The sequence below is a fragment of the Lycium barbarum genome, chromosome 3 (genome assembly GCF_019175385.1).
Source record: "Lycium barbarum isolate Lr01 chromosome 3, ASM1917538v2, whole genome shotgun sequence".
NCBI classification, from domain to species: Eukaryota; Viridiplantae; Streptophyta; class Magnoliopsida; order Solanales; family Solanaceae; genus Lycium; species Lycium barbarum.
The window spans coordinates 79477784-79549872 of NC_083339.1; the positions used below are offsets into that span (position 1 = coordinate 79477784).

A 72089-nucleotide genomic window follows, 5' to 3' on the forward strand; every position below is an offset into this window, starting at 1 on the left:
GATCGGCCACCCTATCGAGAAATGCTTTGTCTTCAAGGATAAAGTTATGGAGCTAGCCCGCGAAGGAAAGATTTCACTTGAAGATGAGAAAGAAAGTGCAAACCAAGTTGGTGTCACAATTAGCTCGCTCGATCCAGTCATGACCTGCAACTTTGTTGAAGGATATGGAGAGAAAGACATCCCGAACATATGTCTGGCAGGAATGAATAAGTTTGGAGACTTCGAACCAGTTAATGTGAATGAAATGCTTTCTCTTCTTACACCGAGCAATGTTGTGTTAGTAGAAGGAGGACCGTCTGAAGAAGACGAAGACCAAATTGGTCATTTTGATGATGGGGGTTGGACTCTCGTAACTCGTCGCAAGCGCCGCAAAACAGGTTCGCGAAAGGATTCAGTGAAACGACAAACTAAGGGAAAGAAGGTGAGTAAACCCGAAACAAAAAATCCAGTTGAGCACCCAAAGAAGGAGAAAATAGAAGGGTGCTACTACCAAGAACCACGTCGGACAATAACATTAGGAGAATACTTGCCGAGTTGGTTTCACACCAAATTCGTCATTGATGATGTAAAAGCTTCATATTGTACAGTTGATGAGAAGGAAGCGAAAAACGTGACCTCGCCATGTCCATCATTAGAAGACTCTGCAAAGTCATCTCCTGAAGTCATAGATGCATTCATGGCCAAAATCACATTCACCGATGATGACCTTCTACTCGGCGACATACCTCATAATCGCCCTTTATTAATGATTGGATTTGCACGTGAGCAAAAGGTGAACAGAATCCTAATCGATGGTGGATCTAGAGTTAACATCCTTCCTATTCACACAATGAAGGAGCTTGGAATCGCAACGGAGGATCTTTCCTCAAGTCGTTTGATGATCCAAGGATTCAACCAAGGGGGACAAAGAGCCATAGGAGCTGTCAAAATAGACCTCACCATCGGCGAGTTGCAATCTAGCGCGTGGTTGCATGTGATCGATGTAAGGACTTCGTATAACATCTTGCTCGGTAGGCCTTGGGTACATGAGAACAAGGTGATCCCCTCTACCTACCACCAGTGTTTGAAGTATCATGATGACGGAGTTGAAAAGAAGATTATGGCCGATGATAATCCCTTCACTGAAGCTGAAGCGCACTTCGTCGATGCCAAGTTCTACTTAAAGAAATGTGCCACAAGAGTTGATGAAGTTGCGATAATCGATAATGCTGAGTTTATGAACAAAAATGCTAAGGTGGCTACTTGTAAGGAGAAGGCAGCAGTTAAGGAAGATCAAAGGTCCTTCGATGTCAGTAAGTTGCCTAACACAAATGACGCTTCTTCGAGTAAGAAAGTGACTTCTGTTTTTCGTTATGTTCCAAAGGCCAAAAAGGAAGAGGGAAACATGTTGGGAGGACTAACCCTTCCTATCAAGCAGATTGACACAATAATGTCATCCACGAAATTACTTGGAAGATTTGTGGCTAGCAGCTCGCCACAAAATGAAGCACTCCCTACGAAGCGTACAGGTGAAGGTTTCGATCCAAATGCTTACAAACTACTCGCAAAGGATGGATACAATCCTAGCGAACCATCAAAATTGGGGAAGCTTCCGATGGAACCTGCGGCGAGGCAAAAACGTGAAGGTTTGGGGTATAAACAACCCCCACCAGTTCGCATCTCCATAAGAAGGGCAAGTAACAACTACATCACTGCGGAAGAGGAACCTCTTGCTTCTAACAAAAGGCCGTCTGTCTTTGACTAACTGGGAAAGTCGATCGCGAGAGTTTCTGTGTTTGAGAGGTTAGGACCAATGAAGAATGGAAGCAAGATTCGGAGAAACCACAAGCGTATGAAATCATCAGTTTTCCTAAATCTCAAAATATCTCCAAAGACTTCGAAAGTCTGATCCCTTCTAGGATGAGGCGGCAAACGGATCTTGTGGTCTCATGTGGAGAAGTGCTAAAATCAAAGTCGCATGTTATGGTCTACACCAAGGAGCGGGATGAAGATGAAGAAAGTGTTGGCTCTTCATATCACTTTACTGTACAAGATGAAAGGGATACTTTATCTCCAATAAGGGTTGGTGAAGAGTTGGAGGATGTTTCTTGGTGTTACCATATATCTGTCGATGATGGCGAACCTCAAGAAAATGAAGACGCTAAGGATGCTCCGCCCGAATTTGAAGAAGGGGTAAAAACGACAGTCGACGCATTGAAAGAAGTCAACCTTAGCAGTGATGAAGATCCAAGGCCCACTTATGTAAATTCTTTACTTGCAGTCGATGAAGAGAGTGCTTATGTTGAATTACTTAAAGAGTATAAGGATGTATTTGCCTGGAGTTACAAAGAGATGCCTGGCTTAGACCCTAAAGTTGCGGTCCATCATCTCGCTGTCAAGAACGGCACACGTCCTATCAAACAAGCACAGCGACGTTTCAGGCCAGAATTGGTTCCCTTGATCGAAAATGAAGTTAACAAGCTTATTGAGGCTGGTTTCATTCGCGAAGTTAAGTTCCCCACATGGATTTCGAGCATTGTCCCTATGAGAAAGAAGAATGGACAAATTCGAGTATGTGTTAACTTTAGGGATCTCAACAATGCATGCCCTAAGGATGAATTTCCACTTCCCATTTCTGAGCTTATGATTGATGCTACTACTGGATACGAGGCGATGTCCTTCATGGACGGCTCATCCAGCTATAACCAGATCCGCATGTCGCCTAAGGATGAAGAGCTTACCGCATTCCGCACTCCTAAAGGTATTTATTGCTACAAAGTAATGCCTTTTGGCTTGAAGAATGCTGGAGCAACATACCAAAGAGCTATGCAAAATATCTTCGACAACATGCTTCACAAAAACGTCGAATGTTATGTTGACGATCTGGTGGTAAAATCAAGAAAAAAGAGTGATCACTTGCAAGACCTGAGAATGGTGTTTGACCTACTACGAAGGCACCAAATCAAAATGAATCCTTTGAAGCGTGCATTTGGGGTTACCTCCGGAAAATTCCTTGGCTTTGTCGTTCGACATCGGGGGATAGAAATTGATCAAGCCAAAGTAGATTCTATCATGAAGATGGCCGAGCCAAGAAACATCCATGAGTTGAAAATTCTGCAAGGGAAGCTGGCGTATCTTAGGAGATTCATCTCAAATCTAGCAGGGAAGTGTCAGCCGTTCAGTCGTCTCATGAAGAAAGGTGCTCCTTTCGAATGGGACCAAACTTGTGCCAACGCCTTTGAGAACATCAAAACTTACTTGATCAAACCTCCAGTTCTAGCGGCTCCTGTGCCTGGAAAGCCATTGATACTATACATATCGGCACAAGAAAGTTCAGTTGGAGCACTCTTAGCCCAAGAGAATAGCAAAGGGAAAGAAAATGCCCTTTACTACTTGAGTAGGATGATGACGCCAAATGAGTTGAAGTATTCGCCGATTGAAAAGTTGTGTCTGGCCTTAGTCTTCTTGATTCAGAAGATGAAACACTACTTTCAAGCTCATGTAGTTCGTCTTATTTCCAAATCAAACCCCATCAAATTTGTGATGTCGAAACCTGTCCTTAGCGACCGACTAGCAAGGTGGTATCTCCAATTTCAACAATTTGAGATTGTGTACATTCCTCAAAAAACTGTGAAAGGGAAAGCATTGGCGGATTTTCTAGCAGACCATCCGATACCTGATGACTGGGAATTAACTGATGAACTACCCGATGAGGATGCGATGGTCATTGAGATTCAACAGCCTTAGAAGATGTATTTTGATGGTGCTGCACATCGCGAAGGAGCTGGCGCTGGTGTGATATTTGTCACTTCTCAGGAGGAGGTCTTACCGTATTCCTTCACTTTAACACAATGTTGCTCCAACAATGTTGCGGAATATCAGGTACTCATTCTTGGGCTTGAAATGGCTGTTGATATAAAGCATTGGGTATCTACGAGGTCAAAAAGCCAGAATTGCGTCCCTATCATCACTATGCACAAAAATTAATTGGGTGGCTCGGCAACGTAACTCTCTAGCACGTGCCAAGAAAGGAAAATAAGAAGGCTGATGCTTTGGCTACTTTGGCTTCAACATTGACTTTGCCTGACCAAGCGCAAATCACTATCTGCTAGAAATGGATAGTACCGCCGCAGGACGATGAGGATGAAGAAAGCAAACTCGAGCTTCTTGTGGCCGTTACTGAAGCTGAGAAAGTCGATTGGCGACAAACCATGATCGATTACTTGTGTTATAGCATTCTTCCAGAAGATCCAAAAAGAAAGACCGAAATTCGTCGTCGTGCCCCTCGCTTCCTTTACTACAAAGATACTTTGTATTGTAGATCGTTCGATGGAGTTCTCTTGCATTGTCTGGGGGAAGAAAAAGAAACTCAAGCTATGCAAGAAGCACACTCTGGAGTTTGTGGATCACATCAACCTGGGCCAAAACTGCACTTTCATATAAAAAGGATGGGGTATTATTGGCCAACAACGGTGAAAGATTGTTTGGACTATGCGCGAAGTTGCAAAGCATGCCAATTTCATGCAAATTTTATACACCAACCTCCTGAGGTGTTACATCCAACTATTGCATCTTGGCCATTTGACGCTTGGGGGATAGACGTGGTTGAACCACTACCGAAATCTTCTGGTGGCCACTTGTACATCTTAGCTGCAACGGATTACTTCTCAAAATGGGCTGAGGCTTTCGCCCTCAAAGAAGTAAAAAAGGAGAATGTGGAAAACTTCATTCGAGTAAACATCATCTATCGTTTTGGCATTCCTAGTTATATCATAACAGATAATGGCAAGCCGTTCTCCAACAAATTGATGACTAAGATTTGCGAGCTTTTTGGCTTCAAGCAACGAAACTCGTCTATGTATTATGCTGCTGCAAATGGACTAGCTGAAGCATTTAACAAGACCTTGTGCAACTTGTTAAAGAAGTTCATCTCTAAGTCTAAAAGAGATTGGCATGATAGAATGGAAGAAGCTCTTTGGGCATACCGAACGACTCATCGCACACCGACTCAAGCAACTCCTTATTCTCTTGTTTACGGAGCTGAAGCGGTCCTTCCACTTGAACGCCAAATACCTTCATTGCTGCTCGCTATCCAAGAAGGGCTCACTGAAGAAGAAAATGCTCGTCTACGCCTTGAAGAGTTAGAGACCCTTGATGAGAAAAGGTTGGAAGCTCAGCAAAGCCTTGAATGTTATCAAGCTCGTCTTTCCCGTGCTTTCAATAAAAAGGTTCACCTAAGGTCCTTCCAAGTTGGTGATCAAGTCCTGGCGGTAAGAAGACCTATTATCATATCTCATAAATCTGGAAGCAAGTTCACTTCAAAGTGGGATGGGCCATATGTTGTCCAAGAAGCCTATACAAGTGGTGCTTACAAGCTTATAGATGCAGATGGCTTGCGGATCGGTCCCATCAACGGAAAATTCTTGAAGATGTACTATCCTTGAAGCAAGATGATACTCCTGGCCCGCATGAGTTTAAACTGTGTACGGCCCCAAACAAAAAAATGTCCGCTAGGTTGAAAACCTCGAAAGAGGCGGCCTAGGCAAAATTTAGGACAAACAAAAAAATGTCCGCTAGGTTGAAAACCTCGAAAGGGGCGGCCTAGGCAAAAGTTAGGACAAAAAAAAACTCTTCTTTTTTCGGAACTACGAAATGACTTGATCCTCTTCACCGAGGTACGTAGGCGCTTAGAGTTTTATTCTAAGTTCAGTCGCATAAAAAAAATCTTTTTTTTTTCTGAACTACAATATGACTTGATCCTCTTTACCGAGATACGTAGGCGCTTAGAGTATTATTCTAAGTTCAGTCGCATGAATAAAAAAAACATATATATACTCATATATAGCACAGCGATATGTGATCGACGCTTGACCTCTTTCAGCGAGGAGACAAACATAACTGGAAAGAAGAAGATAATTCACAGCAAGTGAGAACATTTTATAGGTTCATGCTTGAAAGAATTTGATATATCAATGATTTGAAAGAAAGGATGAAAATATCTATACAACATCCCATACAAAGTATCTAAGCTATTCATGATGGCAGTTGAAGCCGAAGATGATTGCAGTTTGTTTTAAACGCTTCTATCAAGTCGGCATTATTTCTTCAAAGAATGATGCCACTAAAAAATCTGATGGATGCTTCAAGTAGTCGCTCGCCAAAGCTAGAATGTCGCTCCTATGACGAGTTGAGATTTCTTTTACCACAAATGCGCAAAGCTGAAGAGTCGAACAAGATAGATTCTAAGCTGAACTTGGAGAATTATCTGTATAGATGTAGAAGGCATTTGACCTTCATTTTTATAAATATTTTCGTTCAATGAGTTGTCTTTCCAACAAAATTGGAATCTCGTCATTTCGGCACTCGTACCCCGAGTTATGAATTTTCTCCCACCGAAGCACAAAGCTGGAAAAAATAGAACAAGGCAGCATCGGAGTTGAAATTTGGAGAATTATATGTACAAATATAAAAGGAATTTGGCCTTGATTTTTATATATATTGTATATCAATGAGTCCTCTTTCCATAGAAATTGGAATCTCGTCATTTCGGCACTCGTACCCCGAGTTATGAATTTTCTCCCACCGAAGCGCAAAGCTGAAAAATAGAACAAGGCAGCATCGGAGTTGAAATTTGGAGAATTATATGTACAAATCTAAAAGGAATTTGGCCGTGATTTTTATATATATTGTAGATCAATGAGTCCTCTTTCCATATAAATCGGAATCTTGTGATTCCAACGCTTGTACTCCGAGTTATGAATTTTTTACTACCAAAGCACAAATCTGAAGGGTTGAGCAAGGCAAAATTCGAGCTAAATTTCGAGAGAAAAAAAAAAGATTCGTCAGTTATCTTAAAAAAAGGGGGGAGAGAAAATTGATCCAAATCACAAGACGAAATGATTCATGTTGAAATAAAGGCGACTACTTTTATTGCTTCAAGAAGGAAATGTCACTACATCATAATAAGCAATTAAAAAGTAAAAATCCTAAGAAAGAATCTAAGTCACGGAAAAGGCTTGAAGCATAGGATTTGTTGACGACTCTTCTCAACCGCCTCTTCAAGTTTAGATAGTCTCTCTGCTTCTTCATCAGACAACACATGATTAGCTTCAATAGTATGAATCTCGCCCTCTGTAATGGTGATTTTCTCTTGATTTTTGGACAACCCCTCTTGGTGTTTGTCAAGGAATGCGATAATCTTCTCCTTCCTAGAGTTCAAGGCTGCTAAGTCTTTCTCCACATTCGCAAGATTTGCTTGAAGCTCCTTCATGGACCCATCTAGCTTTCCATGTTCTTGTTTAGCATCATGGAGGCGTCGTTGTGCATCTGAAAGTGATTCTTGGTGTAATTCTTTAGTCATCTTCGACGATTTCAAAGAGTCATACTCTGCATACGCCTTGAAGAAGTTCTCGACAAGACCCTCCAAAGCAGAAACATCGATAATATTGATTTTTCTAAGTTCCTCAAGAGTCGAAGCAATACTTGCCTCCAACACCATAAAGCTGTCTAAGGAACCTAAAGAAAATTGTGTAATCCATCCGCACAATGCACCCCATATCTCAGAGACGAAGGTTGATTTGAAGCGGAAAATAGTCCCTTGTGGATCAAAGCTCGACGCGCTAGGTTGCAATGGCTGTGAGGAAGGTATGAAGGTCTTCGGATGTTTAATCTGATCAACGACAACTTCAGCCGCATTCATCGCGTCTAGTTTCTGGAAACCCAACTACAAAACAAAAAAAATCAGATTTAAAAAAAAAGTGTAAATGCAGAAAATATGGAGAGAAGAAATATTACTTGTTCTGCTACTTCTTCCAAGCCCATCATTGAGTTTGGATCCCCATCCAGATGGATATCAGATCCAATGCTAATAGCGTCTAAATCAGCGAATTCATTATGGTGATCGTCGGACTCCTTCGATTTCCTTTCTAAACGATTCCAATGTCGATCTCCACTTGTATTACTCTCCGTCGAACTAGAGGATGCGATGGTATTTCCAACATCGATAGGAAGAGAGGAAGGGCGAGACTTTTTGTTGCAAGGTGGTGCGAGACTTGATGTTTCTTTGGCGCCCTTGTCCAATGAACTCGAAGGCTCCCTTCTTTTAGAAGTATTGTTGGTCACCTTAGGAGTCGTAGCACTTGTCTTGGAGACTAGTAGGACGCGTTTAACTCCTTTGTCCATAGGGATTTCAACATCCTTCAAGGTTTTGGATTTAGAAGAAGTTTCATGAGCTTGCGGAGTATCATTAAGTTGCACCTCGGACTTGGAAGAAGGATGTGATTTTTCTTTCATTCGAGTCGGACCTCTTTTTGACAACATAGGTGTATGATCTTGCTTTGATTTTTGTGAAATAATTCGAGGAGTCATTTCTGATGGATTTGTCCGATTGTCTAGCCACCATTCCATGTACTCACGAGTCATTAAAGGCGAACTACCTTCTGATGGACGCACCGGAATTATGACTTTTGAAGAGGTTCCAATGCGAATTGAAGAATTCCAAAGTTGTGCTAGTGTTAGCAATGTGACATCGTATGGTCGCTCTATGAGGTCTCCAGGGATGTCTTGACAAAAACCAAATTGTCTGCTAAACCTATAAGGACTATAGGACTCCACGATGAGATCCGCATCATGCCTAAGTGTAACATAACTCGAACGAAGGCTTATGATAGTATCATTCCATGAATCTGAGAGATCGCCAGTATCGGTGAAGTATAATTCCCTACCTTGTAGCAACGCCAAATTATGGAGGTGGCGGGCATCATCTTGTTGAAATAACTTTCGGGCGTCAGACAAATTGAAGTATTTGGCCATCTTCTCGCCAGAAATCTTGTATAAAGGTATACTCCGATGTGAGTGATTGGCACGATGATGGGTCTTAAAATATTCTCCTAGCCAGCCATATATATAGTGTATGGGGAAAATTATATTCCCCTGCTTCAAGTCTGGAGAAGTAGAGATCTCTCTCAAGCCACGATATATGCTCGCAAGGACTGGGACTGCCAAAGAGAATTTCTCTCCATGAGCCATCAAGCTCGCCACTTTAAGAACGCTAGCACGCACATAGTCAATTTTCTTATGGGGGAGAACAAACTTGCAGAGCCAACATGTTAGGAAAGCCGACAAATTTGTATCATCTCTAAGTGAATCTTCCACTCCTAGCTCGACGAAGGAGGCATGCTCCTCATCGGTTCGTGGTAAGTAATTCATGTCAATATGCCCGGAAGGATTGTGATTCAATCTTGGCTTCGTTGCACGGCCCTTTGACGCCTTTTGCGGAGGCTCCGCGTACCTGCTTGGTCCTCTAAACCAAAATTTCACCCAATCATGGATGGACACCTCATGACGGCCACCTTCGGCAAGTTTGTAAAAGGCTGAAAACAAGTATAGACAGCTCTTGGGGAGCCATGGTTTCCCCTGATTGTCCATTTGCGTCAATTCTTTCGCCGAAGGAACAACTTCATCATAAAAAGATCCATGAATGGAAAGTCCTACAATTGTTCGTAAGTCCCAAAGCGAGATAGACATCTTCCCGACGAAAGTGGAAAGAGTATTGGTAGACGGACGCCAAAGCTCACAAAAAGCATGCAGTACGTTGTCATCGTAATCATATGTAAACAAAGAAGCGTAGATGGCATCGTAAACTTTGACACGCTCCAAGACTTCCTTATAGCGAGGAAGCACATCTTCCACCCACTCCCAGTAGCCGGGTGTGTAGAAAACTTTGCCGAAACCAGAAGGCGGGACACTCCAGTTGTTGAAACATCCATTGGGATGGGAAGATTCGGTGGGCGCGACTTCTCGATGAATTGCGGACTTCAACAGAGGGACATCCATAACAGTGGCCTTGCCTGAGAAGTTGCTCATGACGTCTTTGGTCTCCTTTTTTGACCATTCAGCAAGATGAAGCGTAGAAAGCTCTCTGTCAAGTGAGAAGGCACCGATCACTGGAGGTTGAACCTCCAAGGCAAGGACTTTGGCGTTCGAATTTCGTTTGTCGCTCACTATCTCTAGATGAGGACGCGGCGTATCGCGATCACGAAAGTGCATCATCATTTTTTAAATTTAAATCCGTACAGATGCGCCCAAAGACCTGCAAAAGAAATAAAAAAAAAAGGGACAGGTAAGTTTCGTAGAGCATGTCCAAAGCCAAGAAAGCAAAATCAGATTCTATGGCTGATAAAAAAAATATACTGTTACACCTTGGAAAATTTCCTGTTGGTACGCAAGTGAACGAACTAGTGATGTGTGCGAGGAGTGTGAGTGTATAAATTTTCATGATCAATGTGCGTAAATGGACGAGAATGATTAGAATGAAAAGTCGAGAAATGAGAAAAATTGAAAGTTGGCAAAACTGCCCAGTGGTCGTATAGTGCAAAATACGGACCGTAAAGTGCAATACGGTCCGTAAACTTGAAATCGTAAACTGGCATGTCCAACTTCAACTTTCTGCCAGCCGAGGAAATGGCTAAATACGACCTGGTGGACGGACAGTAAAGTGATTTACGACCCGTAAACCATGGTCGTAAATCACCATGCATGCAGGCCAAAGTTTCTGGTTCTGCTTAAGCTGAAAAACGACCACGAGGGACGGTCCGTAAACTGAAATACGGACCGTAAACCTCCATGGACGACCACTGTTCACCCAACACAGATTTTTCAATTCATTAAATATGAGGATCAAGACTTGTCTTATTTTATTTCCACATTACACCACTTCTCTCTACATTTATTATATGAGTTTTCAAGGATTATAAGCCATCAATAACATTAAGACAAGTGAATCAAGGATAAGGGAATCATCAAGGATCATCCAAGTCAAGAAATCCAAATGGAGAAAAATTAGGGTTTTGCTCAAAGAAGAGTATTATCAACCAAAGCTTGTTCCTACAACTTCTAAGGTAAGATTAATGATTTTTACAAGATGTTTAAGGTATTGGAGAATTAAAATACATGGATTGTAGAAAATGTGGTCAACTAGGTCATGAATGATGAATAGTGACATTTTGAGAAATAGTTTGAATTGAGTTATGAATGTTGTTGTGTTGTGATATGAATGTATTATAAATGGTACTAAGATCATGAACTAGACACTTTAGACGAATGGACGAAGTTGGAGGTCATGACCATAAATATGGGAGAATTAGAAGCAAATTGAGAAATCTAGGTAATGTAAATGACTAATGGCCATTGTTATGATATTAATGAAGGTATAAACGCTAGCATTGGAAGGGAACGTGCAAGTGTAGAATAGTTCGACGGAAAGGTATGTAAGGCTAACCCTTCTTTCATAAGGCATGGTTCTTGGCCAAATTCCTAATCCCTCTAGATGAGTATGTTGTCTTCACATGGTTGACATTCCGAGCTCATAAGCTCACGACCCTTGATATGTACTATGATTATACTATGTTCCTCGTATGACGAGTAAGTCCATAATGTAGATGTAACGATAACGATGAGTATAGTAATGATAATGATATCAAAAATGATGAAAAAGGTGCCTACGGGCTATTATACTTATATGTGCCTATGAAGGGCTATCATGAACCCCGAGCTTATAACGCCGGGTAGAATATATGTATATGAATATGTATGAAGTATGTATACGATTACGAAACGCGCGCGCACGTCTGCGGATGGTACGGATAACCCTGAAGCCTTGGTAGGGCCAGGTAGAAATAACATTGAGCCTTGGTTGGCTAAGTACGTATGAAACACCGAACCTTATGGTCGGGCACGCTATGTATGTATATAAGTGTATGGCTATGTATATAATATGAATATGAATGTGAAAAGACTATGTATAAGAATACGAATAAGGACATGTATACGAATATGAGCACAAGTATGGTACGAGTACTATTATGGGATACGGATGATGACGTAGGTGTACTAATACGTATGAAAAATGGAAAGTCCTACGAAAGGCAAGTAAGAGACATGATGATGATGATATTATTGTCTCCCCTCCTATGCTATTTTCATATGATATCTATTATGCTTCTATATTGATGTTGATCAAGCTTTACATACTCAGTACATTCTTCGTACTGACGTCCTTTTGTTTGTGGACGCTGCGTCATGCCCGCAGGTGCACAGGGAGACAGACTTGATCCATAGCTGCTTATTCAGAGATTGCATAGCAGAGCTCCATTTCATTCAGAGCCGTAGCTTTTGGGTACTTATTCTTTTGTGTATATAATTATGGGCATAGCGGGGTCCTGTCCCGCTCATACGATATGTCATACTCTTAGAGGCTCGTAGTCATGGGTATGTGGGTAGAGATGTTCGGCCATGTCGGCCCATGTTTGTATATCTTTTGTTAGCCACGTCGGCCTTGTACTTATGATGTGGCACAGATGCCTATGATATGTTAAATGATGATGGTCGTCTAATGGGATCAATATGATTAACGATAAGAAAAGCACGAATTGACTTATGGTTCACCTAGATGTTATGTTATGTACGATAAGGGGGTGCTCGGGTGGGGTAGCACCGGGTGCTCGTCGCGGCCCCCTAGCCGGGTCGTGACAAAAGTGGTATCAGAGCAGTTCAGTCCTAGGATGTGTCTACGAGCCGTGTCTAGTAGAGTCTTGGTTATGGGTGTGTTGCGCGCCACATTTATAAACAGGAAGCTGCGGACATTTTAGGAATGAATGACCTTCTTTCATCTCTAAGATCGTGCGATAGAGCTAAGCCATAGGAGATGAGATTCCCTATACTAACCCCTGATTGCAGCGGAAGGTTGGTAATGATAGAAGAAAGTGATTGATGACAATGAAAGCTACGGGGGTAAGCCCCTTTGTTGAGGCTACGTTACCGTAACATGTAATACTATGATGATGAATTTATTGCTGTGAAAGTAAGTCGGTGTTCATATGATAGAAGAATCGATTAAATGTGTCTTTTGATGATAAGTTCAGCTATAAGTTGAGAACTAAGCAAATTGGATGAATCAGAACAGAGATATGCATCGAATAAAGTAAGAATGTTGAGATATGATCGAAATGTGAAGCTGAAGGATGAAAGAGAAATAGGGAGAGGTAACAGGGCAGATCGCTACAGGATCAGGTACACCTCGAAGTGCAATATATGAGGTAAGTTTTGACGTCCTTGTGCTTTTACTTGAAAGTGGGAGCCCTGTGTGGCTGAGATATGTCGTATATTTGTATATATATATATATTGGCCCTGTGAGGCATTGTTGGTATTTGCTGCGTGCTGGTTTTGAGATAGTAAGAAATACAGAGGAAACTCTGCCGAAATTTTCCCAGAATCTAAAGGAGATAAGATATAAGCTTGCAATATGCCCTAACGGGAAAATATGATGTGCAAAAGAGTAATGGCAGAATGCGACTAAGTTAGGAGTATCGTTAATGACTACAGGAGTCGAGTTAGATAGTATTGAATTGATAGTAATGGCAGTGATGAGAGCGATATTGATACGGTAAAGAGAAATGTTAGAGTAAAACAAAGGGGGGTTGGAAGCACTAAAACATGACATGGAGGAGAAAGTGTAACTCTAATAAAGTGCGATACTGGAGTAGCGATTGGATGTATAAGCACGAGTAAATTACGATAAGTTTATTAGCAAAATAAAGTAACAGCGCCCGGAGACAGAGATACGAATATGAAGGGTTATAATGAATGTGAATACAGTGGTGAAATGACTTACATGGTAAAGTGTAAGAGGGCCGGTTAGAAGGAGTAACTGGTTGAGTATACTTACTTCGTAAGGTTTATATTATTCTGCGAACCGGCTTGCGAATAAGACCAAGAGGTGTCACTTGTAGAGTTGATTATTATCAGGATATAATAAAGACATAGCGAGAACTGGGATACGGAGTAAGTGAAGTATAGCAAGGAAACGACTAAAGATGTGACATGTTCTATATGAATAAGGAGTGAATGCAAGTATGAAACCCTCAAGTGAGCCCCAGAGAAGTAAACGAGAAAGCTTATAAGACCTTGCTAAAGGAAAGCCCATCATAGAGGTTCTTCACTGACAAGAAATGATAGTAGCAATAAAAAAAAAGAGGGGGGGGGGGGGGGGGGGGGGAGTTAACTTGGAAAGGAAATTAGAGAAAGGTGATATGGCAAAGTCGTAGTAGTGGGCGATTGGTATAATCAAGAGTACAAGTGATATCTTTAGCTGGAAGTAAAAGACCAAGACTGTCGAAGAATGAATTGTACAAAGGCAGCATACTCTAAAGGACAAAGCGGTGCTAAGTTGAGAATAAGGTCCCTCGTGCGAAGAATCAGGGATTGATTATAAAACGGGAGAAAACAAGATAAATTGAGGAGGAAGGTATGTAGAGGAATAAGAATGACAATAGAGAGAAAAGGAAATATGCGAAATACGTATGCTTAAGAAGAAATTGTGTTATGGCTAAAGGAAGGTGCACCTCCTCCGAATATCTTATACCAAGTTAGAACGAGTAGAGTATATGAAGTAACAGTTGAAAAGAAAAGATGATCATAAGTTATGAATGCTTACCGTACGGCAGTAAAATGATAGAATAAAGTTATCGCCAAGGACAAACGCCATATGATCACGATTGGTTTTGAAACCAACGTGGAGTGCAAAACAAGAGTAAAAGAGTATGAGGCATAAGGAATATTAGTTGCGCATGAGGCTTGGGTCCTGAACAGCAAAGGCGACGTTACAGGTAAAACCCAGGGGGGAAGCGAGTGAAGGGAATATAAGTGTAGAGATTGAAATGATGGACTCCAAGGTGTGACAAATATAGACTCTAAAATAAAGAATAAGAGTTATGTAAAAATGAGTCTAACAACGAGTAAATAAACGAACTTGAATCGAGCAAGCATCTGACACTGTAAGGGGAATCATTTACGAAGACCTTGAACCATGTGACATTGACGAGTAAATAACTCAAGGGGTATGTAAAGGATATGTGTATGATATGATTACGAATAAGAATATGTACATGACATGCATATGAATATGACTATTAATACGACGGGTAAATGAGTACGCTTACGAATACGAATACGGATGTCGATACCTGTATATGTATAGAAATGTATGTACACGAATCACACAAGAATGATTATGCCACTTGCAAGTATTGATGTGTCGCCAATGAAACCAGGTGATTGCGTATGCTTCTAGACAATTACGGAAACATGAACAGAACTATCCAACCCACTATTTAGAATTAGCCGCAGTGGTCCATGCATTAAAGATATGGCGACATTATTTATATGGTGTCCATGTGGATGTTTATACAGATCATAAGAGCCTTCAGTATATCTTCAAGCAGAAAGAGTTGAATTTGCGACGGCGATGATGGTTGGAGTTGCTAAAGGATTATGATGTTGATATCTTGTATCACCCCGAAAAGGCTAACGTTGTGGCTGACGCTCTTAGCCGCAGATCCATGGGAAGTCTAAGCGATGTACGACCAGAAAGGAAAGAGATGGCCCGTGAGCTTCAACAGTTAGCGAGCCTAGGAGTCCGAGTAGTGAACTCAGGTAGCAGCGGAGCTACTACTCAGAATTCAGCAGTTTCATCGCTAGTAGCGGAAGTAAAAGAGCGACAATATGAGGATCCCATGCTAATGCAGTACAGAGATACACTCCCTCAGAAGGAGGAGTCATTATTTGATATTTCGGAAGACGGAGTTCTCCGATGTCGAGGCAGGTTATGTGTTCCCGATGTGGTAGGTCTACATCACCAAATATTGAGGGAAGCTCATTGTTCCCGTCACTCCTTCCAACCCGGAGCGACGAAGATGTATCACGACATTAAGTCTATATATTGGTGGAATGGGATGAAGAGAGATATAGCGGAATTTGTTGCTCAATGTCCTAATTGTCAACAAGTGAAAATCAAGCACCACAAGCCAGGTGGATTGTTGCAAGATATGGAAATCCCAACTTGGAAGTGGGAAGTGATTAACATGGACTTCATTTCAGGTTTGCCTCGTTCTCGACGTAAGTATGATTATATATATGGGTGATTGTGGATAGACACACAAAGTCAGCTCATTTCTTACCGGTCAGAACAACCTATGTGGCAGAAGATTATGCAAGGCTTTACCTTAAAGAGATAGTAAAACTCCATGGCGTCTCGGGTGGGGTAGCACCGGGTGCTCGTCAAGGCCCCCTAGCCGGGTCGTGACATATACCTGAGCCAATATAGAAGCAATTTGATTGTGGTTTTCGTATATGACGTAGCTCTATGAGTCTTCTTTCCGACGCCACAAACCGTTCGTGATTGCGATGTTCCTAAGTCAAGATATAAGATTTTTCGTCAGCACGCACAAAACTAATGAACCAGTGAACCAAAACTGAAGGTCTGATTCTCGATCAATATCTGAGTAAATATATAAGCAATTTGGTTATGGTTTCCGTGTATGACGTAGCTCTACGAGTCTAGTTTCCGAAACATCAAACGGATCATGATTTCGACATTCCTACATCGATATATGGATTTTCTACCACAGACATGTAGAGCTGCGAAGAAAGTGACGAAAATTCATATTGAGGGAAAATTACCTGATAGAGCGATGGGTTCGAACCAACTTGACAATGCTATAAATTGATGCCCAGCCACCATGAGAAGGCAGGATATTTATAGATGTCAAACACAAAGAAATCCTTGTACTAGTTGGAACCAAATTATGGAAAGTTTAAGTTTATACATGGAAAGTTTGAACTTATGGAAATTTCATATGTTCTCCTAAGAAAATAACAAAAATACCATGCAAATATGGAAAGTATGGAAAATATGGGAAGCATGAAAATATGGACGTATTGGCTGCTTGAAAAAATGGGGTTGTTTGAAAAGGAATCATAATTTGAGCTAGTTATGAAAATATAGACGTGTTGGCTGCTTGAAAAATTGGCTGTTTGAAAAGAAATCATAACTTGAGCGCCTAAACTAGCTAAAGTTAAAAAAAACAAAAGAAAGGAAGCTACAGGGATTTATCTTAATACAAATTTTTCCCGTTGTGTAGTTTATGACCCAAAACAAAATTATGATACTTCTTAAGTCTTGATAACATTTGCTGATAAAGAACTTGATTTCCTCAGCTATCAAATGGCAAGGAGTACCATACGATATTTCCCATCAACTGGAAACGCCTCAAAGTGCGAAATGAGTTGGCAAATGATCGAAAGTCGATTGGACCTCTTGCAAATTAGAGAATGCCACCATCTAAAAACTCCGACGATCAAATTACGGTGCCATCAAAGAACTTGACCGAGTTATTGTCAAGTCTCAAATATTTTGCAAAAAAGAAATCAACTACATGGAGTAAAAAAAAAAAAACGTTTGTCGCACGAATGCTTCAAGTCTCGTCTCTAAAAGACCTGACAAGTCATGCACCTCAACAAGCCTTGAAGCAGGGGGCATTTGTAGGCACTGAAATTTAGTCGGACTTAAATCCACAAACTAATTCGGATCATATTCTAAATTTGAGATGTATCAGTCCAGATAATTATTATGGGCCAATATAATTAGATTAATTGTTTAAGTCCAATTGGTATGAATTTAATTGAAAGACTAATTCAGTTGGGCTAGTCTATCTTGTCGGACTTCACATGATGAGCCCACTCTATTAGCCCAAGGTCCATGCCACGTGTCAAATGACGAGGCGCACCAAGTCAAGTCAAGGACCAATACAATCATGTCACGTGTATAAGTGACGCAGCATGCCAAGGCAATAGAAGAACCAATCAAATGTCGCCAAGTGTTCAAATGATAAGGTTCAACCAATCATATACAAACCCTAGCTCTCCCCTGTAACTATAAATAGGGGTCTTCACAAAGCTAAAAGGGGAAGAAAAAATACATAGAGAAGCTCTCAACCGCAAGTCTTCCGCATACTAAGAAGTCTTCACTCCAAGTGGTGAGCCGCAAGTTTCCATACCTTTACGTTTGTGATTAAAGCTCGGCTCCGCATTCGTAGTGAAATATCAACAACAAGTGATCTGTCCATTCAAGAACAAGCAAAGCCCTTGATTGACGGCCGTATCGTGAGGAGAAGAATCAGAGAATTAGATCTTTTTATTTAAGATTTCATAAAGATTGTAACCCCCGCACAAATTCTTGAAATCAAATATTATTCTTTGTCGCTATTTTTCTTGTCTTGATTATTATTTTCAGGAACGAAAGATTAGTCGTTACACCCGCTTCCAGAACGGATGTGCTCTTTCAGAGAATTAAGTTCCACCCCGTCAGCACAAGTGAAGTCACTATAGTTCTTGCTACTTTTTGGAGCGCCAGCATTTGGCTAAATTCCAGTTAAGAAAGTGGGTTTAGCGTGTCGGTCTTTTGGTGTTTTAAACAAGTAATTTTCCTAATACTCTTTCTGCTGCTTGAATTTAATTCTCGAACATGTATAACATTATCTCAATTACCGTTACAAAAATATTGTGCCAACAATTGTATGCCTGTATTTATATTAATTAGTGCTCAGCCTGATACTTCTTGCGTAATTTAATTTTTCTTCCATACATAACTCAGTAGAGCAGTCACTTTGTAAATGAAAGCAAATGTGTTAGAACTTTTGATGGACCATGAATTATTAGTTTGGAGTAGGGTTGTTATGTTATGGTATATATCACTAGGTTCAACACTTGGTCATTTATGGCGACTCACTAACTGGTTAGGATGCTAAGTCGATAGATTAATACTCACTGTTTAAGAAAAAATTCACATCAGAAGGCATTTTTTCTTTTTAGTTATAAATAGTTTTTAATATCATAATCTAATCGTTTGTCTTTGCCGGTTTTTGACTATTTTGAATTCAAGTATTATGTCACTATGTATGTTATTCTTTTAACGGAAAAGGGTCATATTTACCCCTCTACTTTCAAATAAAGTTCATATATACCTGTTATACCTCGGAAAATTTTCCGTTGGTACGCAAGAGAATGAACTAGTGATGAATATGAGTGCATGATGTCCACGAGCAAGAAACGACGTTTGATGACCTTAGGCGAGATTTCGAAAGTATCCGATGTGAGACGAGGAAGTTGGCTAAGTTAAGATGAGATACAAGGTGAGCAATGCATGTGCATGGACGGGGGTGATTAAAATGAGAAGTCTAAGAAATATGGGAAGTCGCAGAATTGCAACTGCCCAGTGGTCGTATTGCAAAATACGGACCGTAAATTGCTATACGGTCCGTAAACTGGCAGTCGTAAACTGCCATGCAAAAGCTTCAGCTTCTGCCCAGCCGAGGAATGGTAAAATACGACCAGGTTTACGGACCGTAAAGTGATTTACGGCCCGTAAACCATGGTCGTAAATCACCATGCATGCAACCTTAAGTTTCTGGTTCTGCTTAAGCTTAAAGACGACCACGAGGGACGGTCCTTAAACTGAAATACGGACCGTAAACCTCCATGGACGACCACTGTTCACCCAGCACAGATTTTTCAATTCATTAAATATGAGGATCAAGACTTGTTTTATTTCATTTCCACATTACACAACTTCTCTCTAGAATCATCTCTCTACATTTATTTCATAAGTTTTCAAGGATTATAAGTCACCAACAACATAAACAAGTGAATCAAGTGTAAGCAAGCCATTAAATACCATTCAAGTCAAGAAATGCAAATGGAGAAAAACTAGGGTTTGGCTCAAAGTGGGGTATTATCAACCAAAGCTTGTTCCTACAACTTCTAAGGTAAGATTCATGATTTTTACATGATGTTTAAGGTATTGGAGAATTAAAATACATGGATTGTAGAAAATGTGGTCAACTAGGTCATGAATGGTGAATAGTGACATTTTGAGGAATAGTTTGAATTGAATTATGAATGTTGTTGTGTTACGATATGAATGTATTATAAATGGTACTAAGATCATGAACTCGACACTTTAGACGAATGGACGAAGTTGGAGGTCATGACCATAAATATGGGAGAATTAGAAGCAAATTGAGAAATCTAGCTAATGTGGATGATGTGAATGACTAATGGCCATTGTTATGATATTAATGAAGGTATAGACGCTAGCATTGGAAGGAAACGTGCAAGTGTAGAATAGTCCGACGAAAAGGTATGTAAGGCTAACCCCTCTTTCATAAGGCATGGTTCTTGGCCAAATTTCTAATTCCTCTATATGAGTATGTTGTATTCAAGTGATTGACATTCCGAGCTCATAAGCTCACGATCCTTAACATGTACTACGATTGTACTACGCCCCTCATATGACGAGTAGGCCTAAGATATGGATGTAGCAATAATGATGATGATAGTGATGATGATAATAATAATAATGATGCCAAAGGTGCCTACGGGCTATTATACTTATATGTGCCTATGAAGGGCTATAATGATACCCCGAGCTAATAACGCCGGGTAGAATATATGTATATGATTATGCATAAAGTATGTATACGATTATGTAACGTGCGCACACCTCTGCAGATGGTACGGATAACCCTGAAGCCTTGGTCGGGCCAGGTAGAAATAACATTGAGCCTTGGTTGGCTAAGTACGTATGAAACACCGAACCTTATGGTCGGGCACGCTATGTATGTATATAAGTGTATGGCATGTATATAATATGAATATGAATGTGAAAAGACTATGTATATGAATGCGAATAGGGGCATATACACGAATACGAGCACTATTATGAAATACGCATGAGAAATGGAAAGTCCCTATGAAAGGCAGGTAAGTGCCATGATGATGATGTTATTATTGTCTTCCCTCCTATGCCACTTCATATATTGTCTATGATGCTTCTATATTGATGTTAATCATGCTCTACATACTCAGTACATTCTTCGTACTGACGTCCTTTTGTTTGTGGACGCTACGTCATGCCCGCAGGTGCACAGGGAGACAGACTTGATCCATAGCTGCTTATTCAGAGATTACTTAGAGAGCTCCATTTCCTTCGGAGCCATATCTTTTGGGTACTCATTCTTTTGTGTATATAATTATGGGCATAGCGGTGTCCTGTCCCGCTAATGTGATATGTTATACTCTTAGAGGCTCGTAGACATGTGTGTGTGTGTGGGTAGATGTGTTGGCCTAGTCGGCCTATGTTTTGTATATCATTTTGTCGGCCACGTCGGCCCATGTACATTGATGTGACATAGATGCCCACGATGATATAAATGTGCTGCTGTCCAAATGGGACTAGTTGACGAATGAATGGAAATGCATGTATAATTATGTGGCTCACCTAGATGTAAGTATAAGAGTAAGCTAAGAGGGTGCTCGGGTGGGTTAGTACCGGGTGCTCGTCGCGGCCCCGAGTCGGGTCGTGACAATACCCTTCGTTATACTATTGGGTCATATATACCCCTACCGTTATACTTTGGTTCAAATATACCCCTTATCCGTTAAATGTCTGGGTCCCAATCTTAAAATAGACACGTGGAGGGTTGAGATTAATTTTAAAAACCCAGATCATTTTTGCCCCGGCTAACAGCCCAAATAACCTATAACCCGACCCAAGCTGCAATTTCACACATTCTCTTTGGATTCCGGTTGAATTTGAAGATAGGTATGTCAAATGGAACTGAAGGAGACAACACTCTGCTGTCCATTTGTTATAAGCCTGGCCACTTCAGCTACTCGATCAAGCACTCTACTCTATTCTCTCTGTTTTTTTTTTTTTTTTAAGGAAGTGCTTTGGGAATAGATTTCCTTGCTTTTTGTCTGGTCGATTAGAAAAGAAAGGAAAAAATTCAAAGTTTTCGATTTTTTCATGAAAAAGGTTGTAGCTTTATCATGAAACTGAAGTTGGTGATTCCTAGATTGCTTGTTTTCACGTTTTGAGCAATCAGTTGTTTCCTGTAATTTAACATTTGGGTGTTTCTTGAACAGCTTAATCGTTAAAAATCTAAAATCTGAATGTTCGATACTAAGTTGAGAATCAGATTTTTGAAGAATCGTGTGTGTTTAGGTGTTGAGAATCATCGACTTAGGTGAATTCCATTGTATTGAAGCGCTCAAAATGATTTGAAGAAAGAACTTTGATATTGCTCCATTGTTGAAACTTCATTTGGGTGGGGTTATGGGTTATTTTGAGTGTTGACTGGGACAAAAATAATCTGGGTCCTTTAACAGACATTTAACGGATAAAAGGTATAGTTGAGCCAAAGTGTAATCGCAGGGGTATATATGACCTAATAGTATAACAAAGGGTATATATGGACCTTATTTGAAAGTAGAGGGGTAAATATGACCCTTTTCCGTTCTTTTAACAATAAGGAGGACCATTTTTATCATTTTCCAGAACTTGCAACCTTTAATTTCTATTATATGTATAACTCAAACATATACCTTGATATGAGATTATACTCTTACATTTAATAAAATTGTGATCATAAACGTGGGACGGTGACCATAATAGCAGAAAGGTACTATTATTAAAGAAACAGCTCTTTCTCCCCTAAATTTCACTTTCCCAAACTTGAAAATGAAGGATATTCTTTCACATTCATTCAAACGTAATTTTCAGTTTTTTTGGGGTGGGATTGAAAGGATTGAAATGTCAGTTGCCTTCAATCAAACAAAGTATAAATGTTGTTGTATTAGTTGACATTACGCATTGGATCTTGTGTTAGAGTTTTACTCTTGTAGATCCTACATATTGCTCAACTGTTTCACAACAAGATTATACCAAAAAGGAAAATTGGCAGGTTTTAAACCAGATGGAGAAGTTCTAAAAGCCAAAGATATTGATACCCTTTTTTCCTTTTTCATTGTGTTTTGTTTCTCTAATAATGCTCATCTTTACGTTGCATTTTTAAAATTAAGGGATATCAATGTCAACAAGAAGACACTTGCTTGTGACAGATTAAACGAACGGATGAAAGGAATATACACAAGGAATATCGTCTATAAGAAAGTATTAGGTAACATACGCTTAATTACATGTTTCTACATCACAAAATCAAAACAAATAAGAAAATCACATATATCTGATTAAACTTTGATACTTCATCTTTCTAGGTTCAAACGATATCCAATCATCTTGATCTCGACAAATAAGTCAGAATACAACAATCCACATTGATCATTTACATAAACTTGTACTTTATTATTTCATGTATAATTATTTACTCAACTTTATTTTAAGAATATTGATTTTATTTTATACAAATGTGTATTACATGACCTGATATATATACGTGCAACACACGTGCCGAGAGACTAGTTATTTTAAAAGCATGAATATAAATCTTGGTTGACCAAACTATCCTTCAAATATCGAACGACTTTTAAACTCTTTTAGTCTAATTCTATCATATTTCTATTGTCTATTTTGGTAAATAAAAAACTTAATCCTATTACTACTAGAAGTTAGGAATATTCTTTAGTAATCCTATTCCTACTACAACTTAACTCATGTAATAAGGCCTAATCTTATTACTCTGGGACTTCAAATTCAATTGAAATCCTATATATACCAACATACTCTCTTTCTTCCTTTCGACTTTTATACCCTTAAGAAATCAATTATCCTACAAACATTCTGAAACGGTAAAAGTACTTTATACTCCCTCCGGATAAAGAAAAGAGTCCACTTAGTCATTTGCACATCCTTTAAGAAATTACTCACTCCAAGAAAAAAAATATGTAAATTGACTAAACTATCCCTAATTAAATAGACATTGTGATTTGATCACATAACACTTAATAGGGGCAAATCTGGAAAGATAAGATTAATTGTTTCTGAATTTAATAAGTGGACACTTTTTTTAACCCAAGAAAAAAAGGCTAAGTGGACATTTTTTTTTTTATACTGAGGGAGTAATAAATAAAAGATCATTAAATACAACTTTAATTTTATTATCTGCTCCTATTTTCTCTCCGTTGAAACTACAATCAGTCATTAACCACAACTCTAATTGACTACTGATACATTCTCTCCCTTGAAAATAAATAGCTCGGCTAATACCCTAGATATTTTATCTTCATTGAAATGACAATCAGGCGTCGATACAACTTTGATTAAATTTCTATCTTCTACCTTCTCTTCCTTGTCATAGATGCTGGCTGGCTGACCGCACATGTTGCACAATTCTATATGACTTATGATGATGTGAAGATAAATTATATGTGTTAATATTATTTAATTTATTGTGACTAATTTTATAAGACTTACTTTTGGTGTCCACTGAATTTATGAAAGTGATTATGCCAAACTTTATGTGTAACTACTACTGCTTATCTCTGTTCACATTAAAATTATGAAAGTTTCTATTCCAAAATTTATATTTCAGTTGGTTTCTGAACTTTTGTCTATTGCTTGGATATCCGTTGTTCGTTGATACTGTGCCAAACTTTATTTAAGTTAGTATGTGTTTTTTTGTTGGAATTCACTTATCAAGTTAGATTTACAATACACCAATGGACTACATATAACGTTATCTACATCTATTCCAAGTCTCGAACCTCGAAAATACTATCTCATCATACTAATCCATCTATCTCTTGAATATTTTCTAAATAAATTTATCCATTGAATTCCAAATATTAAATAATTAAACTAAAAATCATGTCTACTTCTTTTCTATTTTTTCTTTTAATTTATGGATGTACCTTCTTTCATTCGTTGATAATTATTTTATTAAGAGTAAAATGGAAAATTTAAAGTTAAATATTTTTGTAACTCATAAAATAAATGTATATAATTATAAATAATATTTATTTAATATTTTTATTATGATTGAGATAGTTTGGGAATAACGTGCAACTACACGTTAATAGAGACTAGTTATTATAAAAGCATGAATATAAATGTTGATTGACCAAAATATCATTTAAATATTGAACGACTTTTGTATCTTTATAAGTTGAAATCTTCTCTAAAAAGTTCATTTCATATTGGATAAAATTGTAATATTAATTATTTCCTAATATCTCTCAACTGTTATTGTTGAAGTTACCATTGTTGAACCCTTCAAGCTTTTGAAAAATTCTTGGAATTGGGTGTGCTTTCTACGTTCATTGGCTTGGGCATTACTAATTAGAGCTATTTTTTGGTTATTCTTTTATCAGATAAGCGATAAATCTTTTTGTGCACGGACTTTGTGAGGATCGGTTCTGCGGATTTACCTTTCTGGTAATCTGCATCTTCGATTTATAATAAACTATTGTTGGTTTAGCCAACTTGGATTAGTGTTTTTTGTTGATTTTCTGTGTTCTTCATTATGACAATCATAAGCGTAAAGGCGATTTTGCTGATAATATGACTTTAAACATTCTGCAATTTTATCCGCTTTAGTTTTATCCGCTTTTAGCTTATCTCACACAGAAGCATACTAAAAGTCCACCCTGAAAAGTCAACTCTTTAAGAGATCCTGGAGGGACGAGATGCAAAGAAGCTTCATTACTGAGCTTGCATTCAGGGAGATGTGGTTGCTGGCTGACTTGTTTTTAGTAGGTTGGAGTATTCGGCATCAAGAAGTTATACTGATGTGAGCAAGGCTGACCAAAACTCTCCTCAAAAATTACAAATACCAAATGGTCCAACAACACGAGCTCAAGCTAGAAAGTTTCAAGAAGAGATACAAGGCTTGGAAATAAGCTCGTGGGACAAGGAATAGAAGCCCACAAAGCAGATCTGCAGAAGGACCTGAAGATAGTCCACATGACATTGATATTCCCAAGATTGAGAGGCTATTTTTGGGCCTTTCGGGCATACTGAAAAGACCAGCTACTTATTAATTATTTTCAGCTTATTTAGTTAATGGGCAAAAGCCCATCTGAACCTTGTATTTTCCTAGCTTTATATAGCTCATTTTAGAGGTTGTAAATGCTAGTTTATATTAATCTTTGAAGACTCTTTGTGAGAGGTTTTGGGATAGATCCCTATATTTTCTTTGTGATCAATTATTGGTTGCTGCAAGGTGAGCATTTCCTTTGTAGTAATCAAATTCCTTTCTTGATAGCTTGTAGTCTTAACTTGTACTCAACTTGTGGTCTTGATTAGTTATGAACTTAGTTGTTGGTTAGTTCTAATTCTTTGGGTATAAGCTTCTTATCTTTTTGTTTATTCTTGTTGTTTCATTTTTCTTGCTATAACATTAGCTTGTTTATTCAACTCCGTCTTTTTTTCCTTTTTCTTTTTAATCGTAAATCTGATCTTGGGTTGTATATGGTTCTTTTATTGGTTTCCGCATCATTTGGTATCAGATCATAGATTGGGTTATAAGGATTTGATCTTCATGAATAAAAAATAAAAAAAATAAAAAACTCAAAATCTGCACAGTGAACAGTGACGTGAACTACTCTGAGTGTTCTTCATTTGTTCTTGGCTCTTTATTCTTCATCACTATATTTTGTGAATGGAAGTTGTTGGATTTCAGATGTAGTTGTTATTTGTGAAACTCCTTAAGATCGAAGTTGTATTCATGTTTTTGTTTATCAAGAGATCAAAAAAATAAAAGAAAAAGTATATTGGAAATATATTGGGAAGTTGAATTCTTCAAGTGTTCACACCAGCAACTTAGTACTAAAATAAAAAAAAGTGTGATTTATCTTTTATTGAAAGCTGAATTCTAAAAAGAGTGTTCACACTACTTGATTCTTGCTAGGAAAGTAGTGTGACGTAATAGCAAGGTTGTAGATGGTCATCACTTGCTTTTTAACGTTACAATTTTGGTTAATGGAATTGATTGTTTACCAAAAATATTTTAAGTGGATAATTATTTTGAATCAAAATAAAAAAGTTAAATGGACACTTATTATGAACCGGAGGGAGTAGAATTTAAGGGGATAACATAAACACCACATAGGCTAAATAATAAACTTATAAATAGTTTAGGAGTTTCTTTTTTTAAAATATTACTGCACCTCTTTCAAAGTTGACAAGAAAAAAGAAATTACATGAAGTAATGAGATTCGAGTCCTCTACCAGTGTATTGCAGGATTGAAATCACAAAACAATGTGGCAATATGCAGAGGAAAACATAAATAATGTATCTTCAAGATCTCACCAACGAGAGAGTAAATTGCAATGACAGATTTTCCATTCGAATTGTATGCTACAAACAACCGAAAAATTATGGAACAGCAAAAATACAAGGAATCAACTCATTATCCCTGGAGAATGGATCAACCTCATCTCCTAGACCTTTGCTTCGCCTTTGAGTCAAAATGGTGAGCTCTAAGCTTTTTCTTTCGCATAACATTTGCCTGTCCAACAGCACCTTCTCTAAATGGCATACCCATGAGGGCCAACAATCTGTGTGCCTCTTTATCTGTCTCGGACGTTGTTGTTATGCAAACATCCATTCCTCTTGGCTTACCAAGAGCATCATAACTTAGCTCTGGGAAGACACTCTGTTCACGAAAGCCAATGCTATAATTTCCATGACCATCAAAGCTATTGGGATTTACGCCTTGGAAGTCCCTCGTTCGAGGAAGCCCCAGATTAATTAGCCGGTCAAGAAATGAATACATCACCTATCATGAGGAAACAGACGTGAGTTTGAAGCATATAAAGCAAATAACATATACTGGTAGACCTAGGAGTGAAGCAAATGGATTGTCCAAGTCCAAATCATCTCAATTCTCTTCGGCTATGATCATAGTAATTCAAGTTTCGCTAAGTCCCTTCAACAAAATAAGTTTGTTCTACATCAAGATATCAAGATGGTGGTATTTGGGTGAGGCTTTGGAGTTTTTGCGCCCCCCCCCCCCCCCCCCCCCCAACCACACCCAAAAAAAAAAAACGAAAATTGCAACAACACTGGTGTCCGAAACAAGTTGGGGTCAACTATATCAATCCTCACTAACCATGTTATATTTATACTCTCATCTCAAGCCAAAATTATATAAAATAAAGAAAAAAATGAAAGAAAAATGAAAGTATTAAAAGTCCTATATTATATTTGCTACTGACATATAAATCTCTAAAAGACAAAACAACTCCAAGAAAAGCATAGGACGTAATGTAAAAGTGTTAACATGAACTAAAGCATTTTCTCTACTAATAGGTATCTCCTATATAGATCTTTTTCTTTCGTTGTGCCCTATCTTCCGCTAAATCTGCATCGATCCCAAGAAATTATAGGTTCTGCAAGACAACTTCCTTTCAAGTAATTTTTGGTCTACCTGTCCCTTTTTAACACATTCGCTCACTATGGTTTCACATCTACGGACAGCTTGCGATTGGCGCAGGACATGATCATACCATCTCAACTGACCTAGTCTCATTTTAACCTTGATGTGTGACTTGTATCTATTCAGGAATGTTATAATTTCTAATCTTGTCTAGTTTTGTAATACCACACCCATCGTAGCATCCGCATCTCTGTGACAGTCATTTTGTGAATGTGTAGGGACTTTATCGGCCCAAAATTCACTCATACAACATTGTTGATCTTATAATTATTCTATAAAACTTACTTATAACTTTGGTATGAATCTTTTTATCACATAACACCTCGTAGCATTTGTCCATTTCAATCATCTGATTTGATTCTATATGTAACGTCTTTATCTATCATTTCATTCTCTTGGAACAGCGAGCTTAAAGATCAGGAATTGTTTGCATGTAAGCACCGCAATCACCTTAAAATCTTACCTCGATTTCACGGATTTAGCAATATTTGGTCAACTTCTTAGCAATTCAGCGGTGCTTAATGAGATTTTTTCCATCTTTAAGTACATCTAGTCCTTTATGTTCCATGTGCTATCGTATACATGTATATATAGACTAGGGAACCCCCAACCGCTACCCTTTGGGTGCGCTTTGGGAAAACCCCGCTCCTAATGCAATAGCCCGCAAACCACACAGAAGATGTAAATTGCACTACGCAAGTCCCGTGCGACGAGCTCAGACTGAGAAGCTTATTGGTGAGGGAATCGATCCCAAGTCTCCCATGTGGGAAACCACTCGCTGAACCAACTCAGCCACCCTTGTGGGTCTATTTTAAGCACTAAAAAATTCAAACTCCTGATTCTTCAACAAATACTACAGGAACATTCCGTCCAAATTTGTGAATAAAGTATTCCAGGAATATTTGGCAAACTGTTACCAGTCAACATTGTTTTTTAGTACATCTAAACGGAAGATCCTTGAACATTAGGTCCAAAAAACAAATTTTCATAAGCTCCAAATTTGAATGTTGGCAACAAGTATTGTACATTATTTTCAAATTTGAAAGTATTTCAACTATTTTTTCATATTAAGAATATGAACAATTATTTCTCAAATATTATACAGTCGATCTCTATTGGGACATAATTACTCTTCAATAACTACATCAGTCTATTCCCAACTCATACCTATATGAAGTGCTTCTAAGCTTCTCTTTCTCAGTGGGTAACTTGAGTAAATCCTCATTAAATTTCATTTATGGTCACTGTCTTGAAGCTTAAAATTTTGACTAGCTGTGAGATATTAGGTCTGTCTAAAACTGGTCCTCAAGCCCACTGCAGGCTAGATCACTGGTCATATCTGTTGCTGACATGTTCAAACGAGCAGTAAGATAGGAAAAAAAGAAAAGGGAGAAGCCATCAACCCCAATCCAGTTCCAACACTTATCAATCTCTATTGCCACTATTGCCAACATCCCTTTTCCATCCCAGATTCCATCACTACCCTTACCCACAGAAAACATGAAAACAACAAGAACTACAATAATGCCTCAATCCCAAACAAGTTGGGGTTAATTATATGAATCCTCACTATTCGTGTCACTCAATTTAAGTTCATCGCAGATTTGCAGTCCATTATCATATTAAAAAAATTAAGAATAAAAATAAAAAAGTAATAGAAGTTCTACTTACCACTCGCACATAAGAGTCTGACACAAGTAAAAGACTTCTTGAAAAAAAAAAAGAACTAAAGAAAGCGTACTAACTTGATAAAAACTTAATCACAACTACTGGGTGTCACTTATATAGATTTTTTTATTCTCTATTTGTCGCTTGGTCTGCATGGATTTTAAGGTTTTGTAGGTCTTTTTAGACAACCTCCCCCCCCCCAAAAAAAAAACACTTAGGACCCTCTCTTCCCATGTCCTGATGTAAATCCTATTCCAACAAGAGTTGACAAGTGCAATAGAAAACTTTCTTAAGATTATTTTATTTCCCAAAAGTAGTTTCATTAACTTCTTTTTAGTGGTCATTAATTTTATTATTTTCAGTTTTAAGCTCTTTTATGGATCGGGTTTGTAGTACAGTGGCATTTTGTTGTACCTAGCAGCTCATGAAATAGAAACTTGGACAGCAAGAAATTTTGACAGACACCCAAAACTTGGCCGCCATGTTTGACTGGCAGCAAGAGTAGCTTGATTTCCACGTCAATTTAGCTCACTCCAGGTCTCAACTAGTCAGTTTGTTGCTATACCCCCAAGCTATTTCCCATATGTATCATGTAACCATATAGGTCTCGGCAGCCTTTGAATAAGAGATTTGATTGACATTTGATATTTCATTTCCGCTATTACTTCTCTGACTGTTTTGCCAACCATTTCCCTTCTTATGTGAACCTCTGCCTTGCTAACAGCAGTTTATTTTAGCAAGACCCTCTTCCATTTAACTTTCCCCTCATTTTATTCTCTTACTCCTCCATCTATGGCTCTGCAACAAAGCCCTCTATTATAACAATATTTATATAGTCGTTCCTATTAAAATAGCCTTACTTGCTAGCCTCGATATTAATGGCCTGCTATATCATGTCCAATTGCATGTGTGGTATGGAAGTGGGTGGCCAGGATGAGGGTTGGTAAACGAAGAAGGCGGATGATCGGCTAAGAAGGATAAAATGAAGAGATAGAACTGGTAAGTTCTCAATTTCTTTCAATATATTTTCTGCAGCAAAGTTGTTAACCGATAAAATTCTTCCAGAGGGGTCAACTTCCGTGCTTTAGGAAGCACAATTCAACAAATCCTATTTAATAGGCCAGCCCCTACATGCCTATGGAGAAAAGAATGCAGATCCAAAAGCTTCAACACAATAAATGTTTCATCAATTTTCAGTTCAGCATTGGAGCACATATAACATCTAGAAAGAAATTTGCTTTGGGGTGAAAAGCGGAATTTTTGCTGCTTTCATTTCAATTTGTGGAGCTAGTGTCTCACATTGGTTGAGATAATGAGTTTTTATCACTTTATATGGTCTTACGCAATCGTTAGCTCATGAGCTAGCTAATGAGTTTGAGTTAGGTCAAAGGTCCCTTTACCTTTCATGGTATCAGACCAAACCCATCCCTGCTCTTGATTTACGAATGTTGGACCCCATGTTATGTTGTTCACGTGCCAGATGTCCAGCCTTGAACGTGCGAAAGGAGGGGGTTGTTAGAGTCCCATATTGATTGGGGTAATAAGTTGTTGTCTTGTATGGTTTTAGGCAATCCTCACCTCATGAGTTGTTGTCTATTTCTAAACATGGAGGAAGAAAGAACAAGAAAGGGAGAGACAAGTGCCTGGAGATGGAGGTCAAAAGGGCTGATAGTGGGGCAGAGCACGAAAAAGTTTGCAGAGAACATCTTTTTTTCATTAGTTTTTCTTTTCGGTTGTCCGTTACCTTTCCACGTCATGCACTATTGTTAGCACATGATAACCAGGTTTAGCCTGGAACTGACAATGAGCTTAGGCGTACTCTGAGACAGATCATATTTTAGGATAGAACTAATATTGATCAAATGTTAAGGATTAATATAGTATTAACACAAGAAATAGTGTTCAAGAAAGTTCACTACTCATTTCTTGCTTTCCCTTTATCATTTTTAGAAGGCTTTACCCTAAAAAGGTCAGTCTTGCTCCCAAATTCCCTATTATTCATCCACTAGAATTATCTAGCTACAAATCACATATAGCAATGGAACAAATGGAACTGCAAGTGAAATTTTTAGTTAAGATAAGGAATTTCAAAAAAAGAAAAAGAAGGTCACATACATTTCCACGAAGTGTAACAGCAATTCCAAGCGGTTGACCTTCCCTAATTTTGAAAGTAGCAATTGCATTCTTAGCCCTCGTCTTCACAGGCCTTTGCCCTGTAATTAGTGCCAAATCATTCATTGCTGCATCCAAACCCTTGGAATTTTGTGCAGCATCTCCAATACCACAATTTACCACAATCTTTTCGACCTTCGGAACCTAAAAGACAGATAGTCCACATGTCATATCAAAATAATACTTCATCTGTCCCAAAATAAGTGTCACTTAGCAAACAAAATTTGTCCCAAACTAAGTGTAGCTTTAGAAATTCAAGACAAAAAATAGTCCTCTACTTGTTTCCAACTATACCCTTTTATTAAAGAACTACTTCTTGTTAACTAGGGGTAACTCAGTAAAAGTATTTATTGTTTTTCTTAATGAGCGTGAAATAAGCACTTATTTTATGACGGAGGGAGTACTAAAGAATGGTGGATTTTGAAGTAATAGGTCAATGCTCCTAATTTTTGCTGTAATAGAACAAACAATTTCTCAGTATTTCAACTGTAGAATACAATCATAGCTCTTGGAGCAAATGTGCAGAAAGAAGTGGAAAAGTTTGAAGGTAAAGTAATGTATACCTGGAGAATATTGGTGTAGTTGAATTCATCCTTCAAAATTGGGACAATCTTTTCGATGTAATTTGTTTTGAGGCGATTAACCTTATCAGCATCACTTTTATCAACCAATACTATCCCTGATGATGATGAGGCTTTCACTGTCAATTTATTGGGCCGGACCTTAACCGGTAATCTAACGGAATGGGCCGGAAATTCACTGTGGAAAGAAGAGGCAGTGGAGCGCAAAAGCAAAGGAGAAGATGCCGCCATTTCAAACTGTGAGGACACTTGAGTTTGTGTGTAAAATGGCTAAGATAGGATAACGATGTTCTTTGTGGATAAAATTGTGAGGACGCTTTTGAGTTTAAATGATGAGAAATGGCTTCAAATTGAGCAACATATTTTTGCAGGGATTGTCCTTCAAACGCATTGGTCTTCAATTTTTGCCTCTCATATGTGTGGATTATTTAATGCAAATATCCAAATATGCTTCGTTCGACATAAGTTGTTTGACATTTTTATCTTTGAAAATTAAACTTTTGCTTCGGTCTGCACAAGTTTTGTAGGAATTGAGTTATGTGGCGTAAGTTGTCTAGTATTTTTCAGATTATGTTGAGTGTTGAAAGTTTTGCTTTTTTCGCATAACTTGTGGGTGAGATAATACATATACCGAAGTTAAATGCTAACTATGTTGAGAGAAATCTAAACTTATGCCTTTTTTCAGATTATGCAGAATGTTGAAAGTTTTTCCTTATCCGGATAACTTGAGAGATGTTATGATACATATGCCGAAGCTAAACGCTAATTATGCTGGCAGAAATTTAGTTTATGTCGCACCAAAAGTGTTGAAGGGAGACTATTAAAGACTACAATTTGAGGGGCATTTGTACGAAAAACCCATTGAAGAAAGGGAAAATGACATAGATACCTACTTAAGACTCTTTATTGCAAAACATAACGATACTTTTCCTTATTTACAAAATATAACAAAAAATTACAAAATATAACGGACCTTCATCTTTCATACTTTTTTTCAATTTTTTTAATTAATTTTTTTTAAAAGAAAATTTTAATTGTTTAATTTTTCCGCTCAAGGTTTAAAAAATTCACACAATTTTTTGTGCATGAAATGTGTATTTGTGAGCGAAATTTTTAGTACAGTTTTCATACATAAAATTGTGAGCGAAACTTTTAAGCCTTGAATATTGTATGAAAGTTGTATATAGTAAATCTTTAGCGTGATCAGATGATCTTCTGCGAATTTGGCTCGACAAAGTAATCAGTAGGTATGCATATAGATGGTGATTTGAAAATTTGAGAAGGATTGGATGATGGGTTTTGACTAAGTGGTTCCAACTTCGGGATACCGAACTAACGAGATTGGAAATAGCGCAATAAGCTCTTGATAAGACCGATTGTGATGGGAATACTTAAAATTTGCTCAGATAAAAGAAGGATTGTTTTCCTGGCGAGAGGAAGTCATGATTTAGACTTATGGCATGTGTCGATGTGTTTCTAAGGAATCTCGGTGATGATGACAGCTTGGAAGGTGTAAAGGAAGGATTAGCAAAATCAGAGTACTCTAGCGGTTCAGGTTTGGCAATGGATTGCGACGGCAGTCAAAGGGTGGTGTTGTTTATGACGATATCTTGGAATCAACCAATTCATTTAGTGGTATGGGTATAGTGAGAATCAGGTAATTTGAGTGGGGAAAATCAGTATATTAGAGGATCAATCAGGAAAGGAATTTCAGGTATGGAAGAAGGGAAAATTCGGGTGTTTGAGCTAAGTTAAAGGTAGTTTTGATTGATAAGGTGAACTAGTGATACTTTCGGTGTACTTCTTGCCTGTGGAGGTTTCCTTGAGGTTATGGTGGTCATTCCTTGGTTTCTCGTCGGTTTTTCGTACTCTTTCTTTTGCGCTTGAGGACGAACGATTGTTTGATTAGTATCTGATGTAACGACCCGTTTAGTAGTTTAGGGTATTTTACCTCTTTTACCCATGTTGACCCTTCCCTTGGCTTCGTTGGAGTGGTTTTGACTCGTGGGGATGGGTAGCGCTACTCCCGAGGTGATTAGATGAGAATTGGAGAAGAAAATCTAAGTTTTGGAATTTTAAAGATATAAGTTTGAGAAGTTTGACCAAAAGTTGACTTCTGGGTAAACGTTCCCGTAATTGAATTCCGACAGTTCCATTAGATCCGGAATGTGATTTATGACTTAGTGGAGTCATTGGTTTGGTTCTCGAAGGGTTTAGGTGAGATTTGGGTCATTGGTTGAGAAACTAGTTAAGTTAAAGAATTGGAGTTGACCACGGTCAAAATCGGGTCAAGATGACCCTGTGTCGATGTTTTGAAAGTTCCAACAAGTTCGTATGATGATTTTGGATTTGTCCGCAAGTTTTGGTGAGATACCGATGAGTTTCGGATGGATTTGGGTTGTGTCGCGCTCGTATTCGATGTTTCCGGCGTAGTTTCTTTGGCCATAAGGGGTACTATATTGATCAAAAAACTTTGTTTTGTGTTTTGATTAAACCATTAGATCTGTATCAGAATTACGAAGCCATAGCAAAAAGAATCGTCGCATTTCGCCTTCGTATGAAGGAGTTATGATCATTTTAGCGCGGACTGCTGTTGCTGTATCTGGTGTGGTCGCGGGAGCGGACTTCTGGGTGCAGAAGCGGAAATCACTGTGTATTAAAAATTAGACGGCGTTCATTTAGTATTTTGAGCATATCTTGAGTTCTAGAACTTCGTTTGAGGTTATTTTCGTGGCATTGTTCTCGTCTCAACGAGGGGAGGTGTTGCTCCCAAACGCACACGCAAGTATACGCGGTCGTACAAATAATATAGGAATAAAGTCCAGATATCGTACCCACAGGGACTTATCATTAACTATTTACTAAATTAAACATATGCTAATTATCTAAACAGGAAATAAAATCCAAAGTCATATTTATAAACTAACTAAAAATAAAAGAAAGCAAATAATGAACTTCAACCAAGAAAGATCGGATTTTTATCGGAGAAGAGATAGATCTAGAGGTATGACCACTAACAATCCAATTGAGTCTTCCAATTGCTATACCTATTTTATTTCCTGGGTTACTAGTTGACGGGTTGATGTAAACTTTATGATATTCTTTCGAACTACTCACAAGCCTGTAGATGCTACTCTTAACGTCTATATTTCTATGATCGCAAGAAGTAACAAGAACGCATTTACATCTTCGAATCCAACTAAGTAGGGCTAAAGGGTGTGTTTCTATCCTCACTAACGAAACGATTAAATCGAACGAACTCTATTTATTTTTATTACGTAAGTAAATTCCCTCTTTAAAGTCCAACTCACGCACCACAGATAGTGTCTAACTATTGGCCAAATAATCAAACAATTTAGCACAAGAATAAATAAGCAATCCAAAGATGGAAATTCAATAGATATAAACAATAATCAAACGTTAACTTTCATGTTTGTGTCAAAACCCTAGAACTAAAGAGTTTAGCTCCACATAGACATGGAGGAAAAACAACAAATCATCCGAATAAAAACGTAAAATCGAGTATTTCAGAAAAGAGAAGGTAAAACCTTGTAACTATGGCCTCCACGGCGGCTCCAAGCTCTCTCTAGGTTCAAAGTTGTGAACTCCGGGTTTCAAGTTATCCAGAGTTATGTAAAAGCTATGTAAAATATATTTTTATAGGGTAACAAAAGGCCTTGGCTTTTAAAAACCAAATCCAAGTTGGACCGGGAAAAATAGCGGGCTAGGCCAAGTTAGATTCAGAGAGTTGAAATATCCACGTCGATTGTGCGATGTAATGTGATCCCAGAACTGAAATTTGTTCTCCGCTGCTTTCCTCTTCCTTTTTTGTGCGGATTGCCTTCAAAAGCACTGGTATTTAATTTTTGCCCCTCAAATTGGTGGTCTTTAATTTTTGCCCTTCGCCTAATACCCCAAGGTTCTGGGTTCAAATCCCAAGTCAGTAAAAAAAATAAGAAATTTCGCAAGGTAGAGGTTTGGATTCGCAAGGCATTGTTTTGCATGCAAAACTCTACCTCAAGCAGGCAGAGTGCAAAACTCTACCAGCAGGCAGAGTTTTGCATTCAAACTTTGGCCCGAATAGGCCTAACTTTGCTACAATACTCTGCCTTGCGATTTTTTTTACTAAGTCGGAGTTCAAACTCCAATCCTCATGGTATTAGGCGAAGGGAAAATATTAAAGACCACCAATTTGAGGGGCAAAAATTAAAGACCAGTGCCTTTGAAGGGTAATTGTGCAAATGACCTAACCCTCTTTAACTGCTGCCAGCCACAAGTATTTAATTCTTTCATTCCATGATTTCTTTGCACACTTTTCAATTCTCCAATCATTAACCAATGATAATCCCAATCATCAACTAATCATGAGCCCTCTCCAAAACTTTTTTGCCATATATAAAATTCCAATGCATATCTGTCACGCCCCAAAACCCACCCTGGACGTAACAGGCACCCGATGCTATGAACAATGCCGGAAGCACCTTATAAATCGATAACCATCAAGTCCCTTTTTAATAATCTTTCATTACTAGTTAAAGGAAATTATAAAATAACTAAACAAACTCATGCTCATAATTTAAGAAATAAAATCAGCAGAAGTCTGTAATAAATAGATTGTCAAAGCATAGAAATACCCATGAGAGTCGAACAACGACTCAACCAATACCCACAAAACAACATCTATCCATGCAGCCTCTAAGATAATGAATAAACGTCTAACTCATCGAGACGCAACCCGAAAACTAAAAGCAATAAGTAAAATAGAGGGTGTCCCACGAATGAAGGTGTGGGATCACCAAAAGTTTGGAAATCAGCAAGTACTCCTAATCCGCGAGATCTGCCTGTACCTGCTCTTCTTTGTTACCTAACATACGATCAAAAACAACAATGGTATGCCTGAGTACTGGGTACTCAGTGAGTGTCTAAGGGGCAATAATTAACGAAATCGAAGTAATCATAAAAAAACAATAATCTGTAAAACAATATTAAATGAAATAATTCGAAAACCCGAAAATGGAGTAAGCCATTAACTTAGAGAAATTATCAGAGAACCCAATAATGAAGAATACATCAAGTTTTACTCGTTACCATTTACCATGTCAAGTATGTCACTTACGAACTCAAGATTACCACAAGCTACTCACAGGCGACCAAGATACCAAAACAAGCCGCTCATAGGAAACCAAGATTCCAATACAAGCCACTCACAGGCAAATAAATCAATCGATACTTCGGGCTAGGAAACCATGGAGGCTAATCATCCTTTGGACTAGCACAACAATAGATGCACCGGGCTATCTGCCTCGGAGGTCAAGCGTCATCTGGACTGACACAGCAATAGATGCACCGGGCGATACATCTCAGAGATCAATCGTCCTCTGGACTAACGCAACAATAGATGCATCGGGCTATCTGCATCGGAGGTCAATCATCCTCTGGACTAACACAACAATACTCGTATGGATACGTTAGGATCCATAATGGCTAATCGTCCTCTGGACTAGCACAGCTTGCCCATACAGGCCCAAACACAAACAAAACACAAATCATGGCATAATAACCGAATCATCAATCATGGCTTAAAGCCGAATCTCACTTCTCAAGTCATCATCTCACAATAGAGACATTTCAAGTCATAACCGATGAATAAATCTTATTCATACCTCTTATTCAATTTCAAGTTCAAGAAGTCCATTCAATAGCAAAATAATTTTAAGGTCCAACCTTTAGAAAAATGAGTTCAATCGTCCAATAATGGGAAAAAGGAGTTTCTCAAAGTAGTATAGTTCGTACAAGGTTCGATACGGGCTTGACCTACACACGCATGACCTTGTCTAAAAGAAATCATCTTTAATTCCGAAAGAACTTCCATCAAACAAGAGTTTTAATCATGTTCATATTCCAAAGAAATATTTCAAGTCACGAACAACCATCTACACGTTTCAAACAAGATAACATACTTCAAAAAGAAGATTTTTGAAAAGTAGACATACATCCAAAACGTTTTCATGAAAAAGTAGACACACCTCAATTCCCGCTAAAAGCTAGCAGACGGGTTCTTCCAAGTTCAACAATTGTTCTACAATGGTTATTAATAACAAAGTTTAGAACTTTAACCAATTATAGAGATTTCTACCCTTATTCGAAAAACTAGGGCTTTTCTAGCCTTAAAACTCGTTCTTGAATCCTTATGTGAATCATGAGTGAATGCTAATCTTGTAGTATGCTCTACACTAGTCCAAACCTCATTAATAATCTCATAAAAATCAGAAGTCTTACTTTTTGATGGAATCCCACTCGCCCTTTCTCTTCTTCTTTCCTCTAGTTTTCAAGAATCTAGGGTTTGGGAAGATGAACTAATGTCAAAGAGGATTGAATTTGGTGTAGAATTGATAGAGATGGATTAGGAACTCACCTTAGGGTTTGAGAGAGATCTCTAGTGTTCTTTTCCTCCAAAAAGTCAGCCAAAAAGAAGTGGGGAGAAGTTATAACGAAGTTAGGCTTTTAAAACGTCATTCTCAGTGGACGGCTACGCAGCTGGAGGTAGTAACACTGCCTCTGGTGCGTATCGTGCACCTGAAGCCACTTCGTGCAGCTGGTCGCGCAGACTGCACAACGTCTAGTAAAACTGGCATAACTCCTAGTATAGAGCTTCAATTGAGCACCATAATATATGGTTGGAAATTTATTTCAAAGACCTACAACTTTCATGTTTTGAGTTTTCTCAAATTCCCAACGCAACTACCCGAAAACTGGACATAACTGAAAACTGTCTTAGACTTAGACGAATTTCAAGATTTCTAACGAACTTCAAGATCTCGTTTGACCCCGAAAAGATCATTTAATACCTGTACCCATCCCGAAGGGATCCATATAACTAAGATGACACCTAACCCCAAATTATTTCACACCCACACCTAACTCGGATTTACGGGATGTTACATTATCCCCCCCTAGGATCATTCGTCCTCGAATAAGAGTCAGAGCCTAAGATTTTTCACTAAACCTCCAAGTTTTCAGATTTCTAGAGTTTGAAAGACAAGCTATCCCTTAAAGACCTCATAACTACTAACTTCCCAAAGAAACGATGTGATCCTTACAAGGATTCCCCACAACCATATTATCTGAGCCAGCACACAAAAGAAGAAATTCACACTTCTAAGCTACACCTTCGCAAGGACCCAATAACTGAAAGGTTCAACACATACTTGTAATAGGAAATAAGTGAAGGTAATATGGCATGAGTGTCATTAATGGCAACTACACCCCTTCAAGTTCATCCTGCAAGTCTTAAGATACGACATAAGTCTACCCCGAGGTTTTAGCAATATCACTTTTCCACTCTATAACGGGTTCATCAGGAATTCAAGCCTAATTTTTTTTTACTGACAATCCAGAGTTTCACAACACTTGGAAAGCCAGTCTATCCCCAATCACATCAAAGTTCACCATTTTTAATTCAAACAAATCATCATTAGTCTCACGGCCCTTAACTACAGCTACACAGTCTCTATAGATTCTAGAAGCAATAACGAGGATAATAGTAGGGGTATTCATAGAAAAGGGTTCTAACAAATGTTTAGGTTCCACACCAAAATCAAGGGCAAAGTACGGAGTCACACAAGAAAGATTCAAACCTGGTTTGATCAGCGAATATACCCCAAGAGAATGAATAGTTAGAATACCTGTGACCACAACGTCTGAGGCTTCAGCCGCCTCACTATGAGCCAAACCATAAAGTCGAACTTCCTTTGCCCTAAACGACCCGGGAAAGATGAAAATACAACTAACACCTTAAAAATAGTCCTCACGGGAATTCTAACAACTAGAACACTCAAGTCTCAACACGAAGTAAGGGGGTTTCTACCTTTAGCTCACTTTCCCAAGAGTTAGATAACCAAAAGGTTTAACACGTATATGCTTCGATGCGGAGGTGCACAATATATCAATCTAAACCATACAATCTGGCAAGGAGGATAATTCAACAACACATGATTCAAGCCTAACTTACATTACTTCCCATTCTCATTAAATTTTGAAAGAACCAGCATACCTATAGTTGCCAATAAGAGGGAGTATCAACTATTCTTATATTTTTTTCTTTATCTGAGGTTGTGTCTATCACATTGGGAAACCTATCCAACTTAACAATTCCATTAAGCCTAACAAGATTTTGGCTGAAATTTCCCTGTAATCAGGACTATGTCATTTTATACCTGTCTAAAATTATCAACAATCACACCCTACAGTCACCATATATATACACCTACTATTGAATTCCAGGCGACTTCGTACCATCTATCACACTATACAATACAACCAACGTGTGCTCTATAGCACCATTGTTCACATGGTTAACAACTGCAACAAGAGTTAAAGTCGTTTCCATGAGGCACGAGTAACGAATACGTTAGAATGATCCTAAAAAGAAGTTCAAACTCTACAATACAATCTAGAATCAAGAGAGTAAGAAGCACCTATAAATATCCGGGTAGTCTTTCAATCACGCAGGTGATCAGGCAGCATAAAGAAGACTCCACTAGACACAGCTCCACAGACACAAACAACTCCTAGGACACATCTAAACCTAGGCTCTGATACCAAGCTTTTCATGACCTAAAACCCACCTTGGACGTAACAGGCATCCGATGCTATGAATAACACCGGAAGCACCTTATAAATTGATAACCATCAAGTCCCGTTTGAATAATCTTTCATTACTAATTAAAAGATGTTATAAAATAACTAAACAAACTCATGCCATAATTTAAGAAATAAAATCAGTGGAAGTCTGTAATAAATAGATTGTCAAAGCATAGAAATACCCATGAGAGTCGAACAACGACTCAACCAATACCCACAAAACAACATCTATCTATGGAGCCTCTGAGATAATGAATAAATGTCTAACTCATCGGGACATAGCCCAAAAACTAAAAGCAATAAGTAAAATAGAGGGTGTCCCACGAATGAAGATGTGGGCTCACCAAAAGTCTAGAAAGCAGCAAGTACACCTAATCCGCTAGATCTATCTATACTTGCTCTTTTTCGTTACCTGATAGCAAAACAAGCCACTCACAGGTAACCAAGATACCAAAACAAGCCGCTCATAGGAAACCAAGATTCCAATACAAGCCACTCACAGGCAAATAAATCAATCGATACTTCGGGCTAGGAAACCATGGAGGCTAATCATCCTTTGGACTAGCACAACAATAGATGCACCGGGCTATCTGCCTCGGAGGTCAAGCGTCATCTGGACTGACACAGCAATAGATGCACCGGGCGATACATCTCAGAGATCAATCGTCCTCTGGACTAACGCAACAATAGATGCATCGGGCTATCTGCATCGGAGGTCAATCATCCTCTGGACTAACACAACAATACTCGTATGGATACGTTAGGATCCATAATGGCTAATCGTCCTCTGGACTAGCACAGCTTGCCCATACAGGCCCAAACACAAACAAAACACAAATCATGGCATAATAACCGAATCATCAATCATGGCTTAAAGCCGAATCTCACTTCTCAAGTCATCATCTCACAATAGAGACATTTCAAGTCATAACCGATGAAGAAATCTTATTCATACCTCTTATTCAATTTCAAGTTCAAGAAGTCCATTCAATAGCAAAATAATTTTAAGGTCCAACCTTTAGAAAAATGAGTTCAATCGTCCAATAATGGGAAAAAGGAGTTTCTCAAAGTAGTATAGTTCGTACAAGGTTCGATACGGGCTTGACCTACACACGCATGACCTTGTCTAAAAGAAATCATCTTTAATTCCGAAAGAACTTCCATCAAACAAGAGTTTTAATCATGTTCATATTCCAAAGAAATATTTCAAGTCACGAACAACCATCTACACGTTTCAAACAAGATAACATACTTCAAAAAGAAGATTTTTGAAAAGTAGACATACATCCAAAACGTTTTCATGAAAAAGTAGACACACCTCAATTCCCGCTAAAAGCTAGCAGACGGGTTCTTCCAAGTTCAACAATTGTTCTACAATGGTTATTAATAACAAAGTTTAGAACTTTAACCAATTATAGAGATTTCTACCCTTATTCGAAAAACTAGGGCTTTTCTAGCCTTAAAACTCGTTCTTGAATCCTTATGTGAATCATGAGTGAATGCTAATCTTGTAGTATGCTCTACACTAGTCCAAACCTCATTAATAATCTCATAAAAATCAGAAGTCTTACTTTTTGATGGAATCCCACTCGCCCTTTCTCTTCTTCTTTCCTCTAGTTTTCAAGAATCTAGGGTTTGGGAAGATGAACTAATGTCAAAGAGGATTGAATTTGGTGTAGAATTGATAGAGATGGATTAGGAACTCACCTTAGGGTTTGAGAGATATCTCTAGGGTTATTTTCCTCCAAAAGGTCAGCTAAAAAGAAGCGAGGAAAAGTTATAACGAAGTTAGGCTTTTAAAACGTCATTCTCAGTGTGCGGCCGCGCAGCTGGAGGTCACTTCACATAGCTGATCGTGCAGCGAAGGCAGTAATACTGCCTCTGGTGCGTGATTGCGCACTTGAAGCCACTTCGTGCAGCCGATTGCGCAGACTACGCAACGTATAGTAAAGCGGTCATAACTCCTAACACAGAGCTTCGATTGAGCTCCACAATATATGGTTGGAAATTTATTTCAAATACCTATAACTTACATGTTTTGAGCATTGTCAAATTCCCAACTCAACTACCTTAAAATTGGACATAACTAAAAACTGTCTCAGACGAATTTAAGGATTTCTAACAAACTTCCTTATCTTATTTGACCCCGAAAAGATCATTTAACACCTGTACCCATCCTGAAGGGATCTATATAGCTAAGATGAAATCTAACCTCTGTAACACCTCGTACTTTTAACGTAAGCTTTAACCTTGATCCTAGACTTGAAAAATCAGATAAAGAATGTGGGAATTGGAATTTTCCTGTTCAGTTGTGAGATAGTGGTTTACACCCATGAACAGTGGACGTATTTCAATTTACGGGCCGTAAACCAAGTCGTAAACTGGTACCAAGGATTTCTGAGCATTCTGGAATTTGGCAGTTGAATGTCATATGGTTAAATACGGACCGTATTTCACTATACGGTCCGTATTTCAAATTGTAAACTGAAACCAAGAATTTCTGAACATTCTGGAATTTGGCATTTTGATGTCACATGGTTAAATACGGACCGTATTTCAGTTTACGGCCCGTATTTCAAAACGTATTTGGAATTTGGGAGAACTTCCTTGATGAATGTTGTAGAGCTTTGAAATATCTTTCCAATGGTATATTATGGGCGTCAAACGAACATTTGTACAAAGAGTTATGGCCATTTTACTGAAGAGACGCAGTGTAGTCCATATTGCAAAATACGTCCCGTATTTCAGTTTACGACCCGTAAACTGAAAATACGGCCAGCACTGTGCTGGACGTAAACTACACTTTCGCAGGACAGTATATATTCGTCCATACCAGTTCAAATAATCATTTTTCATTCTTTCAAGCCCTAGAACGACTTCCTACCCTCTCCCATCATCAAGAACACCAAGGTAAGCCTACTCTAATTATTCCAACTCAATTCTAACACCTATCCTTGTAATCTAAACAAGAAATTATCATTCTAAAACTAGGGTTTTCAAGAAAATCCATCTCAAGGTTCAAGAATTCAAGATTTTGAAAATCTTCTTCAAAGCTCAAGTCTTTAATTCAAGTTTTGGAGCAATTAAGGTATGTAGAACTTCCATCCACATGTGGGAATCTCTACGTTCTTCCCCATGCTCCGTTTCTTGATATCCATGAAGTTCAAACCCTAGGGCATTAAACCCAACATATTGGTAGCCCGTATTTATGTATTTATGTACATGAATTTTGTATCTATATTCGTTATTGTATTCCTAATTTTCCATTACGGTTATTAGGAACCCTAGCTTAATCCATGAATCATGAATTCTTCCTCATGTGTTCTCATTACGTTTATATGAAACTTTATGATTTTATGTAGCAAGTTATAAGCATGTTTTCAAGTCAATTATATATATATATATATATATATATGAACTATTGTTATTACTCATGAATCAAGAACATGTTTGCAAGACTATGACAAGTTATCTCATGAAACCATATTACAAGATATTTCATGAAACCATGTTTACAAGTTATTTCGTGAAATCATGATTACAAGTTATTTCACGAAAATCATGGGCTTCTTAGCCAACTATATTATGTTCATGTTTTTGGGAATTGCTTAGTTAACCGAGAAGGCTCAGATAGCTGAAACTACGTAGCCACCGTAGGATAAGGGTTGTCAGCAAGGAGGCAACACCTTCATTATGCAGTTTGGATCCTTACATGCTTATTATTACTTAAATCTCATATCCCTGACAAGGTTGTGAGTGTTCTGCTGGTAGGACGCAAGTACCAGACCATGTTTTCGGTTATACTATAGCATTCCCCATGTTACAAGTAGTTTTACATACAAGTATTTCTATTGATTACTATTTTAAGACTTCACTCACGTTGCATGTTCATGTTCAAGTTATATTCAGTTTCAGTTCATATCCTATATCTATGTTGTGCCATGTTCTTCATTTCAGCAGGTTTTACATACTAGTACTATTCACCATGTACTAACGTCCCTTTTGCCCGGGGCCTGCACTTCACGGTGCAGATACCGGTTTTCAGGAGCATACATCTGCGCAGTAGGATCACTTCAGATATCAGCTTATTGGTGAGCCCCACTTCTCTCGGGGTTCAACATGGAGTCTGCATTAGTATTCAGTTATGGTAGTCCAGGGCCATGTCCTGGTAGTTAGTATTCAGACATGTTTTAGAGGTTTCATAGACATATGTTAGTTCACAGAGTCAGTTATGCTTTTATGTTTGCAAACTATTGTGTTTCCATGATATTTCATGCTATGAGATAAATTTCAAGACTTTATTCCGCAAATTACATTTTCATGATTTATTTAAATTGCATCATATAGATTATATTATTTTGATGCCCATGTTGACAAGCAAGCCATGAGGTTCGCTCGGACACATGCAAGCAAGGCCCGAGTGCCGTGTTATGCCCAGGCCATGGTTCGGGGCGTGACAACCCCCAATTATTTAACATCCACACCTAACTGGAATTTACGGGATGTTACAATATCATTTTGTCTTTGACGTTAATTTTCAGTACTTCCTGAGTTCTCTTCATTTTTTTCTTTTCGTTTTCTTTCCCATTTTGTTCAGTTTTGCTCCAAATCTCTTCATCTTCATACCGCTTTATTTCTACATAATAAAAATATATTATTAAGCAGAAAGCAATATAATTTGTAATCAAAATACGATTAAAAGTACCAGAATGTGAGGCAAACAATGAGTAAATATATGCATTTTAGGCCGAACATCACCACCCCACACTTAAACTCTTGCTCGTCCTCGAGTAAGCATTAAAACTTCTCTCAATAAATCAAGCCTACTAATACCACCACTTTGGTTGATACCAACAATTAGGCTTTCTAGCAACTCATGATATCAAGTACACTTCCCCATCATTATACAAGATATACAAGTCAACAAACAAACAACAAACTTCTGACCTCCTAACCTCAGAGACCGACTCTAACTCATCAAATTTAAGCTCGCTTACCTACTCTGTCAAAGAAATCTAATAACATCACCTATCTATCATGCAACAAGTATCCTCACACTCAATTCAAGGAATGAATGTAAATTAAGGACTTAGCATCAAAGTACAACTCTCGCACTCACAACAAAATTCACATGTATGCACAAAAAACCATAGGCTTGCCCATTATGTACATCTTTACTAATTAAGTGTGCTAGAATAGAATCAAATAGGACTTTAACAAGTTTTAATGTTGGCTAGGGGACGGGTAGGAAAGCTATATAATAGTGACTTACACTTCCCTAAGCACTTACAATTTTAAACTTCATCACCCATTGTTTTCATCTCTTCACATTATTTTTCAGCTCTCTCTTCATCAATTATTTCACAAGTATTTCCCTCATATCAAGAACATTTCAATCATTTTTTTCAGCAATTTGTTTTCCATGTCACACTCTTTTAAGAGGGTCTTTTTATCACTTTGCAGCTATCATTGGTCACCATTTTTCACTTGACCATCCCTTTTCTTCATATTTCACAATTATAACATAGTCTAAGCTACAGTGCTCAAGGAAGCAGGGTGAAAAAACTAGGGATTCAAACAAAAAGATCAAGGCAAAAATACGGCTAACAAATGAAAGGCTACAGGCTCAAAGGGCTAACTAGTGGTAACAATTTCTAAAAAGGATAAAATTCACAGGACATATCAAAGAAAGTCTGTCATCATCTTCTAAACAGAGCAATACTTTTTATTTTGCTTCAATAACATGCAGGGCAAGTTTTAGATTAAGATGCAAAACATGGAATAAATGTAGAAAATCCTCACCACACATGGCACCAGTATCAATTAGGATGGAGCAATTCTACTCTAGGACACATAGGATCATGACGAACTATAAAAATAAGAATAAGCTATATACGGAGTCACAGCCATGAGTCAGAAAGTCTGCTATCTTTTTCAATACTCAAGCACTCACAGGAAAGTAGTACTCAACCTTAGGCCCAAATATGCTAGTATGAAACAAGTCAAAAAGGGTCTTTCTTCTCTCTCCTTTACTACTCCTAAAAAAATTAATCCTAAAATTAAAAATTATCCGGTTCAAAGGTCTCCCCTCGGGAAAGAACCGAGGCCATAAGAAAACCCAAGGGGTGGATTATCTATGCCACTGAGGAGAGAAAAATAAGCTATAAAAGAAATAAAAGAAAGAACAAAGCAAAATCTTTTTGAATTTTTTTTAGTTTTCCCTTTTTTTCTTTTTATATAAGTCTAAGAACTAAAAAAAAAAATCCTGTGGCATAATCATCCTCGTCCGCAAAAGTATCGGAAGTACCCACCCCACACTTAAAAATATGCATTGTCCTCGATGCATGTATAGTAGAGAAAAATTAAAAAAAGGGTGAAAAATACTCCCTGAGACCCTTTAGGGCCTAGCTAGCAATAATCCTCAACATTAAGGGTCGAGACTGTTACACCTCATAAACATTTTCCGTTCATGCACAGTGAATAGACTAACGAAGGACACGACGTATACAATGTTTCGATAAGTAAGAAATAATATTTGACAATCCTAATTGAGATTTCAAAGACATTCGAGGTAAGAGAAGAAAGTTTTCCAAGAAAGGCAAGGTATACGCTATGTATTGGGAAGGATGTACGAGTGACGAGTTAGTGATGACTTAATGATGTCTTGGAGAAGAGTTATAATTTCCTTTGGATTGCTAATGAGGTGTTAAACACGTGTTAAGAAGGTTCCATAATGATTGGAGATCAAACGAGTTGACGAGAACGAATTCCGGAAAGTTGGGCAACATACGGTCCAACATACGGACCGTATAAAACATACTGGATGTATGTTAGGCCGTATGTTCTGCCCAGAATGGGGACCTTCACTGGACCAAACATACGGTCAGACATACATCCATATAAAAGATACGGATCGTATGTTCATGTCGGGACAAATTTTAAAATTTGATATAAGGACCCAATCTCATTTAATTCATTTCATTCTTTCTCTCCACACTTCAAGAACTCTCTAGAAAGCTCTCTACACTTCTTCCACAAGAAATCAAGAGATATTTGTGATCAACTTCATCAAACCAAGGAAATCAAGTGTAAGAAACTCATTAGAGTTCATCCAAGTCAAGAAACTCCATTGGAAGTGAACTAGGGTTTTGGCTCAAGTGAGGTCTTTCCACTCAAGGCTCACTCCTACATTATCTAACGTAAGGTTTATGATCATTCCATATTGTTTAAGATATTGAGAGGTTGAAGACTTAGATTATGAAAGGAGATAGAAAATGGGTTACAAAGATGAGAATAATGAGATTTTGAGTAGTCGCTTGAGAGAGTCATGATTCTTGATATATTGTGATTATGATTATGTTATAAATGATATTAAGGACATGGGATAAGCACTATATTGTGAGTAAATGTAATAGTATATTATGACCATGATTATGGATGAATTGAAGTGAAATTGTGAAATGTGGGTAATGTAGATGAATGAAGATTGTTGGTTATAATGTTGTGAATTTATTATAGACATTTGGGTGTTGATATATGATATGAGGGAAGTTGTTTAAACAAAGGAAATGCTGCCTAATTTTCTCTAGCTTTAGTAAGCACGTTCATATAATCGATGAGCTAATGTTAATACGAACTCTCTTGAAGGTAGAAATGTGAGCATTGAAGGAGAACGATCAAGCGATAGAATAGCTAAACGAAAAGGTATGTAAGGCTAGTCCCTTCTTTCTAAGGCATGACTTCCATTACATGATTTTCCCTTACTCTCCATGACCCTCTTACATTCCAAATATTATGAGTCTATGTTCATGAAGAGCCATATGAGATAAAGATAAGAGATACGTTATGAGAATGATAATGATGATGCTTATTGTATACACTCACCTAATATGCTAATTCCTTCAAGGTGAGGCGGAATGCTCCATAATGGAATCGGGGTTTCACGACCTTAGGTTACCCCGATAAAGTGTAGTTGTCTTTGAGTTCCTATGAATGCATTATGATAAGAGTATGACAACATTATGATAAGCCTATGAGATGTAAATGAAGATGATATCACACCGCGCCAATATGGCCGGGCAGATACCGCTAAAGCGGGCAGCGTATACAGCATGTCTAGATGGCATTGGCAGACACCACTAGTGGGCGGCATGAGATGGTTATCCTGGACACGGGAGGCCTAGACGCGGGATAATGATGATCACACCATACCTATATGGTCGGGAAGCTTATATAGATATGCATACATTGTATGATGCTATTTATGATGTGAGTTAGCATGTTTTATTTCTATTAAATTGACAGTCAGTTATAGATTGTTCTTCATTTGATATCTCCCTATTTCATTGATGTATTATTATTGTTTATGCCTTACATACTCAGTACAATGCTCGTACGGACGTCCTCTTTCTTTGGATGCTGTGTTCATGCCCACAGGTAGACAGAGAGGTGATCCAGATTCATAGGAGCGATCAGCAGACTTGAGAGCACTCCATTGTTCCGGAGGTGCCATTGCTTATGATTTTGTTTTGGGCTCGACGGAGTCCTGTCCCGTCCGTATGCCTAGTACTCTGGTAGAGGCTCGTAGATACGTATGTGTGGGTAGTATGGTCTCACGATTTCCTTATTGTATATATATTATTTTGATAGCCGAAGGGCTTATGTATATAAAGGTAAATATGTTTCAAAATGGAAATGGTTTTCCTATGATTTTGAGTATGAGAATAATGAATGAACGCAGGATGAGTACGATGGGTAATTGTATGAGCGGTGCTCGGTGGTTAGCCCTGGGTACCCGTTGTGAACACCTAATTTTTTACCAAACTTAAGTTTTACGTCATTTTAGTGTTTAAATATTTCTTTAAAGTCTAAATGATATATTCTGGTTTTTATCTCATTTTTAAGTAGGTTTATTGAAAACTACAAAAATAGAGTCACATTTTAGGATAAGTTTTGTTTTAAAAAGAAAAGAAAATTTACAAAAAAATATTTTTCTTCTAATTTAGATTTTAATAAATAAGCTAGTGATTTTTAGTAGTTTTCTTAGTTATATTTTATTTTGGATTAGCTATTTGACTTTTCTATATTTTTAGTAGTCTAAAGATGGTTAGTTAATATTTTTATGATATATCTTTTAAGCAAAACAAAAAAAATAAACAAAAAAAAAAGATTTTCCTAAAAAAGTTCTAATTACCTCAGCTGCACATCTCCTTTATCCCTACAAATTCTCACCCTAACCTAAACCTCACCAGCAACTCACTCTCACGTCTCTCAACCATAGCTAGCCTCCCAAAATCCCATTCCTAATCCCCTTAAACCCTTGTCCCTTAAATCACTCCACAACATTATCCTTTAGCTTTCCATTCTCCCTAACGTCTCTAAAAACCCATCCTAAACTAACTACCCAACACCACTTCCCCAACACCTGCTCCTTCACGTCCCTTTTAATATGCTGCACGCACTCACACAACACAACACCCATATACCCTATATAAACACACACCTACACGTACAAGAAAACACACATCAGAAGAGTAGAAAAAAAAACAGTGAAACAGTAAAAGAAAAAAAAAAAACAGAGCAAAGAACGAGTAATGCAAAAAATATAAAAAGAGAATAGTTTTCTTAGCAAAAAAAAGAGCTTTTGAGAGTTTGCGATTATGAGTTCTGGTTCCCGATCGAGTTCCAGCGGTGGAGTTCTTATTACTGTTTCTTGTTGATTTCGGCATCAAAACTTATTTCGTTGCAGTTGTATCTTATAAACAGGTACGCTATTTAATGGAGACTGTGCTGTTTGTGAAAGCATTATTTAGCTTTGAGATAATGGCTGAAAGAGTGGCAAAGTTCTGGTTAGTTGGATGGTTTACTCTGCAAAGAATGTATTAGTGTTCATTTAAAAGAAATTTAAAATTAATGCAACCTTTATCTTGATCGGAACTTAAAACTGATAACGTGTAAACTTCTGACACAGTGAGACTTTGTTGTTTGATTAATGTCATTGATATAACTTAGTGAGAATTACTTGTCATCTATTACCATTATGTGATTTGCTTGGGCTGTAGCTCTTTTCGATTCAACCAGCTTTTCTTCCTTTGTATTCTTAGACTTGCTTATAATTTGATTTTATTTAGAGTGTTTTGTTTAATCCTTGTAATCATCTTTATGGAAAGCTGAAGGACACTGAATGATATAAGTTCCAATCATTCAAATGTTAATAATTGAAAATGTTCACATACAACATAATAATATTAATTCTTAGAATTTTGTTGAACCATTTACATTTGAAATGTTGATTGGTTCTCTGTTGATGCTGTTGAAGTAGTGTTTACAGCACTGTGGGTTAATCTTGACACTCTCGTTCACTTTTCTTACTAGTTAGACTTCAATATAAGTTCACGTATCATGTTAAAAATTCAAGTGGCATGCCTTGTACTTAAAAAATGGAATTCAATTTGTATAATTCTAATTTCGTTTTCGAGTGAAATATGCAGTCTATGGCATTAATACAGATAATAGTTATTATCACTTTTGTTATTTACTATTCATAATCGCAAATTCATAAGCATAATGTATCCTACAAAATAATTTTAAGCCGAATATAAGTTGATAAAGCGACCGTGCTAGAACCACGGGACTTGGGGAATGCCTAATACCTTCTCCCCGATCAACAGAATTCCTTACCCGGATTTTGTTTTCGCAGACCAAAATAAAGATAGAGTCATTTCCTTTTGATTAGGGATTCATAAGGTGATTTGGAATACCAAAACTCAATTCCAAGTGGCGACTCTGAATAAATTAAATAATCCCTTCTCAAAATGTCACTTTAATTGGAAAAACCCTTTTTAAATAAAAACAAATCAAATTTATTTTTATTTATTTAAAAAAAAAGGAGTGTGACAGATGACGACTCCGCTGGGGATAACCAGAATTCGAGCTTTATATATTGACTTGTATTTGACTTTCTTTATTTCTTGGATATATATTCTGTGCTTGTTGGCCTAATGTGCTATTTGCTGCTTATTTACCGCTTTGATATTATGTGACTTCATATATAAATTGTCTCCTCTTGCGCACCCCTCTGAGTCTCTGAACACATTCACCACTGTTCACTGTGTGTGCGGTTACGCTCCACAAAATTTTCTGTCTGAATGAGCCTGTGGGCGGTTACGCTCCTGGTTCAGGATAATTAGCAGTCACACATGTTAGGCGGGGTTGGACCACCAGTGAAGCCGGAAAATCTCTGCTACCGGCGATCTGGCCCTTCCCCGGCTCGAGTTATCCGCTCGGGTAAGCCAGTCTAGACACCTTCTTCTGTAGGATGTTAAACCTAGCAGAACGAGCCACAAGTAATAATTATCCCTAGTAGGCTACGCTTTATTTACATCACGTGCATTTGACTTTGTGGGACTCAGCACAGGGGCCGGGTCCGTCTAAGACAGGTATCCATTTCAAAAGACCACCACGTTCATTTTATGTGCTATATGAAAACACATTTATTTGGAAGGCTTTTGCATGTTGACCGGTTTTTAGGTTGATTAGGAAGAATAAGAGAGAAATAATTATCCTCCAACTTTTTTTTGGAAAAAAAATTAAAAAAATCTTGTTTTGAAAAAAAAAAAAAGAAAAAAAGGGAAGAAAGCTAACTTTAAGTCTTTTAGTTTTTTGCTTTTGGCCATCTTTATCAAAATAGCTTTAAATCTTGCAATGGAGGGTAAATAAATGTTGTTTTCGTAAGAGTAACCACTTTGTCAATCTTGTCTCCTATTTGGTCACATTAAAGGTTGATATTTGCAAAAATGATTACTTTGTGGTCCCGCCTTCGTCCATTTTTTGCTAAGACAATTTTAAAACTCTACTCGAAAGTATAAAAAATATTGTATCTTGGAAAAATAGTCCCATTAGTTAGTTTTACCTTCCGTTTGATCGTTTCCTTAATTAGTCTAAAAACCTCCCATGAAGTCTATCAGAGTTTGTTTCGAAAAAATTGATTTAAGGACCCGTGTCTTGGCCAAATCTACTTTAAGTTCCTCATTCTTTTAAGTTTTTTTTGTATACTTGAGAAAATCGGGAATTTTGTGTCTTAGTAAGTTTCAATCTTAATTTTCTTTATTTTCCCTAAAGGTACAATATGTCGCCACCAACTAGAGGAGTGTGTGATAAAAGGCCTAGGGTTGAAGGGATACCAAAGTTCATGATTGTCGATGAAATACCACTGAAACTATGACAATGGTGGAGAAACATGGGAGGATATGACCAAAGGCAAGTAAAAGTTCATTTGGGGCATCTGGTGCATATGATGGAAATCAAACCTAGAAGAGATGTGTTTGAGGCATTGGTTCAGGTATGGGACCATAAGAACGTGTTTCGATTCTCGGACTGTGAAATGACACCGACCCTAGAAGAAATTGCAGGCTTCATGGGGATGGGCTCTAAGCTCCAGGGTTCTGATCTTCGTAATAAAATAGCCATAGTTCTGAAATGGGTGGATGGAACTAAGTTTTTGAATTATTTAAAAATCAATAAGATGGAGGAAGCAAGTTTGGAAAGCGGTTGGGTTTCTTTAGAGTTTTTATATGAAAGGTACGGGCAAGAAGACGGATTTGAGAAGTATTTGGGTCAACTTAACAACAAAGGAGAAATCGAGACATGGAAAATACATAGACGCTTTGCTTTTATGGTTGCATTCCTAGGCTGTATTGTTTTCCCTGAGCGAGATAAACAAATTGATATTCGTCTGGCTGGAGTAGTGCAGGCATTGACTACGATGGATAACCCTACTCTTATACCCATGATTCTTGGGGACATCTTTCGAGCACTAACCAAATGTAAAGAAGGTGCTATATATTTTGAGGGATGCAACATTCTTTTACAAATTTGGTTTCTTGAACACTTCTATCGTCATCATTTTGCACCAAAATTCAATTCTGATTGGGTGAACTACATGACCGAGCATGAAGAAAGGGTCGAGAAGTGTGATTTACCAATTGGTATCAAAGCCTGGGAGGACAAACTCTCTAAGTTGACTGCTAATAAGATTATTTGGAACTACCACTGGTTCCCCGCACATGAAGTCATTTGTATGTCCTCACACCATCATTTTCTAGTACTAATTGGGCTCAGGGGTGGCCAACCTTATGCCCCACTTTGGGTTATGCGACAGCTATGTAGACTTCAAGAAATTCCTCGAGAGGAAAACATGAGCATATTTATGTATGACACTCCTCCAGGCTTTCTTTTTGATAGTGATGGAATACTGAAGATTTGGTATGGAGGCATAATCTCCGAATTGAGAGAAATGGTAGAGGATCGTGACAGGAGGAGAGTAATTCCTGGGTACCTTTTGTGGTTGTGCAAGCCATCCCTATCTGAAAAAGGGCCCGAGGGGTCGAGAAAAAGAAAGTTGGACAGAGAGTCAGAGGTTAGAGCAAGAGTTTGGCAGGCCCGTCTGGAGGTTGAACATGAGTTTCGAGCTAGATTAAATGAGCAACAGGCTGTATACGAGGCGAGGATCATGCAGACCCGTGTAGATGTGGAGAAAAATTATCAGCCCACTCTACACGCTCTCGATAAAGAGCTAACAAATGCCAGACAGTATTTAGCCCACATGGAGGCAGAAGTGGATGCTAGAGTTACGACAGCCCGCAAAATAGTTGTGAGGAAACATCGCTCTACAATTCAGACCTTGTATGAGGACTTAGGCATTGTCACACAAGCTGTGGATCAGTTACAGAGGAAGCTTGATGAGAAAGGAGACCTGTTTGATGCAGAGAAAGCACGTTTTGAAGATGAGAAAGCTCAATTCTTGACCCTGCAAGCTCAACAACAAGCTGAATTTGACAGAGAAAGAGTTCAGTTTGGTGTAGAAAGGAACCAATTAATGAATGACCGAGCAAGAATTCAAAACCAGCTTGAATTAGCATTGAATCGTGAGGCAGGTATAAGAGAGATAGCCACTACTTGCCAGCAGCAAGTCCGAGACTTAGAGCAGAACTATCAGGATGTTAGAGAACATGTCTACCATTTAGCTGTTCATGTTGCTCAAAGTTGTCTGGACTGTCAGGGGATGGGTTATGAGCAATTTGCTAGAGAGGTGCCTACCTTTGCACGCCATTTCACAGCAGAACTAAAGCAGATATATCGCATGTTAGGGGGTCAGCCTGGGCCAGAAGCACCGTGAGCAGATATGCATTAGTTCACATGCAAGATTGAGGATTTCTCAAGATTGAAGTTTAGTTATGATTATTAGGAGTTCTAGTTCAGTAGTTGTATTTTGAGACTGACTCTTTTCGAGTCTTTATCTTTAGTTTGTTTTGGATATTCTAGTCCCGATTTAGTCTTTTTGAGTCTATGGTGCCTTTCTTTTTGGTTATTTTCCTTTACGTCTTTGTATTGAAAAATACTAATTTGAAAGTCAATAAAAATATTTTTAGTTGATTAAAAAAAATATATCCAAATTTGTTCTTTTTCATGAACTACGTAATGATCTGATTCATGTTTAACATGATACGTAGGCATCCCTTAAATGGGTTCGATCAAAATAATTCAAAATCACCGAAAGAGGAAAAAATAAATAAATAAATAAAATGAGAAATGAATTCACCTGAAAGCCGGGATGAAACATGAAAGCCTTCCGATGCTCATATTAGATGGGATATAATTTAGGTGCATGGCATACAATGTGTGATTAATATCTGCAAAATGCTAAACCCTAACTTTTTTGTTCTTGTCTTAAAGATAAGGTGGTTGGTTTGTGGTTGAACTGGCTCCTCACGAATATAACACAAGGTCCAAAAGAAAGGGGATAATGGCCCATAAGGATGGAAATGATTCAGACGGTGATGAATCTCGAGGTCAGATGGTTCAACATGAATCAGCATCAGCAGAGGAAGTAAGGATGTTGAGACAACAAATGGCTGACATGTACCAGGCTTGGATGAATGGGCAAGCTCCGCCATCTTCAATCCCTGGATTCCCGGATGTGACTATGTCAATTCCTATTGAAACCCCGACAAGTGATCCACTTTTTCCTCATGGATTTGGTCCACATGTTAACATATCCAACACTCCTGGAACTTCCACTGTGCGCCCTCCAAATGCACCCCTCAGAAATAACCTACTTTTCATCCCCACTGTACAAAATACTACAATCCCTCAACCAACATTGGTACAGAAGTCCAATAATGAGCCTCCATCTAAAGGTCACCACGATCAATATTATTCTCCGGAATTGACCTTTAAAGTCCCAGACTCGTATAACCCCTTTCAGCAGTATAGTTCCCCCGTCGAGATCGAGAAAACTGCTAAGAATGAGGGACAAGAAGAAATGGCTAGAAAAATGAAGTGTCTAGAGCAGAGTGTAAGGAATATGCAAGGATTAGGAGGTCCAAAAAGCATCTCATTCAGATATTTGTGCATGTTCCCCAATGTTCATTTGCCCCTTGGTTTTAAGACTCCGAAGTTTGAGAAGTACGATGGTCACGGTGACCCCGTAGCACACTTGAAGAAGTATTGTAATCAACTAAGAGGTGCAGGGAGTAAGGAAGAATTACTCATGGCATATTTTGGAGGAAGTCTAGTGGGAATTGCCTTAGAATGGTTCATCGATCAAGATATTTCTAATTGGCCTACATGGGATGACATGGCAGGAGATTTTGTTCGACAATTTTAGTATAACATTGATATTGTGCCTGATCGCACTTCTCTCGCCAATATGAAGAAAAAGCCTACCGAGAGTTTTAGAGAATATGCTATCAAGTGGAGGGAACAAGCCGCCAGGGTCAAACCGCCGATGAAGGAGTCGGAAATGATTGATGGTTTCCTCCAACCACAAGAACTTGATTACTTCCACTACTTGCTTTCCACAATAGGAAAGACATTCGCAGAAGCAATTAAAGTTGGGGAAATGGTTGAAAATGGCATCAAGTCCGGCAAATTTGTGAGTCAGGTAGCACTCAAGGCTACCACCCAAGCAATTAAAAATGGGTCTAGTGGTTTTGGAAATCGAAAAAAGAAAGAGGAAGGATCCATGATGGCATCAGGGTCCATTGCTGCTCAAAGGGGGACAAACCACCAAATCTTACAGGGACAATCCAACTCACCTCAACATTTTTATCCGCATCAGGATCCCCACTACTCAATTGCTCCACCCCAATATACGGTTTTCAACATCTAGGCATATGCCCGACCTCCTCAACGCCAACAATGGAGGGCGCCTGCTCCACAAGGATTTCGTCCCCAACAATAAAATTTTCTGGCACCTTATAATCTACGTCCTAAGACTGATTATGTAAGAGAACAAGGACATAGGGAGAATTTCACCCCAATTGGAGAATCATACACAAGCCTGTTGCGGAAATTGATACAATTGGGTTTGATTGAACCTATCATGTCATATAATGTGAACCCAAATGCAAGAGGTTTTGACCCCACTGTCAGGTACGAGTGTCATTCCAACGCTTAGGGTCATAGCACAGAAAATTGTTTTACTTTGAAGAGAGCCATTGAGAAGCTAATTGATGACAAAGCAATTGTGATACATGACGAAGAGGCTTCGAATGTCACCAACAACCCACTTCCTGCTCACAACAATGCTCATGTTGTTGGGATGATCTGTGACGATAAGGAATACAAGCAAACAGGCAAAACAGTAATGGAAATTGACACCTTAAAAGAAGGGTTGGGTATGTGTTACACCTCGAAAAATTTTCCGTACTTGTGTGATGAGTAGAACAATGAAGGACTTGAGTGTATGATGTTTTACTAAGTCGGGAATGGCTAATTTTGAATTTTTGGAAATAATAAAGTTGCAGAAAATTTTTCACCCAGTGGTCGTATATGGCACTATACGGCCCGTAAAGTGATTTACGGACCGTATAGTGCAATCGTCTTTCATTGCGTCAAAAATCTCAAGTTTCTGTTAAGTGTTGAAATGGTTAAAAACGACCTAGAATACGGCCTGTAAATTGGTTTACGGACCGTAAACCAGGTCGTAAACCACCAGGTCCCTCAGCCAAGACTTTCTGTAAATGGTGAAAATGATTAAAAACGACTTGGAGGACGGCCCGTAAACTGGTTTACGGACCGTAAACCCCAGTCGTAAAGTGCCATGACACTCAGCCAAACCTTCTATTTTTGAATTGCTTAAACACGATCGTGGAAGACGGACCGTAAACCACAATACGGTCCGTAAACTGCAGTTTACGACCACTGTTCACCCGACGAGAATTCATTAAAGATCAGATTTTGGGATTATTAAAAAGGGACCAAAGCTCACTTTATTTCATTATTCATCCATACACTTCAAGAAGAGCTCCATAACTCTCCACATACTTCATCCATAGAAATTCAAAAGAATCCAAGGAACATCAAGGACAACAACACTAAACCTATGAAATCAAGTGCAAAAACACATCAAGGGATCATCTAAGTCAAGTAATTCCCAAGAAGGTGAAACTAGGGTTTTGTCTAAGTGAAGCAATTCAACTTAAGGATTGTTCAACCACTATCCAAGGTAAGTTTCATGATTATTCCATGTTGTTTGAAGTATTGGAAAGCTTAGACACTTGAGATGTAGAAGAACATAGAAATAGGTCATTATTCAATGAATAGTGACATGAATGAATGATAGTGGAATTGAACTATGAATATTGGAGTGTTGTGAGTACAAATACGTTATAAATGATGTTTATATCATGAAACAAGCATTAAATGCAAGGATGAGCTAAAATCATTAAATAAGGGAAAATTGGAAGAAAATGGTGGATTTTGCTAAATGTACGTAAACGACGATTGTTGATTGCGATATTGTGAATAATGTTATGAATGTTGGGAGTTAATATACAACATGGAAAGTAGTATGAGCAAAGGAAGCGTTGTCCTACTTCTCCTAGAATTAGCGACGCGTTCTTGTAGTTAGTATGCTAATGTTGATATGAATTCTTTATGAAGGTAACGACGCGATATTGAAGGAGAACGAGTGAGCGATATCTTAGCTAAACGACCAAGGTATGTGAGGCTAGTCCCTTCTTTCTGATGGCATGAATCTTGTAGCACGAAATTCCTATTCTCTTCATGAGTTCCTATAGTCCGAAAGGCTAAGAGTCTAACTCCTTAGTGTCTATATAAGATAAGGAATACGATATGATGATGCTAGTATAATGATGATGTTAATTATCGCTTACACTCACCTTATGTACTAGTTCCTTCAAGGTGAGGCAGAGTATCAATAGTTGTTACATAATGGAATCGGGGGATCACGACCTTACGTCACCCCGATAGAGTAAAGTTGATCTTGAGCCTTATGCATGTATTACAATGAGATAAGTATTTTATGATGAGTATATTATTATTATGAGAATTTTATGATAAGCATGACATAAGCATTTCACACCGTGCCTAGTTGGCCGGGCAGTCACCGCCAAGGCGGGCAGCTATACGGATACACCATGACCCTTTGGCATGGGCAGACACCACTAGTGGGCGGCATGAGATAGTACCCCGGACGCGGGAGGCCTGGACGTGGGCTAATATTATTGATTATCACACCGTTCCGACATGGACGGGCAGCTTGCATATGATGCATATATGTTATGAGAATGAGTATGAGTAAGATGGCACGCATGATTTCCTTTATGATTATCAGACAGATCCAGATATTTCATGTTGATGTTATCACTATATTGTTGATGTTTTCTTTCATTGTTTATGCTTCTCATACTCAGTACAACATTCGTACTGACGTCCTTTCTTCGGACGCTGTGTTCATGCCCACAGGTAGACAAAGAGGAGAGCTTGGCCCAAATCCTCAGTAGCAGTCAGCTGGTTGAAAGCACTCCATCGTCCGGAGGTGCTTAGGATTATCCTTTTGGTATATATGCATATTTTGGGCACGACGGAGTCTTGTTCCGTCCCATGGAACTACAACAAAACCACTGTGACTTACAAGGGCAAGGAGATTGTTGAAGAAATAGACGAAACCGGTGGCTTAACGCGTTCTGGAAGGTGTTATGCTCTAGAAGAATTAAGAAGAGCCAAACAAGCTAGGGATAACCAATTTCCGGTGAAAAAACCTATCACTGAAGAAGAAGCTGAAGAGTTCATGAAGAAGATGAAAGTTCAGGATTACTCTATTGTTGATCAGTTGAGAAAAACTCCTGCTCAAATTTCATAGCTATCTTTGCTCATATATTCTAAAGAGCACCATCAAGCATTGATTAGAATTCTGAACGAGGCACATGTTTCAGACAAAACAACTATAATTCACTTAGAAAAGATGGCCAATAGAATATTTGAGGTGAATAGAATCACTTTCACCGATGATGAGTTGCCTGAGGAAGGAGCCGGACCTAACAAGGCTTTGCATTTAACTGTCAAATGTGAAGAACATTATGTGAAAAGAGTCATGATTGATGGAGGCTCGGGTGTGGAAATCTTCCCCCTCTCTACTTTTCAAAGTTTAAAAATCAGCATAGATAGAATTCGTACTAACAATGTATGTGTTCGAGCTTTCGATGGCGCAAAAAGAGACCCCATTGGTGAGATTGATCTTACTTTAAAAATTGGACCTGTTGATTTTGGGATCACATTCTAAGTTATAGACATGGACACTTCCTACAACTTGCTTTTAGGAAGGCCATGGATCCATGCAGCCAGAGCGGTGCCATCTACTTTACACCAAGTGGTCAAGTTTGAATATGAGAAACAAGAAATTATTGTTCACGGTGAAGATGATCTTTCAATATATAGAGACCCTTCTGTCCCATGCGTCGAGGCCAAGGAAGGTTGTGAATCCCTCATATTTTAGACCTTTGAAATAGTGGCAGCTGATCAGTTTATGGAAGGGAAGCCTATCCTAGAGCCTCGTTTATCCTCTACTTCAGTCATGGTGGCTACACAAATGCTGCAAAACGGTTATGAGCCAGGAAAGGGCTTGGGAGTGTCATTGTAAGGAATTGTTGACCCTATCTCTCCATTTGGTAATCAAGATACTTTTGGTTTGGGTTTTAGGCCAACCAATGCTGACAGGAAATGGGCAAAAGAGCAGAAAAATAAGGTTTGGAAATTGCCGAAGCTCGTTCCCCACATTGCCAAGTCTTTTACTAGGTCACGTTTTGAAGAGAATAAGGACATGTCTGTCCAAGATGACGTGGATGAAATATGTCAAGGTCTCAAAGAAATGTTCTATGGAGTAAACATGGTTCATATTGGTGAAAGCCCTAGTCATGAAGATGTGCAACATGTTGTCCCAGAAGTCAAGCTCGCCAACTGGGAAGCTATTCCTCTCCCCACAAGGAAGGAGTCTTGGTAGTTTATTTTGCTGTTTTTTCTATATTCGGATTATTCTCTGGGTGGTAATCCAAATAGTTTAGTTGCTATGCTCTAATGTTAACCCTTCTATCCTTTCCAATTCAATAAAATGAAGTTTCAGTTTCTTAGTCAATTCTATCTTCTCCTTTTCCTTAATTTTGTTATTTAATTTTCATTTCAGTTTCATTAACGCCGACTTTAATAACATGACATGCATGCGGAATTCACGTCCAGATCTTAAAGAGCTGTCTAATCTCGAAATAATGAATCAAGATGTTGATGAATATGATGAAGAAAAGGCTTTTGAAGAAATAAAAAGGGAACTGGATCAATTTGAGAATAAGCCTAAGCCTAATCTAAATGAAACCGAGGCAATTAATTTGGGAACTTCTGAAGAAACTAGAGAAACAAATATAAGCATTCATGCCGAACAAAAGACCAGAGATGACATAATCCAGGTTTTGTTTGAATATAAAGATGTGTTCGCTTGGTCTTATAATGACATGCCGGGTTTGAGCGTTGATCTGGTAGTGCACAAACTTCCTACATACCCTGATTTCCCACCAGTCCAACAAAAACAAAGAAAATTTAAGAAAGAGGTGAGTGATAAGATTAAAGAGGAAATCATGAAGCAGTTGAGTGCAGATGTGATCAGGGTCGTCCGATTTACTACATGGCTAGCAAATGTTGTGCCCGTACCAAATAAGGATGGGAAAACCAGAGTTTGTGTTGACTATAGAGATTAGAACAAAGCCAGTCCAAAGGACAACTTTCCCTTGCCTAACATCCACATTCTTGTTGACAATTGTGTCAAACACGAGATTCAATCTTTTGTGGATTGTTATGCTGGGTATCACCAAATTTTGATGGATGAAGAGGATGCAGAAGAGACCGCCTTCACCACTCCATGGGGTACTTACTGTTACAGGGTCATGCCATTTGGTTTGAAGAACGCAGGGGCAAGTTACATGAGAGCTATGACTACTATCTTGCATGACATGATGCATAAAGAAATCGAAGTGTACGTCGATGATGTGATCATTAAGTCCAAAACTCAAGCTGACTATGTGCGTGGTCTGAGAAAGTTCTTTGAAAGATTGCGTAAGTACAACCTCAAGCTCAATCCATCCAAGTGTGCATTTGGAGTTCCATCTGGGAAACTTCTAGGGTTTATAGTTAGTCGGCGAGGAATTGAATTAGACCCCTCCAAGATAAAGGCCATTCGGGAATTACCGCCTCCGAGGAACAGAACTGAAGTCATGAGTCTTCTTGGTAGGTTGAACTACATCTGTAGGTTTATCGCTCAGCTCACCACTACATGTGAGCCCATATTCAAGCTGTTGAAGAAGGATGCCGCTGTCAAGTGGACAGACGAGTGTCAAGAGGCTTTTGATAAGATTAAGGAATATTTATCTAACCCTCCAGTGCTTGTCCCGCCAGAACCGGGTAGGCCTTTGTTTTTGTATCTATCAGTGATGGATAATTCCTTTGGTTGCGTTCTAGGACAACATGATGCCACAAGAAAGAAGGAACAAACGATCTATTATTTGAGCAAGAAGTTCACAAGCTATGAGGTAAAATACACATTTTTAGAAAGAACGTGTTGTGCTTTGACTTGGGTCGCCCAGAAACTGAAGCACTATCTTTCATCCTATACGACTCACCTCATATCTCGAATGGATCCTTTGAAGTATATCTTTCCGAAACCTATGCCGAGTGGAAGGTTAGCAAAGTGGCAGATTTTACTTACGGAGTTCGACATTGTCTATGTGACCCGCACCGCTATAAAAGCACAAGCATTGGCCGATCATTTGGCAGAAAACCCAGTTGACGATGAGTATGAGTCTTTGAATACTTACTTTCCTGACGAAGAGATTAATTTAGTTGAGGAAGAAATTCACGATGACAGTCACGTCTGGAAATTATACTTTGATGGAGCGGTCAACATTAAAGGTGTCGAGATTGGGGCAATTCTTATTTCACCAATGGGGCATCATTATCCTGCCACGGCACGACTTCGTTTCTGCTATACCAATAATACAGTGGAATATGAAGCTTGCATAATGGGTTTAAACATGGCAATACATCTGGATGCACATGAGTTAATAGTTTTTGGAGATTCTGACTTACTCATTCGACAGGCTCAGGGTGAATGGGAAACTCGAGACATCAAGCTCATTCCATACAAACAATGTTTGGAGGACCTTAGGAAAAGGTTTAAGTCAATTGAGTTCAGATATATTCCTAGATTTCACAATGAGTTGGCTGATGCTTTGGCCACTTTAGCCTCAATGCTTCCATACCCAGGCAATGCTTACATTAATCCGTTGGAGATTCAGATTAGGGATCAACATGGTTATTGCAATACAATTGAAGTAGAGCCAGATAGTAAGCCATGGTATCATGATATCAAAAGATTCCTAAAAACACAACAATATCCAATACATGCCGATAGAGATAAAAAAAGAACTATTAGGCGACTTTCCAATGGTTTCTTTCTGAGTGGGGAGATCTTATACAAAAGGACCCCGGATTTGAATTTGTTGAGATGTGTGAATACCCAAGAAGCTTAAATGATCATGAATGAAGTGCACTCCGGAGTATGTGGCCCGCACATGAACGGTTATGTTCTAGCAAAGAAGATTCTTCGAGCAGGATACTATTGGCTTACCATGGAGCGAGATTGTTTTCGCTTTGTTCGCAAGTGTCATCAATGCCAAATTCACAGTGACCGAATTCATTGCTCCTTGGCCTTTCGTAGCTTGGGGGATAGATGTTATTGGGCCAATTGAGCCAAAAGCTTCTAATGGCCACAGATTCATTCTAGTTGCCATTGACTACTTCACCAAATGGGTAGAAGCTGTTACGTTCAAATCAATCACCAAGAAAGCAGTGGTAGACTTTGTTCACTCTAACATCATATGTCGTTTTGGTATACCAAAGACCATTATCACGGACAATGCGGCCAATCTTAATAGTCATCTCATGAAGGAGGTATGTGAGCAATTTAAAATTGTGCATCACAACTCTACCCCTTATCGACCCAAAGCCAATGGAGCTGTTGAAGCTGCAAACAAAAACATCAAGAAGATCCTCAGGAAGATGGTACATGGATCCAGGCAATGGCAAGAGAAATTGCCTTTTGCTCTTTTAGGGTACTGCACGACTATCCGCACGTCTGTTGGCGCAACTCCTTACTTATTGGTTTATGGAATTGAGGCGGTCATACCAGCAGAAGTAGAGATCCCCTCTCTTCGAATCATTGTTGAAGCAGAGATTGATGACACTGAATGGGTCAAGTCTAGACTAGAACAATTATCGTTAATCGATGAAAAGGGGTTAACGGCGGTTTGTTTTGGCCAGTTATACCAGCAAAGGATGGCTTGCACTTACAACAAGAAGGTGCGTCCAAGACATTTTGAGGTGGGCCAACTTGTTATGAAACACATCCTTCCTCATCAAGAAGAAGCGAGGGGAAAATTCGCCCCAAATTGGCAGGGCCCTTATGTTATCAAATAGGTGTTGTCAAAGGGAGCTTTGTAGTTGTCCGATATAGAAGGAAAGGTGGCTGACATAGCCATTAACACAGACTCAGTCAAAAGATATTATGTTTGATATGTTTTCACTTCGACGCTATGGTACTTGGCATTTTCAGTTTGGGATGAAGAAAGGCTATCGTTCTCACTATCCAAACACCGGTCACCCTTTTCTAGTCCCTTTGAGCTTTATTTACATTTTCTTTGTTTTCCCCTCTTTGGAACTAATGTAGCGCAAAAAAATAAAAATAAAATAAAATAAAATAAAAAACACACCCAAAAAAATTAAAAAAAAACCCCCCAAAAAAAAGTGTTTATTGAACTACGTTTGACCTGATTCCTAAAAGGATACGTAGGCAGCCCTATTTCGGGGTTCGGTCCCACCAAAAAAAAAAATCTTATTTCCCTAGTATTCGAAGAAACTGGGACATTTTTTTTAATTTTTATTTCATAAAAAAGTTCCAAAGTTGTAATTCAATCTATGATTCTTTTTGCCTTTCCCCTTTAAGACCTTCTAATCGATCTTTGAGAATGCCAAATCAGCGTGCCACGACTTTGGTGTTGTATACAACGCTTTATTTGAATGCAAAGGAGGAAAGAAAAAAATTAGAGAGTCTTACTAGTGAAAACCCTTACGGGCACTATAAAGCGATAATGAGTTCAAAAAAAAAAAGAAAAAAAAAGAGGGAGTCTTATTGGTGAAAACCCTCACGGGCACTATAAGACGATTGTAAGTTAAAATTAAAAATAAAATAAAAAAATGAGAGAGTATTATTGGTGAAAACCCTCAAGGGCACTTAAGATGATTGCAAGTTGAGAAAGGTCAGTTGGTAAAGACCTGCAAAGGGAATCATTGATCGAATGAGTTTCTTCTATTCCGGCATGAACACGATCTAGGTAGAAAGCTCAGTTTTGGATTGAAGGGTACTATATTTTGAGATTTAGATAGCTCAGGCGGATCAAGCGTCCAGTCCAAAATGCATGTCATGATTCATTGAAGTCGGCATATACCTCCAGATAAGTCTCTTCCCTCTTTCCCCGAAAGGGACACCTTTTTGTTTAAACATAACTCCTTTTATTTTTTTTGTCATTTTCTTCTCCTTATCTCTAGTATGTTCTTTGAGTCCCTTTCGGTATAATCTTGCGTCAAATTCAAGAGCAAAGAAAAGGCAGCAAAATTGACTATAGTTTCCTAGCGGTACAGAGCAAAGACTACTAGGCACGCACCGCATCGGCAACGGCATAAAGCCATTCGTGATCTATCCAGGAAAGTGAATTGCCCGAAAAAGCAAAGCATTATTTCGAGGTACTAGGGGGAAGGATCACCACAACAAAAATTCGCTCTAAGAATAAAATCGGTTACACCACATACGCAAAATGATACGGGGTACAAAATAGTCAAGGTGGGCATTGAAAGATCATGGTCTCTCGCAAGCAAAGATAGTTTCTAAGCAATTTGGTTGATCACTGTCAGCCACGTTTTTCGTAAAGTGGGATAGGCTCTAAGACCATTTCCACAGCTAGTGAAGGCCACAAACTGACCGCCATTTTAAGACTAACAAATTTTTCTTTGTTGAAAACAGGGGCGAAGAAATTTAGGAAAACAGTTCTTAAAAATTGACGAACGCTATAAAGTAAAGTTCTCAAATGTTTGTTTTTCCTTTGATATGCATATAATCATGTTATTATTGATTGCATTTTAGGGAACAAAACCCCTACTTTCTTTTCATGTCTTCACAGGGTACGACATTCGCTGGTTGCATCTTAGGGAACAAAAATCCCTGCTTTTCTCATATTATCATAGGTTGACTACCTCAGAATAAAGTCACGTTTTTAAATTTTAGGTTGACTGCCTCCAAATAAAGTCATATTTTCAGGTTGACTACCTCAGAATACAGTCACGTATTTAAATTTCAGGTTGACTACCTCAGAATACAGTCACTTATTTAAATTTCAGGTTGACTACCTCAGAACACAGTCGCATATTTAAATTTCAGGTTGACTACCTCAGAATACAGTCACGTATTTAAATTTCAGGTTGACTACCTCAGAATACAGTCGCGTATTTAAATTTCAGGTTGACTACCTCAGAACAGAGTCACGTATTTAAATTTCAGGTTGACTACCTCAGAATACAGTCACATATTTAAATTTCAGGTTGACTACCTCAGAATACAGTCACGTTTTTAAATTTCAAGTTGACTACCTCAGAATGCAGTCACGTTTTTAAATTTTAGGTTGACTACCTCCAAATAAAGTCATATTTTCAGGTTGACTACCTCAGAATACAGTCACGTATTTAAATTTCAGGTTGACTACCTCAGAATACAGTCACGTATTTAAATTTCAGGTTGACTACCTCAAAATACAGTCACGTATTTAATTTCAGGTTGACTACCTCAGAACACAGTCACGTATTTAAATTTCAAGTTGACTACCTCAGAACACAGTCACGTATTTAAATTTCAGGTTGACTACCTCAAAATACAGTCACGTATTTAAATTTCAGGTTGACTACCTCAGAACACAGTCACGTATTTAAATTTCAGGTTGACTACCTCAAAATACAGTCACGTATTTAAATTTCAGGTTGACTACCTCAGAACACAGTCACGTATTTAAATTTCAGGTTGACTACCTCAGAACACAGTCACGTATTTAAATTTCAGGTTGACTATCTCAGAATACAGTCACGTATTTAAATTTCAGGTTGACTACCTCAGAACACAGTCACGTATTTAAATTTTAGGTTGACTACCTCAGAATACAGTCACATATTTAAATTTCAGGTTGACTACCTCAGAATACAGTCACATATTTAAATTTCAGGTTGACTATCTCAGAATACAGTCACGTATTTAAATTTTAGATTGACTACCTCCGAATAAAGTCATTTTTTTTCCAGGTCGACTACCTCAAAATGAAGTCATGTTTTTAAATTTCAGGTTGACTACCTCAGAATACAGTCCCAAGTGGTTCATGATTTTGCTAACACTAACAAAAGTTTCCTGGTACAAACTGGGACAGAAAATTTTTGTTCGTCTTGTTTGTCTTTGATGGCTTGCAGGTTCTTCCGCAAGCACAAAATTGATATTCAAGAATGGAGTTCCATCTCTGATCGGAGAAAAGAAGAATGTTCAATCTCGAAGACAACTAGTGTCAGCTTTGACACATAAGGCGGCCCAACGTCTCAAGATACATCTTCTCAGCTTCTAATCAAAAAAATAAAATCCAAGAATATTCTACGAACTGTCATTTGGAAAAGCATCAACAACTCATTCCAAGTCGCAAGTTCAAGTCTCAAATTCTACTTCAAGATCAAACTTTGAGATCAAGGTACCCACTGAAAGAAGATGAGGTGATAACTGAAGATCCAAGTGAAGGCCTAAAGGAAGGCTCAAGACAAGTAGAATAGATAGGATATTTTATTTCATTTCGTCTTTTGTTGTATTTTTCATTCTTTTTATGTAATAACATGAGCCACAGACCGGAACTTCGAAGGAACCTCACTCGATTCTCCAACTCATCATTCTATCCTTTTACCCACTAGAACTACACGTGACCTGATTCTCTTATAACCAGAGATATATAGGTTGCCCAAAACCATGACCCTGTCACATCCTTTTCTATTTTTTTTTTCGCCTTTCAAATAATTGTCAGGTAAACAATCAGTCATAGTGTTCACTTTTTTGCTTGAAAACTCTTCATGTTTCCAAGCAAAGAGGGACATTCTGTGAACACCTAATTTTTTACCAAACTTAAGTTTTACGTCATTTTAGTGTTTAAATATTTCTTTAAAGTCTAAATGATATATTCTGGTTTTTATCTCATTTTTAAGTAGGTTTATTGAAAACTACAAAAATAGAGTCACATTTTAGGATAAGTTTTGTTTTAAAAAGAAAAGAAAATTTACAAAAAAATATATTTTTCTTCTAATTTAGATTTTAATAAATAAGCTAGTGATTTTTAGTAGTTTTCTTAGTTATATTTTATTTTGGATTAGCTATTTGACTTTTCTATATTTTTAGTAGTCTAAAGATGGTTAGTTAATATTTTTATGATATATCTTTTAAGAAAAACAAAACAAATAAACAAAAAAAAAAAGATTTTCCTAAAAAAGTTCTAATTACCTCAGCTGCACATCTCCTTTATCCCTACAAATTCTCACCCTAACCTAAACCTCACCAGCAACTCACTCTCACGTCTCTCAACCATAGCTAGCCTCCCAAAACCCCATTCCTAATCCCCTTAAACCCTTGTCCCTTAAATCACTCCACAACATTATCCTTTAGCTTTCCATTCTCCCTAATGTCTCTAAAAACCCATCCTAAACTAACTACCCAACACCACTTCCCCAACTCCTGCTCCTTCACGTCCCTTTTAATATGCTGCACGCACTCACACAACACAACACCCACATACCCTATATAAACACACACCTACACGTATAAGAAAACACACATCAGAAGAGTAGAAAAAAAAAACAGTGAAACAGTAAAAGAAAAAAAAAACAGTGAAATAGTAAAAGAAAAAAAAAACAGAGCAGAGAACGAGTAATGCAAAAAATATAAAAAGAGAGTAGTTTTCTTAGCAAAAAAAAAGCGCTTTTGAGAGTTTGCGATTCTGAGTTCTGGTTCCCGATCGAGTTCCAGCGGTGGAGTTCTTATTACTGTTTCTTGTTGATTTCGGCATCAAAACTTATTTCGTTGCAGTTGTATCTTATAAACAGGTACGCTATTTAATGGAGACTGTGTTGTTTGTGAAAGTATTCTTTAGCTTTGAGATAATGGCTGAAAGAGTGGCAAAGTTCTGGTTAGGTGGATGGTTTACTCTGCAAAGAATGTATTAGTGTTCATTTAAAAGAAATTTAAAATTAATGCAACCTTTATCTTGATCAGAACTTAAAACTGATAACGTGTAAACTTCTGACACAGTGAGACTTTGTTGTTTGATTAATGTCATTGATATAACTTAGTGAGAATTACTTGTCATCTATTACCATTATGTGATTTGCTTGGGCTGTAGCTCTTTTCGACTTAACCAGCTTTTCTTCCTTTGTATTCTTAGACTTGCTTATAATTTGATTTTATTTAGAGTGTTTTGTTTAATCCTTGTAATCATCTTCATGGAAAGCTGAAGGACACTGAATGATATAAGTTCCAATCATTCAAATGTTAATAATTGAAAATGTTCACATACAACATAATAATATTAATTCTTAGAATTTTGTTGAACCATTTACGTTTGAAATGTTGGTTGGTTCTCTGTTGATGCTGTTGAAGTAGTGTTTACAGCACTGTGGTTTAATCTTGACACTCTGGTTCACTTTTCTTACTAGTTAGACTTCAATATAAGTTCACGTATCATGTTAAAAATTCAAGTCGCATGCCTTGTACTTAAAAAAATGGAATTCAATTTGTATAATTCTAATTTCGTTTTCGAGTGAAATATGCAGTCTATGGCATTAATTACAGATAATAGTTATTATCACTTTTGTTATTTACTATTCATAATCGCAAATTCATAAGCATAATGTATCCTACAAAATAATTTTAAGCCGAATATAAGTTGATAAAGCGACCGTGCTAGAACCACGGGACTTGGGGAATGCCTAATACCTTCTCCCTGGTCAACAGAATTCCTTACCCGGATTTTGTTTTCGCAGAACAAAATAAAGATAGAGTCATTTTCTTTTGATTAGGGATTCATAAGGTGACTTGGAACACCAAAACTCAATTCCAAGTGGCGACTCTGAATAAATTAAATAATCTCTTCTCAAAACGTCACTTTAATTGGAAAAACCCTTTTTAAATAAAAACAAATCAAATTTAATTTTATTTATTTTTTTTAAAAAAAGGGGTGTGACACCCGTCATGTCCCCTAGTCGAGTCGTGACAAAAGCGGTATCAGAGCAGTTAAGTCCTAGGAAGTGTCTACGAGCCGTGTCTAGTAGAGTCTTGTTTATGGTGTGTTGCGCGCCACACTAATAAACAGGAGGCTACAGGGCATTTAGGAAAAATGACCATTCTTCTTCTTATGAGATCGTGCGATAGAGCCGTGTTATAAGATTTTCTCCTCCCTAATAGTATGTTATGATTTCAGAGATGCCGCCAAAGAGAAAAGCTACAGCCGCCTAGAAGGGAAAGACTACGGTAGAAAGGCGGGTAGAAAGGGAGCCGCCAATGAATGTAGAAGAGGGCGAATCACCTAATGAGGCTCCATCTAATACTTCTCCTACTCCGCCTATTAAGGGTTTTCATCTATTTCAGCCCCATTGACGAAGCTAACCCAGAAGTCAGCTAAATTTTAGTGGAATGATGCTTGTGAACGTAGTTTTCAAGAATTGAAAGATAGGTTAACTTCAGCCCCAGTCTTGACACTCCCTGAAGGGCCAAATGGTTATGTTATATATTATGATGCTTCGGGCGTTGGGTTAGGATGTGTATTGATGCAGTACGGTAAAGTCATTGCTTATGCTTCGAGACAGTTGCGGAAACATGAAAAGAACTACCCAACTCTTGATCTTGAATTGGCTGCAGTTATTCATGCATTAAAGATGTGGAGACATTACTTGTATGGTGTTCATGTTGATATCTCTACAGATCACAAGAGTCTTCAATACATTTTCAAACAGAAGGAGTTAAATCTGCGGCATAGGCGGTGGTTAGAATTATTAAAAGATTATGATGTGAGTATTTTATACCACCCCGGGAAGGCAAATGTAGTAGCTGATGCGCTTAGCCGCAGATCAATGGGCAGCCTATGTGAAGTTCCCCCGGAGAAGAAGGAATTAATTCGTGAGCTCCACCAGCTAGCTAATCTTGGAGTTCGTCTAATTGAATCAAACAATATAGGAATTGATATTAGTAATCGCATTGTTTCATCCTTCGACATAGAGGTGAAAGAGCATCAATATGAAGATCCTCAGTTGAGCCACTATAGAGATACATTTCACGAAAAAGAGAAGTCTCCATTTGAAACTTCTTTAGATGGGGTTCTTAGATACCGAGGCAGGCTATGTGTTCCGAATATTGCAGAATTACGTCGTCTAATTCTAGAAGAAGCTTATTATTCTCGGTATTTTGTTCATCCAGGTGCAACAAAGATGTATCATGATCTCAAGTTAATGTATTG

The 72089-nt window shown here is 38.2% G+C and overlaps 1 protein-coding gene and 1 long non-coding RNA gene across 2 annotated transcripts; one reads left to right on the forward strand and one right to left on the reverse strand.

The window, feature by feature from the left end:
* Positions 1-24116: 24116 nt before the first annotated feature.
* Positions 24117-25801, forward strand: LOC132633928 (uncharacterized). Its single transcript, XR_009579940.1, has 2 exons — positions 24117-25046; positions 25225-25801. It is a non-coding gene; the product is annotated as an uncharacterized LOC132633928 (long non-coding RNA).
* A 1081-nt stretch (positions 25802-26882) lies between these two features.
* On the reverse strand, positions 26883-32870 carry LOC132631590 (large ribosomal subunit protein uL5c). The gene is made up of 3 exons (XM_060347206.1): positions 32455-32870; positions 31835-32035; positions 26883-27391 (listed from the first exon to the last, which is right to left on the reverse strand). The coding sequence occupies exons 1-3, from the start codon at positions 32701-32703 to the stop codon at positions 27047-27049; spliced, it is 795 nt and encodes a 264-aa protein (XP_060203189.1). The 5' UTR covers positions 32704-32870; the 3' UTR covers positions 26883-27046.
* Positions 32871-72089: the final 39219 nt, after the last annotated feature.

What these genes read in the sequence shown, in the direction of transcription:
- LOC132631590 (XM_060347206.1), bottom strand. Translation starts at nt 32,703, where the DNA reads ATGGCGGCATCTTCTCCTTTGCTTTTGCGCTCCACTGCCTCTTCTTTC. An exon ending in ACTACACCAATATTCTCCAG is followed by an intron (nt 32,036 to 32,454) that starts GTATACATTACT and finishes TCTGTCTTTTAG; the next exon opens with GTTCCGAAGGTCGAAAAGAT. An exon ending in CTGTTACACTTCGTGGAAAT is followed by an intron (nt 27,392 to 31,834) that starts GTATGTGACCTT and finishes TCCTCATGATAG; the next exon opens with GTGATGTATTCATTTCTTGA.